Source organism: Sipha flava, unplaced genomic scaffold (assembly GCF_003268045.1).
Source record: "Sipha flava isolate LNK unplaced genomic scaffold, YSA_version1 582_pilon_pilon, whole genome shotgun sequence".
Lineage (NCBI taxonomy): Eukaryota > Metazoa > Arthropoda > Insecta > Hemiptera > Aphididae > Sipha > Sipha flava.
Window position 1 is genome coordinate 20,699 of NW_020273561.1, and position 72,089 is coordinate 92,787.

The window sequence follows — 72,089 nt, forward strand, 5'->3', positions numbered from 1 at the left end:
ACATGTATTGTGATTAATTATTTTTACTTTAATTGTTTTAATGGTTTTTATTTTATTTGTTGTTGTATCTTATGAATGATAAAAATGTGTTTTAACAATTTATAATTAATCTAACACAATTATTCTAATATAATATTTGGTTAAATGTATGTTATTGTGTAATGTTTGTCATGTTATTTGTTTATTTGAAGTTGTATTATTATTGTTGTGTACTAAATACTAATAGATTTCTTTTTGTGTATATAATTTATTGACATATAGAATATGTCTTATATGTTTATTGAAAAATACAAATTCAGTATAAATTATTATATGTTATGAGAATAAAACAGCCTCAATTAATTGTAAGTTCACTTTAATTTGCATTATAATAATTGTTATTGAATTGTGCATGTATGGTTTGTATTATTATTATTGAATAGTGCATGTATGGTTTATTATTTTGCAATTAGTGTTTTAAACGTACATTTTTATGTTCTTTTTTTAAATATTTTTTATTTTATAAATAAAATTTGTTATAATTTTACTTACCATTTATTTTATATTTTAATAGTTGATGAAGTTGATAGTGTTAATGTAGAATATGAAGACTATAGCTTATATTCGACTAATATTAGTCTCTGGCCGAACATTTTAAAAGACAGTTTTAGAAAATACTTTATTTTAAATCCTCCAAAGCAAAATATGGATAGAATTGAGAATTCAAAAAAATTTTTATATGGAAATTGGCGATCACTTAATGCTTCTCACTTTTATTATACTACTAAAAACCAACAAAAAATTAATAGACAATGGCTAGTATATTCAGAAGAGTGTGCAAAATTGATTTGTTATGTTTGTAAACTTTTTAATTCTATTTCTAATGATAAAAGACAGCTCTGCCAATCTGGTTTAGATGATTGGGTGCATATTTCAAAACGTCTTGCTGAACACGAAAACTCTATGGAACATAGAAATGCTGTATGTACTTTATCAATTCGTGCATCCACCTTGAAACGAATTGATCAGGAAATAGTATTACAACACAATAAAGAAGTCGAATATTGGAGAAATGTTTTAAAAAGAGTTATTGAAGCTATCAAATTTATTTCAATTCGAGGATTGCCATTTTTTGGTGATGATGAGAAACTGAATTCTGATCATAATGGCAATTTTCTTGGTATTTTAGAACTGATAAGTAAATTTGATCCTTTCCTTGAAAATCATCTTTCTCAGTTTGGAAATAAAGGCTCAGGAAATGTAAATTACATATCTTCATTTACTGTACGAAAAATAGTTGATCAAATGGCATCTAAAGTTTTAAACCATATTGTGACAGAAATTAAAAAAGTAAAATATTTTGGCCTTATAGTTGACTCTACGCCTGATATAGCTCATGTTGACCAACTGTCATATATCTTAAGATATGTTAATAAAGAAGGTGAAGTATTAGAACGATTTATTAAATTTCAAAATATATATAGCCATACTGCAGAATCGTTAACAACCCATATAGTTTCTCTTTTAAAAGAACTGAATATTAGCATCAACAATTGTATTGGGCAATCATATGACAACGCGTCAAACATGTCGGGAAAATATTCAGGGCTGCAAGCACGAATTAAAAAACTCTCTCCTAAAGCAGAATATGTTCCCTGTGCTGCTCATTCCCTAAACTTGGTTGGTATTTCAGCAGTTGAGTCTTGTTTAGAAGTTGTAAATTATTTTGGAGTGATACAATCGCTTTATGTTTTTTTTTCTTCATCTCCTCGCAGATGGGATTTATTAAAAGAGCAGTTAAAATGTAATAAAACTCCATTAACATTGAAATCAACATCCAACACTCGTTGGTCAGCTGACGCTAATGCAGTTAAAGCTCTACGGTTGGGATATAACGAAATATTGACTGCACTATCAAACATTTATAGTGATGATAATCAAAATTTAACAACGCAATATGAAGCCAAAACACTTTACGCAAAGCTTAAACAAAAGGAAACTGGTATCATGACCATTATCTGGCATGAAATTCTTCAAAGAATTAACAAAGTTAGCATGGATATTCAAGTATCTACTACAAATTTATCTTCTATTGTTCCATTGTATACTTCATTAATTGCATTTATTAATGACGTAAGAAATAATTTTCAAAACTATAAAAAGGAATCAATTAATTTAAATGTATTGCCTGATTATACATCAAAAAGAAAAAAACAACATACTAGAAGTAAGTGTTTAGATGAACCGAATAATCCAGCTATAAGTTTATCTGCCGAAGAAAATTTCATTTACAACACTCATTATGTAATATGTGACAAATTAATTGCTGAATTGAGAAAAAGAAACAATGCTTATGAAGAATTAGAAAAAAAATTTGGTTTTCTCTTTAAAGATATGGACAGATCAGAAATACAAAAATGTTCTAAAAATATATTGGATACATATTCAGATGATTTAGATTCTGATAATTTTGAATGTGAAATTATTCAGTTTCAAGAGTTGAAAAAGTCATTTCTCGGTAATAATTTTTTTCAAGATCCTCATTATTGTTTGAAATATATTCGAAGAATGAATATTCGCCATACTTTTCCCAACTTGGACATTATATTACAAATATATTTATCAATGCCGTGCACGAATTGTAGTAGTGAACGTTCATTCTCTGTACTCAAACGTATAAAAAATCGAATGCGCTCTACTTTAACACAAGAAAAACTGGACTCTTTATCATTACTGGCAATCAACCATGATGTTACTAAACAGTTAACATTTGAAGACATAATTGCTGAATTTGCATTAAAAACAAGAAAAAAATGTCTATTATAATTAAATAAATGAATTGAACTTTTTATTGTTAAATATGTACCTATTATTATTTTTTACATTTTTTGTTAAAAAAGGCCCCCAAAGTTTATAGTGCACAGGGCCCCTATTTCACTAAATCAGGGCCTGTCAAACACCCGCCTTTATTAATTTTTTATTTTATAACACATAAATTCAGGTGAATTTTTAATGTTAACGTAACACGAACGGTTTATTTTGAAATCCCGCGAGAATCTAAGTAATGTGACGTCGGTGTTTTATAAAAATAATATTACTTGGCCGTCGTCATAGGCACTCTCCAAAAATCAATCAACTTTTACTCATTACCGTTGGAAACGGTTGTTAATACCTCGGTTACAGAATTAATCTTGTATTTTCGACGGTGATCCATATTTCGTATTACGAATCGATCGCACGAACACATTCATTACAAACATATCTGGAGCATATCTGATTGTTTACGAGTTTGATTTGTTGTGATTAGTGAACCGTAAGACGATGAACAGTACGGAGGCGAATCGTTACTGCACTGTGACCGGCCACGTGCAGGTGAAGGAGAAGATGTACACGCCGAAGAAATGTTCGGTGTGCAAAAAGCGATGTTTGTTCAGGATCCGCAAAATGGTTAAATGCATCGGTAAGGCTCCGGGACATGCGTACGGCTAGAAATTAGGTTTCGATATGGAAAGTTTTCCAAAAGAATATTGTTTTATCGTCGTCATTTAATTTGCGCGTGCTCAAGTCGAGCAAAAAACATCGTGTTCTAATCATAACTTGAAATGTCCGCGTTTCACAGCGTGCAAGTGCGTGATGCACAAGAAGTGTTGGTTGTCAACGATCGACCGACTAGCCGGTGGAGAGCCCACTGCCTCGGCCACACTGCACCACGTCCACCAATCGGTCGACATCACAGAGGAAGTCACTGCCTCGGCCGCTCTGCATCACGGCCATCACGCGGTCGTCATCACAGAGGACCTCACTGCCTCGACCGCTCTGCACCATGGCCTCCATTCGGACGTCAGCACAGCGGACGCCGAAGCCTCGGCCGATCTGAGCCTCGGCTACCAATCGGTCGTCGGCAAAGCGGACGCCGAAACGGAAGAGACAGGCGACCCCGGAGTGGACTTGATGTTGACGACCGAAGTACGATGGTTGTGGAACAAGGGTACGACGACGGTGCTCTGGCTGAAAGTAGAACTGAAGCTGCGGGGAGAGCACTACGTGTCGGAGTCCATGTTACACGTCAGCAGAGAACTGTGGGACCGGGTGTTGAACTTTATGCAGGAAGAAATCGCGAACGTACGAAGACGTGGCGGAGAACACGTACGAAATTGAAAGAAATTGAAATAAGACGAAATTTCATTCTTGCTGGCGGTGATTCTCGCATGTCGGTATTTTCCGCAAGAAACTTTTTCTAGAAGGCGTAAACATTTATCCTGGTTCGTTCTTACACGGTTTTGGATCTTCAAAAGATACTGTTCGTGTTAATATTGTTATTTGTGGTTTGTTCGTGTTATCATTTTCGTGCGATGCATTGCGTACCTGCGGCTGTTGCCGTCAGCGGCGATAAGCCTCCGTGTGCGACCGGCCGGGTACGTAATCGCGTTGCTATCATCGCACGAAGATGATTGTTATTGCACGTTTTCAAATAAAACTGTCGGTTATGTTTTTGTAAAAGTTTAAGTCATGCTCTCAGTGCCACAAAGTTCATCAATTTCGAGTGTTTTTCAGTTTTGTGTGGTGGCACTGAGGCCTTTTATCTTCATTGTGGTGTCCGGCGGCCAAAGCCTTCGTGGTAAATGTCGTCGGCACCGACTCGTTTACGTGTCTTCGTGGAGTGCACATCAAATTTCGTTTTCGTTTTCAAGTGTTCGTACGTCCGCAGCCATTTTCATTCAAACCACGTTTTTGTTGAGTAGAGTCATTTTCGTTTTGTGATTGACGTGGTTTTCGTACATTGTTTCATTGTCCAGGGCTGTGGACCGTTCCAGTGTTTTCGTTGGTGACTGTGCTTGAGTGGTCGCACGTACCAATTCTGTGATTTATTTTTTATTGATAAAAAATCAATGACGGCGGTGTGCCGTCATAGGCAATTGTCTAATCACAGGGTTGGTGCGGTCGCGTGGATGGAATCAGCCATTTCAACATAGTCACAAGTGAGTATTGGTCGACCATATTTGTTCATTTGTGTTTAAAGGCCGACGGGCCTAGCCGTCGTAGGCACGTTATTTATTTATATTATTGTATTATTTAATTTATATTGCATTGGCCGACATAGGCATCGTTTATTTATACACTGTTAGTAGCTGACATTGGCATAATTTATTTATATTATTTTGTTTTGCATTGGCCGACATAGGCACCTACCACATTATTGTATTTATTTGATATTTTTTTTATTTATACATTTATTTTCCGTGCGCCATGTGGGCCACGTATTGTATTTAAATTATTTGTATTTGCGTGCCGTGTGGGCCGTAGATTATTTATTATATTTATTATTTGGTGTGTGCCGTGTGGGCCACACATTTCATTTATTTATTTATTTATTTATTTCATTTATTTAGTTATCCTTTGTTTAATTTGCATTTATATATTATTACAAGCTGAATTACCCGTCGTTGCCGGGTTTAAGTATATAAATGTATGTAACCTGCCAAGATTAAATTTTGTTAAATCTATTGAAATTTAAATTAATTCAGATTTTTGAAATAATATTTTATACATATTAATTTAGTTATTATCATAACCTATTCGATAAGTTATAGCTTACAATTACCTGAACCTCTCTACAGTTTGATATTCTGTTGAATACATATAGCATCTCACTTCTCTGAATATTTTACCTTTTGTCAATAAGTTCATGGTCTTTTTGACTTTTAACCGAAACACTCTTGCAATTATATCATGTCGATCATATGATCTTTGACCGGGAAGTAAGAGCTCTTTTATCTCGTCCCAGCGAGGATTACATGTAAAAGTAATAAAAAGGTCAGGACGACCGTTATGTCTAACGTAGGTCATAGCATCTTGTGTTCTTTCGTGCATGTACCTTGGCCCACCAGTAAAATTTGACGGGAGTATAACCATTTGGCCTAACTGATTAGCTTCTATGTCTCGTCGTCCAATCGCATCTTTTAAATGAATATAACTATCTGCACGCAATTTGGCTTGATTGTTTTTGATGTAATTTAGTCTTTCAGTTTCAATTTTGGCGTATTCATCTACCAAATATTGACTGAAAAGAGAACGATAATTAACTAAATAGTTGTCTTCCCCTTCTCTGACCATTATTTTAAATGAGTAAAAACTTGATGCAGAGACAGTTTTTTTAAGCGGTAACTTGGTTTTTGGATCGCGTTGTGGTATATTGATTGCATACCCATAATCCCCCCAACAAAACATTAAAGGATACTGCAGTGCGTCGTATGCTCGATGTATCTCACTGATACGGTGAAGTGAGTTACTTCGGTTTTCGAGGATGATGTCTCTTTGATCAAACTGCTGATCTACTAACACTAAAGCATGAGCTCAAGTTTTGAATATAGTAAAGAAGAATGAACGTCGTCATTAAAAACGGTTTTTCGTGGTTGTTAAATATATTCCACAGTTTCAGACCGTAATCAGAAAGAGACAGTAATGGAAAAACCTACTTCCCTTCCTGTGTAGCGGTTTACAAAAAAAAAAAAAGGTTAACCTAACACCAAATGTCCTCTCTTCGAGTTTGGCCTTTGAGCGGTAGTAAACCCAGTAATTCTTCATGAACACCCGTAGATGAAACATACTGTCCCATTAAAGTGAGTTGTGCGATGTTTTTACGTCACATGATTCTTCACAAGCTAAGGAAAATACAGGTGAGATGACTTCAAATCGGAAAACTGTTGTTCTGTGACATTTTCAGCCATTCTAACAGCTCTATCACGAATAGTAGTTGCCGATAACGAAATATCCTTTATTTTATTTATTATTTCTGTTTTATTTTTTGAATTAAAAAAAAGAGATGTTCGGACATACCAATAAAATATATTTTAATATATTCTCCATCAGTGAACGGTTTTCTAGATTTCATGATTTTGTGAGATACAACAAAACTAGCTGCAGCCAAATTATACGCTGACTGCAACCAGTTATTAAATTTAGTTATCGATTGTTGAGATTTATAAATCAATTCGGCCACTGCTGTTTTTCTTTCATTTACAGCTAGGTACGTTTTACCAAAAGAATCGTGTTTAGATAAAAAATGACGTTTAATTATCGATTTTTTATTGTTTTTGAAGTTTTCGTCACAAATGAGACATTTTGGTTGTCCCATGGTATTCTGTACAAATGCATAAGCATCAGTCCACTCATTTCTAAATCCTCTATTTCCTCTTCAATTTTACGTTTTTTGTTTGTAAAAATCTTGAAGTTTATAGAAATACCTAATGGAAAAAAGCACAAAAAAAAAAATACTGAACAACGTCGCACTGATTAAATTGACCTGACGAGGACCGTGCTCACGTATCGACCAATATAATTTTGTATTCTACCGAATAATGATAGTCGAGTTTAATAAATAGAACACATACATGTATATTATAATATAATATGTATGTGTGTGTTCTGTCTATATATGTATATTATACACAATAAAACTAATAGTGAATCCAGAACCAAATATATACATTACAAAAAGAAAACATCATCATACAAATAATCTGGATACCAAGCCATACAAATATCAGTGGAAATGAAAGAGCTGATAAACTTGCTAAAGAGGCCATCGTGTCACCAAATGCAATCCAATGTCAAGTGTATTCAATTGCCGACATCAAACAAATAATTAAAAAAACAATCCTCAATATCTGGCAAAATGAATGGAAATCATCTAATACTAAATTAAATGAAATTAAAAATCATATTCTCCCTTGGCCTAACAACACACTCACAAGGAAAGAAGAAGTAGTCATCAATAGGCTCAGAATAGGCCATACCAGATTAACTCATGCTTTCCTAATGAAGAAAGAAGACCCACCTATATGCCCTACCTGCAACGATCCTATGACAGTTAAACACATCATCAACGATTGCAGAAAGTATGAACTACAACGTCAAAAATATAATCTAACCCACCATATTGCTGAAAACCTTAACATCGATACAACCAATGTTCTAAAATTCCTCAGAGACACAGAACTTCATAAAAAAATTTAAAATGTTTAGAATAATATTTTCTTTAAATGTATTGTATACCCTCTTGTAATGTATTAATGTTAAATCTAGACACAGTCCTATTTATTAATTTGAACTACTTGTCACTATATCTATATATATATTCAATATCCCTCTTTTTAATGTAAATAATATGTAATTACTTGTAGCCAATGGCCCTAGTCGCCGAGGCATTTGTTTAATAAAAAAAAAAAAAAAAAAAAAAAACTAATAGTGCGATAAGATTAATAAATAAAAACGAAAACATTCCCGACCCATGTTAAAGTTAAAATATTGATTTATTTTTACCTGAAAATCGTTATTAAGAAATTCAGAATTATTATCACTATAATAACGCAGGTATAATATAATTTATAATTTACGAATCTCGATACATTGACATTTATCCAAAGAGCCGCGGGTTCCCGACCCCTGGTATAGGTGCACCTCAATAACCTGTTAAGATGTATTTGATGATAATTATTACAGAAACACTCTTCATCAAATATACACATATTTTCATCCTTAGATACAAGTTAATAAGAGAAATTACATGGATAGTATAGCATATGATAGTATTGCAACATTCTTAAAAAAATTCAATCTACAATTCAATCACTTACCATTTTCTGTTCCGATGGTTATATTCAATCATATATTATGATAATGAAACTAAAAACATATTCATTGCTGGTGGTGCTTGTTATCCTTTTTCACGTCGTAATATCTCGAATGCTACGTTTACAGATTACTAAAATAAAACTAAATATTATCTTGTTATTGATGACCGCTTTAATGCTAAACACAATTTTTGGTATTGTAAAGAATATAATAAATGATGTTAAAAGATTGCAATAAATCAGTCTTGTGGAAAAGTGTTGAAAAGAGTTTTAATAATTAAAATGAAAAATTACCACATACAGGATAAGTGAAAAGGTTTGAATAAGTCGCTAGGTATCGAAAACGTCACTATTGTAAATAATAAAGAGTCATTGCATTTGAAAAATTACTGGAATTAAAGCTCATCTTACGAGATAACTCAAATTTAATCCAAATGCTTGTCACAGTACACGTATTCTACAAAATAAAACATCAATATACTAATTATTTTAAATAATTTATTTATACTTTTCATACGCAACTTTAAATTTAAATAATTCCGAAGGTACTGGCCAAAATGTTGACAATGTCTACGATTCCAGATAATAATTAAGATTATAGAAATATATTTGCAGAAATATGGAATTGCTATTTGAAAAACAAAATTTGACATTACCATATGATACTGCATAAGAGAAACAAAAACTGTATATATTGAAAAATGTAGTCTTGTAGTACACTTACATTTTCCAAAAATCAGAATTTGAAAAAATGCATAATTTAAGTGTAAGGCAAGTGTGAGAGTGCTTAAAAAATCATTCTGTATTTCAGAAAAATGTTCGATAAGTGACTAAGACTATTTTATTTAATATGTAATGAAAAATGTTAATTCTATAAATACTATGAAAACATAACGAATCTCGTCATTGAAATAAAATTAGAATTATTAATATTTGTTTGATCATAATTTATACTACAAATTGGTTTCTAAGTTGATTATCTGTATGTACTAAACATTAATTGGACCATACAATATGAAGGTTCTACATTGTTGAATCATTATTTTTGACGTTCCTTAAATTGACGTGTCTGTATGATAAATAATATGTGTTGTATTCTTGATGGATAAACAAAATATTTAACTATGTTATAATATTCATATTTTATAACCAATAAAAATAATAACCAATGCTTAATTTTTTATGAGGAACAATGTATATTTATAAAACCATTGTTGTGGTCAAAATTAAACGTTTAGTTAAGTATTCGGTTTAAACCATAATGCGAAATTGCACTTTACCCGTCCTCAAATTACAATGATATTGTTTAATTTTTTATTAATTTATAGAAAATTTATTTTTATATTTATTATATTTCTTCTCTGTTGTGAGATATTTAAATGAGCAGATTCGGAGGTACTTATATAATTGTTATCGTCAAAATATATTCATTTTTAAAAGTATTTAGTAATTAATTAAGTTAATAGTTCAACGTTGTTTCTGTTTAGCTTTTTAAGAATATATTTAAACTATTTAACAATTTACAAGCATCAATATCCAGTGGATCCAGGGGTTCATGACCTCTCTAAAAAAAAAAAAACTATCAAGATTAGGTTCTTCATGTTTATTTATAAATTAGCATATATATAATAAAACAAATGTGATTAATTTTAATTTAATTTTAAGAACTAACAACAATTAATAAAGTTCCAATTCTAAATAATAGTTTATTTTTATTATTTTTGAATGTGTATTATCTTTTTATGATTTTGAAAAAGTTACCCCCCCCCCCCCCATTTATAGTTATTTATTTTGCTATTTGTTTGTCTCGTAATAATGTTTGTTTTGTGTTTATTGTTAAGGCACGTAAACATTGTTCGTGGACTACCGATATGTCAAATTTGAGATTTGTTGGATTGATGTTCTTCGATTCAACATATGAAAACGGTGTACAACATAATCTGTATACATTATTATTACTCGTTAGTGGTCTGTGCTCTTTGGCTATGATACCGTTGGTAACTCACGAGTTTGACGACTGGTCCGAAGTGTTGTCTATATCTTTCTCGGCGTTGACTAACGCTGCGGCCGCATTGGGTACAGTTATATCAAGCTTAATTGTGTTTTACAACATGAAACATAAGTACAAAAAGTACAAGATTACTTTAGAGAGTTTTCAGATTTACATACCGATGGACACTGACTCCTGGAATCGTATTAAATGTTTTTCGTACTCGTCCATAATATTTTCTGTGATAATTATCGTGCCTGTGAACGGTCTGAAACTGTGGAATATATTTAACAACCACGAAAAACCGTTTTTAATGACGACGTTCATTCTTCTTTACTATATTCAAAACTTGAGCTCATGCTTCTCCGAATTACATTTCGCCATTCAGTGTTTCGTAGTACACTCGAATTTTCGAGGTATTAATGAAGAACTGAAAATACTGAACGTTGAGCTGAATCACAAGCACAATAAAAAATATTCATGGACAGAGTACGAATCGCCTGCAGTCGCAGTTAATGACAATAATACCATGTCGTCGAGTGTTATTGTGTACGAAAAAGATTTTTACAGTTCAAAGCAAAGAGGATGTCCGATGGCCAACATTGTGGAGCTGTTGAGAATCAAACACTGGTTGACCCGTGAAGCTGTTAACGATCTCAACGATTTGTTTGGGGTCACAATGGGTCTGTCCATGATGAATATATTAATAGTAACGTTATTCGACGTATACTCTGAAGTGCTTCATGCGTACACGAGTGGTCTTGAAGAACGGACAACATTTAGATCAATTGCGATGTTCATCATTTGGATGATGCAACATTTTTTTAGGTTCCTAATAATCGTTGTTACTGCACACAATACCACGAAACAGGTAAATCATTTTCGATTATATAAACTATTGTTTAGTAGAAATATAAATATACTATTTAGAACAAAAAATGAATAAAGAAGATCAATATTTTTGAACTTTTAAAATTTGTTATTTTACTTTTAAAATACACGTATGTGAATCATTTATTCTTTTTAATCTATTTTAGTTTTAACGTAAATTCTAACAAAAATATTAGTAATTTACTGAACTGATACATTTATTAGTATTCAAGATTAATAAAACTATTTTTCCGGTTGTGTAGTTTATATTTTTATCGATTTACTGTTGTTTTTATTTTTTATAGGCCTTAGAAACTAAAAAGATAGTAGCAGAAATGACTAATCGATTTTTAGATGTTAAGACGAAAGAAGAGGTAAGATTTTTCAATGTTAATAAAATAAAGTAAAATAAAATTTCATTATTTTATGTTTACCTAATTTGTAGCTACACATATTTCATAACCAACTATCTATATCTTCAATTCAATTTACGATCTGTGAAACTTTCGCTCTAAATAATAACCTCTTCACTTCGGTAAGCAGCTATCGCAAATTTTTCAAAATAAATAAGATTGCTTGTCCGTGAATTATGAAAATTGATAAAAATGCATTTTCATCTGGCTGATGTTCTCACTATTCGTTTTAAAGGCAGTCGCTGCTTTTGCTACTTATTCAATCATACTATTACAATTTCATTCGAAGAATAAAATCTGATGTGATACAAATCATCAATTCAATCCACGACAACAGATAAATGTATAAACTTTAAATTAATATTTTATTATATTGTTATTACATTGTTCATTACATACAATGTAGGTAATTTTGTACATCTCTAACGGAATAAGATTACACCAAGATCGCGCATATGCAATGAGCACCTAAGTGATGTCCAACCATCTTGTGATCGGACGTGCATTGTTGACCATTGGATTATCATCAAAGTTCGAGAGATGTATGCGTACCCATTATGCGACGACAGCAGTTATTCATGGTGGACAGAACGTGGGTGAATGAACTCCGTCGATGTTTGTTCACTGAGTACTGGTCTTACTCTTATTCAGAGTATACTGTAATGAAATAATATTATATTTATTGTACATTTTAAATGTTAGAAGCGGAGAAGACAGTGTTATTTACTGATTATAAGTCATTTGATTACAAGCTTATACAAAATGGTTTTACTTTTTTGATGATGCGCCGTAATGGTTTTTGTAACTTTCGTGTATTAATAATGATCAATATTTATTATTGTGTGTAATTTAAAATTAAAAATAATACTGGTGTAAAATTTCGGTATACCTGTAAATTAGATACGATGTAAATTAAATGTATAATTAAATTCCGGTTTTAGCGGTTGTAACGATTTAGTATATTAGTGTATTATATATGATTTAAGTTTGTGAATGAACGAGGCATGACATGAGAAGTGGTTGAAATTCAAGTACGACATGTTATTCGTCGAGTGATGTAAGCTACAGAGTATTTTAAAATCTATAGCGATAAATACAAGTGCATTTACAATATAACGGGTTCCTAGTAGAACAAACGGCACTAACGTAGTACAATCGAATGAAAAAAAAAAAATTTCAAAATTCCAATATGGCGGGGCTGGGGAAATGGACCTTTAAATTTATGTGAGTAATTATCAATCTGTCTATCAAAATAAAAAGAAATAATTTTTTTTAAACTGATCCATATCAAGGAAACTTATATTTACTTTACTTTACACGCAATTTTTTTAATTGAAATAAACAAAAATATTTTACACAGCCAATTTATTCATAAATATAATTTATTAGGTTACCTGAATACAAGTATTTCATAATGCCGACTACTTCAAGCTTAGATTTTGACCAGATTCTTAATGTCCTGATAAATAGTAAAGTTGATATATTTGATAAGGAAACCAAAAAACTAAGAAGTCCTAACCATTTATGTTGGAATGAATTAAAAAAAACAAATCAACTTCAATATCTCTCCAAAATATTAATATTTAATTTTAAAATAAAATCGACATGATATTTTTACAAAATTTCAAAATACAATCAAAGTACCTATTGTTGAAAATCAAAATACAGTTGAATCTTCTTACGAATATTCTGAAAGTGATGATAGATCCTCTGAGTTAGTAAAAAAATTAAAATTAAAATCACACTTTCGAGACAAGAATGGTTAAATATTTATGATTCCGAGCAAATACAAATTTATAAAAGGTCTGATGGAAAAAATAATCATCGATCTTATCAGACTTTAAAGTCGTTTGAATGGTCCCAATTAATCAATGATCATTTTTATGCATTAAATAAACTTCCATGCACTATAACTTATAAAAATGCCAAAGTCAATCCAAACGGCAAAATATTTCTTAAAATACAAGGTAAATGTTGTGTATGTTTAAGTGATTTTTATGGTGAAGTTTTAAACCAACCAGAACCTGCATCTAAAGTTATTATAGACTGTATGTACCAAGGAAAGTTCAAAGATTGTTACAGTAATAAAAAACGGAGGATAATAGGAGAAAAACGAAAGGAACTAAAAACAAAATTGGTATATGAAAACCAATCTGCAGCTTACGTACAGCGATTTGAAGCTAAACAAGTAATGCAATATGGAGATAAAGAACCAAGTCATTTAATGTCATTGAATGCAATGCGAATTTTAAAATATAAGGCGCTTAAGAAAAATCAATCACATTCCGATACAATTATGGCTTTATCAATATTAAAAGGCACTCCCCCCTATAATAATATTATCCATGATAGATCGTATGACAAATTTTTTGTGCACTATTGGGTATCTACTGAAATTAATTCGTATCGCATTTATGCGAAAAATACTGACATACCAAAAATAACAATAGATGCAACGGGAGGTGTTGTAAAAAATCTATTTTGATATCTGGAAGACAGACATCAAATACTTTTTTGTATCAAATTGGAGTAAGAGATGCTAAAAATGGCTGCCGATTTTCAGTAGGATATATGCTTTCGGAAAAACACGACTATAACACAATTTCATAATGGTTATCCGAATGGTTAAGAACTAAAATTTCTTGCCCGAAAATTATTATCACTGATCAATCGTTAGCATTAATGATTGCAGTTACAAAGTCATTCACACAGTATACACACTTAACAAAATATATAAGTGTTTGCTCTTCGTTAATTTTAAAAGAACCCGAAGTTGATTTGCCATCAGCTATGATTCGAAATGACTTCAATCACGTCATGTATCTCCTTACTACATGGCCTGAAATAAAACAGTCTACATTTAGAGTAAACAATTTTTATCTTAGATCGATAGGGTTATTAATTTCTTAGTACTGATTATTCAGATGTAAAAATATTATTAAAACATATTTTTACTGTCTGTTTGTATAAAACGGATGGATTAAATTTATGTAAAGTATTAACGAAATGTGAAATTTTCAAAAAATATCTGAAGCAAAGAATTGAAACACATGAAATAGAATTGGATTTGTTAATTACATCAGAGGAAGTTCAAACCGATATAAACGAACTGGAAGACAATTATAATGATATAATTTCAAAAACTACAAGTTCGATATTTGAAGAGTTTAAGTTGATATACGAAAATATAAAAATTAAAGCAGAACATGATGATAATGGGGACCACGACAACATGCAGTTCTGTCCGTCTATTGGAAAAAAATTATTAGATTTTTGTAAACTAATACTTTGCTGGTTAGCAATATTTAATTATGGAAATATTACCGAAACTAGTGCGACTTCTGAAAGTCTTTTCAACGACTTAAAATCAAATGTTTTCAAACATAAGACACTTCCCTTACGTATTGACCAATTTATAAAAATTCACATCAACTCAATAACTGGTTCAATGAATTTAGTTGGCAGCAAACTTGATGATTCAGAAGATGAAATTAATAAGAAAGATTCACACGAAAATCAAAATAAAAATAAAATAAATGAAGATGAAGATTGTGATAAAATTAGTTATGATAAACCAATTTCTAATACTATTGGAAATTCTATGGACCGTGAACTTTATAAATCTAAAGAAAATGAAGACGAATCCAATAAATTTAGTTTAGATTTTGAGAAGAATGATTCTTATGAAAATTAGAAAGGACTTGGTGAAGAGCCCAAAAAAAAAAAAAAAAAATAGAAGTAACTACCTTAACAAAGACACTGACATCTTATTCTACAACGATAACAGTAAGAATAAAAGTCGAACTATTGGAATCTTAAAAAATGGCAATAATGCAAACTTGAAATCAATACAAATCGACGGATTCAACTACGTGCTTACTAATACTTACACTTTCGATAGCATTGTACATTTAATATGCACTTCATATGTTGATAGTTTGCAATACTCAATGTATATTGAGCGAGAAAAAAAAAAATGACTTTTATGAATTAATTTTTTGTGCCATACGAGATGGCATTAACGCCCAAACTTATCAAAAAAGAGCTATTTTACTGAAAAATATAATAAATAAATTGCAGCCATGGACTGAACTTGCTAGTGGGCTTAGGAATATAGCCTGTTCGAGCACAATTGAATATATAATACGAAAAATATTTATAAATAATCCAAGTCTGGTAACAAAAGAAACATGTAACCATTGTGCATATGAGAAGAAGAGAAACAATATTACGATTTCTGTTAATTTACCGACACAAAGTTTAGATTTTTTAAACGATGCTCTATCTTCAATTTTGCAAAAAAAAAAAATCAAAAATGTGTGATGTTTGTATAAAATATATAATATTGAATATATTTATGAGCTCGGGATCCATATATTTATTGAGCCGTATTTCCCCATAACAGAACAACAAAAAACAACACAGGACCTGGATCTTTCTGTAGTTTTAAATGATATTCCCAAAATACTTAATGTTCAAGATAATTTATATTATCTTCGAGGTCTAATTAATTTCATTCCTCCCATATCAAAAAACCTAAAAGCAGTTGGGCATTACGTCGCAATTTGTTGGAAGGAAACCACTATGAGGTAGGAAAAGTATGACGATGGATGCTCTTCAGTAAGAATTTTAAGACCAAGTTCTACTGCTAAAAATTGTCAAATAATAGTGTACACAAGATAAACAATGTCTAGTAAGTACCTTGTTAGTAAATATACATTTTTTTGAGCAGACCGTAAATGACACATTTTAATGCTTGTATTTCTTGTTATTTCAGAAAATTCTATAAAAACAAAAACAAAAAAAATGTTGCTAATTGTTATTTATTATTTAAGATGTTGTAAATGTTCATAAAAGGATTTTTTTTTTTAATTATAAAAAGTATTAAACAATATATATTTGCATATTTTATTATTAAAATTTCCCAACATATAAGAAATATTTTACCTATAGCTTTTATTTTAGGTTTCTATTTAATGTTATTTATATATCATAAATTTATATTATTAAAATTTGTAATTGTTCGTACAAATATTTGGTTTTATTTTAATTATTAAAATGTATTAAACCATATAGATTTGCATTTTGTTTTATTGAAATGTTCTAACATACAGTCTTGTATAGTACTTGAGTTAAAGTATTCAAATACTTTTCAGGTACACGAATACGTAAACAATTTTGAAATAGGTACTAGGGCATAGTATTTTAAGTACATTCCCAGAGTATTTTTTTAATACTTTTAAGAGGGTTTTCCAAAGATATTAAAATATTGTTTGACTGTAAATGCTTTAAATAAAGTACAAGAAAATTTAAAATAATATGTTTTATGTATACCTAACTATTGTATAGATATAAACCGTAAACCCCCTGACTGAAAAATTCTTGCTATGCCACTGCTTCTACCGTATACATTACCGATAGTCCATGGTAGGGATGGGAATTCCATTTCATTCTGCTGAACTGAACCTTTCAATTCAGTTCAGTCTAATGAGTTGAATCAAAGAGTCGACTCCCAACTCTTCAATTGTTTGTTTGTATCAGATTACCACTACTCTAATCAACTCTTCAAGTCTCGAGTTTTGATTTGACTCATAAGTTTATAATCTATATTCGTAAATGGCTTATCCAGGGCCATATTAAGGGGGGGGGGGGTCAAAGATGGCAATTTACCCTGGGCGCCATAGTTTTTTTAAAAGTAAGGGGGCGTCCTTATCTGCACTTAATATGCTACTTGTGGCCAGTGGCCTCATAGAAAAAATTCTGCCCCGAGGGCAACTGAAATGTTTGACACGGCTCTGGGCTTATTGCATATGAAACTAATTATGACTATAAGCATACAACGTTATGAATTTTTCTCAGAAAGTAGGAAATCATGTTATTATATAATTATAAGATTATAAAATAATCATTTATTATTATGGTGGAGAGACAGTAAAAACGTTTACCCAAAACTTTTTCAAATTATAAAAAAAAAAATTTGCGTATATTGGCAACATCAGTTCCATATGAAAAAATATTTTCGAAAGCCGACTAGACGATAACTGAGAGGAGGAATAGGTTGGGGAGTAATAATTTTGAAAAAATGATATTTCTAAATTTTAATTTGTAAACATACTTTTATTTAATTTCATTATAATTTTTTTTTAACATATACTCTTTCAATCATTTTAATATTTTTAATGTCAAAAATGTTTATAGTTATTAATTTTGTTTCATATTTTATTTAAATATAAATTATAAAATGTTATGATTATAGTAGTAAATATTTAAGGTAACCAAATCCGAGGGGAACTATTTTTTATGTTGGTATTAAATTTTCCGTTTGGATTCGCAAACCGTTATCAAGGGAGTCGAGAGTCGTGTATCTATAGTATCAAAGTTGTGAGTAGTGAATTGATAGTTTGAGTCAGTGAGTCACTGAGTTGTCAATTGTGTGCGATAATAACACGTGTGGTCGCTACGGTGTCCATACACGAACTGTTAATACTTTTATTGTTGTATATTTATATGAATGATCATAATTCATCATTTAATTGAATCATACCATACAAGAATACAATAATATTATGAACCTAACCAAACCTTGATAGCAGTCAAATCATTACGAAGCACACTATTTTCATTTTTGATATATTATAATTGAGAGAAAATTTCATGGAATTTTTTGTCAAAAGAATTAAGTTTTTCATTTTGCTCATTTATCAAATCAATAAGTTTGATTTGCTCCGTGCTTAGGTTATCGAGATGACTGATAATTAATTTTAAGTCGCGTTTGGTAATAGAGACTAAAGAAAGAGGTTTAGTAGAGTTACCGGCAAAAGAAATAGTATTTTTAAATTTTTTTGCACAAGTAACACAAGACCATGATTTATTCAAAATATATAAATATTCGATATCATCTTGTTCCAACGAATGACAAATAACGCGGAACAATTTATAGCAGGAAGAACACGTAATTGAGTCGTTTTGACAGCGTTTAATGCTCACGGCACAAGTATCACATACACCCATGTTATGAAATTGATGTAGTGATTTATAAGTAATTAATTACTGGTAAATACTTATAGAAACGCGGAGCACGAGTTAATGGAGATAAAACACGTGCGTATACTATGGTAGTCGACAACGAACTGTTGCTATCTGAATTTATATATAGTTATATTAAAGATATATTAATTTAAAAAAAAACATCCTCTATAGTATTTGGATTAAGCTACCTAAAAAATGTAAATTAGTTGATGTACAATATGCAAGTTTTATGAAAATTTAAAAACATAAGTAAGGTTAGGTTTTTTTACCCCTAATTAAGGGTTGATTTCAAAAGTGATAACAAATTTGCATTTAGCATATCTAAAACTAATAGAATTGATATTTTTCATAATTTTTTAACTCATATTTAGAACGTATTAATTAATGCAAGCTAATCTAGAACACAGACCACTGTGCGCCATCGCAATTACCGGTTTTAATTTCGATTCAAATTTCGTCCAATTGAATTAATAGTCGTCACAAATGCAGCAGTAACATCACGTGAAAATAATAACTCATATTGCATCTGTTGAGGTAGAGAGAAGTTTTTCGATCTACAAAACACTACTGTGAGATGATCGCCTATCATTTTTGTTTGAAAATATTAAGAAAACCTTAATTATAAAGTGTAATAATTTTGAAGGTAAAACAAAAATAATGAAAATTATTAGGTACGTAAAGATTTTCATTTTAATGAAATTCATATGTTTTTTTATTACAGAGTAGATTAAAAACAAGAAATTCGACAAAAAAAGAAATTTCATGAAAAGTAGTGTATACTACCATTTTTTGCCTATAAAAACTAGCCATAAAAAAATTAATTTGAGTAAATTATATATAGTTTTATTTAATTAATTTATAAATTATATAATTCTTATCAAAACAATATTCGTCAATTTTTACAGTAAAATATACATTTTTTTAATATTTTTTTATGCATTTTTTTCGTGCATTTTTTTTATATATTTTTAGATCATCAAGTTTCGGGCTCTAATTATAACAAATTCAACTGCAGCATTCAAATTAAAATATGCCACAGAATGCATATTTAATTGTTATATTTCCTTTTTGAAGACTGACTATACATGATTTTTAAATTTTATTTCTATATCATAAATGTGTTTTTCTTTGTACTTATTTAGTTTTTTTTATTAAATAATATATTTATTTTTATAATTTAAATTATTTATAACATTTTAAATATTTAATAATTAAAAAAAAAACGGAATTTTTTAATATATTGGCTGTTAAATAATTAAAAGTATTATTTTATTTATTATTTCTGTTAATTTCTTTTTTTATTATTTCTTTTCTAATTAGTCTATGCAGTTTATCCCTTTTTTTTATTGCTTTAATTATAGTTGTTTGAATCCATGGATTGTTTCTTTTTATTGATTTGTTTGCTTTTGTAATTGTAGATAGTTTTATTACATTTTGTAGGGAAGCCGTTTATAAATTAATATTTAAATTAGAACTGTTATTATCTGTTATATTGTGGTTCCAGTTTATATCTTTAATTAATTTATGTAATTTATTATAAATAATTGTATTATAGAAATTTGTTTCTTTATTTGTATTATTACCGTTACTTAGGGAGGTCTTAATTTTAGTTTCAGCCAAATCTATTTCTACTTATATTATTATGATATAATTTTGAATGAAATTCAATCGAATAACAGTGTTTCAAATTTTACAGTCAATGATATATTTGGCTATACATTGAACACGAAAGCGTTCATTTCCAATTAATCCTACCGTAGGATTCCTACGTCATTAAATGAGATACATTCTTCATTAGATAATACTGACTTCTCTACTTCAAATGGCAAAAAATTTCTTTTAATTAACGACCAAAAAACAAATATTATTATATTTAATACAATCAACGCAATAGAAGTGCCAATAATACATTTAGTATTTTATTATTTATTATTATGATATGTTTCTTTGTGTTTTGTTTGTAAAAATAATTTTAGTTGAGAGTATTGAAATGTTGAGATATACAAACAATATCATAAAATATTATAATAAATAAGCTGTTGTAATTAAAATTATTATTACAATTATAATTTTATAATTTTTGAATCTTACGTTTTAAAATTTTTATTGTAAGAATTTCCTAACGAGTAAATGACAACGGTATTTATTATTTCTCACAAAAACTAAGTCAGCCATCAATTATAAATTAAAATTATTAAACTTAATTAATCACTTTATACCTATAAATTTATTAGAAATATGTAATTTCTTTGGAGTTTTTAAGTGTTTGCTTATTACTTTTAACAGGTCTATTCACTGAAAATATATGGACTGATGTACCATACAACATGTTTGTAGAATTATTTGTGATCATTGTTGTTTTTGGATTTTTCAAGGAGTCTGTCTGCTTTTTTTGAACTTTGGGAGTACAAATATTTTGTAGTCTTACATCATTCTGAAATGTATTAAATTGTCTTCATTGTTATTTTTCAGACATTATGAAATCGATGATTTTTCATATAAAATTATCAACCCAATGAGAAATACCTGTTCTGCATCCATAAAATGCTTCAAAATTGTTTTCAACTCCATATTTTCATTTTCTAATTTTTCAACTTCTTTTGTCTTTTTGAATTGTACTGTAAATATATAAATGAAAGTTTAGTGAAATTCTAAATTTATTATACACGAAAAAATACTACTCGTATAACAAAATAATTTTAATGTGGTGCTTACGATGTAGCGCTTGGTAATATTTCGTAATGGCTTTGTCAAATATAATCCACATTTTCAAGCGGTTATCAGGAAATGCATAGAGAAACTGTTTCCAATAATCACTTATGTCTTCTATATTTAGTGTTTTTGTTAAGTAAAAGTCAGAATAATTTTTCCTTTGCTGGTTTAATGCTTTACATTTTGCTATGTCAATGGATTTTTTGATGACGCGAAGATAATCTGTGTCTTTAATTACTAATTTATGGTCAAGGTTATCGCATAGGAATTGTTGTACATTGAAATCTTCTAAAAATGAAAATATTAATTATTTTTTGACACTAAAATTGTTCATAACTCTTGAGTTTTGAGTAATTTTTATTAAGGTTACTAAGATTTATAAATATATTTATTTGTTTATTATATATAATATACATATTATATTATTTATTCATATTTGATCATTCTTTATAGTACAATATTATAGTTAATTCAAAAATAACGAAGATTCTTCCAAGATCTTTTTTGTACTTATAATTAATAATGATATATATTTTGTAATTACTTTCTTCATTGATATTTTGATAACCTTTCAGTGAAGTATATTCTGAATAATCATTTTGTTCTTCAGATTCCATTTGAAAATGTTCCAATTCTACTTGAGAAACTACTCAAATTTCAAATCTTAGATTTTATTCCAAAAATATTAAGCATTTACTTACATGAGCGTTGAGATTTAATTGCTGGATTCGAATCATTTTCACTACATAATTGATCAAAATCCGTCAATGACAAAGAAACTAAAAAAAAAAAAAAAATTAATTTTTAGCAAAAATATTATATTTATCGATTCATTGTATAAATTTTGTTTTGAAATACGTTTATCGAGGTACAAAAATAGAAAAGACTAATTAAAAAAAAAAAAATTCGCAATTTTATTTTGTAAGCAAATAGAAGAATTTAGGTACTAATTTTGATATTAAGCATTTTACTTTTATAAAACTGTGATAAACTTTATTAATGTACAAGTTGATACATATTTAACAGTTATTGGTGTATTGATTTTATATGCAGGCCGTTTACAATCAAAAATGATACAAATATTGACATTGAAAATGTTGTGTTAATGTTTATCATTTGAGTAAATATTTAATTAAAAATCAAATAATACTACGATGTTTTTTTAGTTGATATTTATCTCATAGGTACGTGTACATAAAATACCTACCACAGATTTATTGACTAATATTTAACTATTAAACACTTGGAATTTATAAAAAATTTTACTACACCGATCGAAATCACTCGTACGACTTCAGTAATGTGTTTTTTTTACGAATATATAATGTAAATCTCATCAATTGGCGTACATGTAATCGTTGAATTATCAGAGTCTGTATTAGCACATTCTAATGATGGATAGTCACTAATATCCGCAGCAGTGTGGATATCAAGCGGTGTTGACTTTAGTTTGAAAATTGGTCTGTAGTAGTCTGACCGTGTCCTGAAATAATAAATACAAACAATTTCAGTAATGTATACATTTTGACCTAGTCATTATCGCAGTACGTACTTGTCCAACATATTATTAGTTGTCGTATACAACGTTTTTTCGATAGATATCTTATGGGCTTCCGTGAAAACCAATAAGTTATCGACCAATCGATTTTCAGATTCGGGTTTCCGTTCACTGTGTAGAATAAAATGCAAAAAAAAATAAATAAATAAACGAACAAATTACCACACCGTCCGATTAATTTCAGTCAGCCGAACCTATCAACTTTTTCCTGCCGATCTACACCGCTTTTACGCCACAGAACTGGTGTACGGCAAACCTGACACTTCACCATCGACTGGGCGTACGATAGTAAACATCTCCACGAATCCATGGTGTTCAAGCCGTACGCTGCCATTGCGTTGTACAACAGTATAAGGTTCTTTTTCGGATGCGATTTCACAATATCAATCAGTTCGTTGTCTATTATAAAAGACGCGTTTCTTATGGTCGCGTCGAATATCAATCGCATCATTATCCGTTTTCTAGCCTCCGCGTACGAGTCCACTGCGTCTTGGTCGTTCTCCACCCGTAGGTCTACGGAAGTTCGTTTATAAAATATGATATATGGCAGTTATTATTTTGGGGGTGGAGGAACAGGGTCAGCGTAATTTTCACATTGTTCCTACTTCAGGGAAGTGCAAAGAAAACGCATAGTGCATTGTTTAGCGTAGTGTATTCACAAACGTACTTTCTGCATTCGGCGTGCAAGGCTTTTTCCTGAACGACGGCAATTCGCTTACGTCTAGGTATTTGAGTTTATCTGGCGGATGCCAGTCGATGCCCAATTGCGTTTCGTGTATTATTTGATCAATTTTAAAAATCTTAAAAAAAAAAAATTTAAAAAAGTTATATCAATCCACGAAAGCTGAAAAACAATTCGTAATTAATAACTAGTTACCCTTTCTAATTGCATAGTGATTTGTTTTTGAGAAAAATCCCACAATTCTTTGAACGTCTTTTCTTGAATTACAGCAAACCTTTCAGTTTTATTTTCGTGTCGCTTGATATCTTGTTTTAGTTTTTCAATTTCACCGTGCAGTAAAGGAACTTTAGCTTTGAATTCAGTTTTAGTTTCCCGTAAAATCTTCCTTTTATTCGATAAAATATCTTGTAATCTGATCAAATTAATATAGATAAGGTTGAAAATAAAATACCTATTTGTATATATATATATATATATATCATATGGTTAAATACTTGTTAATCTTTCTTCTTTGGGCAGCTTTTGCAGAAGCATTTTCCTCTTCTCGTCTTTTCAATACCTGATAATTGTAATTAAGTTTTTCGACGTTGTCTAAACACTTCAGTTTAATCAAATCAAATTCTCTTTGCATATTCTAATAAATATGATTAATTTTAATAATAGTTTGATATTTTTTTCTGGCAAAATTTAATGAACCGTGATACGTTTTCCTATTTTTTAGACTTACGTGCAACTCTGTATTAATATTTGATTTTAAATTTCTGATTGTTTCTTCATTCATTTCGTATTGTTTCATAATATTGTTTTCTTTCTTTTCAATCATAGCTAGTCGGTCGTTTAAAGAATTGGATTCAATTAACATCGTCCCATTGTAATTAGTATTCCAACTTTCATTAGCATGAACAATTCTAAATTCTCTTTGTTGTTCCATAGTTGACTGTTGGAAAATATCGCTTTATTTAGTTTCGCTTTAGTTTATGTAAGATCACTTTCTAAGTATCGATAAAACGATGTGTATTATAAAACAAAAATTACTTATTATTTTAAAAATAAATTGGATAAATTCTACAAAAATAATTGTAATTTTATTCATATTAGATATGTTCAATAAATTTATAAGTATTCATAAAATGAAATTTAACTTTTAACTAATGAATATTTTAACATTGAATTATTGTATTATAATATAATCAAAAATTATTTTGGTTACATTTATTTTAAACAAAAATGAAATTGTAATACATATTAATAAATTATGAATATTTTTATTATATTTAAATATTTTTCAACATTAAATATATTATGTTCAGATATTTAAAAGTTAGTGTAAACTAACATGTTTACTTGTGTAAACTACTTATTTTTATTTTAATTACTCCTTATATACTCTTGATTATACTAACCTTTATACATTGAATATGTTTTTTGTACTGCTTTCTCATAAATTTTACTTGATTTTCAATTCTTTCTTGTAAAATGCGTACATCTTCACTTTGAGCGGCTTGTTCGTCTAAAAACCTGGTATCCGATTCAGCTAAATCACGTTTCAGTATTTCAATCATTTGATTTTTTTGTTCGATAAGCTCAAGTCCTCGCTCTAAAATTAAGAAGAATTTTAAATTAGATGTTTTGTATTATTAAAATAAATATTTTCAACAAACTTTTTTGAAGTTCAGAATGTTTATGGATTTCTAGTGCGTCATTTTTTTTTAATATAACCTCCCACTGATCACTGATTTCCTTAAATTTAGCTGTAGCAATTTCGGATTCAAGCTCAATAGCTTTTAATCTTGCATCTCTTTCGCATTTATCAGTATGCCTGCGATTATTTTCGCGATTTTCATTTGCTAGAAATACGTTTGTCACTAATTGAGAACCTTCTATTGTATAATTAGTGATATCTTGTTCGCTGATATTGATTTGTTTTAAAATGGATGTTGGCAGTTCTATATTATCAAGTTCTTTCTGTTCTACTTCATCGGTGTCCAGTCTGCATCATGTATTTATTCATCAGTTCATAAATGGATATCAATTAATTAAAAGGGCAACGTGAATTGCGTCTGACAAAGGGAAAATTTGTAAATTACGAATATATAACATATATTGTCAGGCCTGTATTTAAAAATTTGGCGCCCCCGGACATATAATTTATGCTCCCCCTCCCCAAAAAAAAAAGTAATAATAATATAACACTTATTATTTCATCCATAATCAAGATTCTTTATTATTAAAATATAACTTATAAATGAAAATCGTTTAATACTTTTTTTAATTAACAAATTATAACATAATAAAACATACTATTTTCTTTTTTTTTATTATTTTATTCTTTTTTCATTAGGTACATCATTTTTAAAATTAATTTTGTTAAAATATTTTGCCGCCCTTAAGACTTGACGCCCTCAGGCATGTGCCTATCCCCCCCCCCCGTCATAAATACGGGCTTGCATATTGTATTAATTAATTTATGTATGTTACTATATAATGATATTAATAACAATTTATCATATTGAGCCTCACTAATATATATTATTTTATATTGTTCTATGATTTTTTCTTTGCGTTGGATTTTTAAATTTGAAGCAGCATTTTAAACCATATAATGCTTTAGTTTACGCTACTAATTTAATAATGCAAATAATAATACCAATTAACTTAATATAATAATTATATATATTATTATAATATATATATAATATAATATAATTATTATAATTATATATATTACTATAATAATTATATTTATCAAATTATAAATACATTAGTGTGATGTGTATAAACTTTTATTAAAATGACGTATTAATTGTGTTTGCGCAGCGTTTAAAATCGGCAAAGATTAATAATGATTGTGTAGCCATTAGAATAACATAACAAGGTAAAATCATGAATAATGTTACGCAAAAATTCTGGTCGCAATTTATAATCTTCCAATTAAAGTTACCATCCTTACCTTTCTTTTTCACGTTTAAGTGCACTAGTTTTTCTTTTGCTATTTTTATCTTCATACGACGTAAAGTCTGCACTGTGATCATTTTTCAAATTCAATTTAGCCGGATAATTTTTCATGTTGTTGATTTTCATTTCAAAATTATTGTTTTAAAAATACTTAAAAAGGCATCCATACTCTAACTTTACTCCACTGTACTTTGGGTAACAATGTAAATACGAAGTAAAAACATTCGTCCGCAATACAGTTGCATTATAGGCGTATCAAGTAAATAACTATGGAAACGAGTCGAGTTAGTTATTGAATAAACACAAAATAAACAATGAACACAGAACATCACAAATTATATCAATAATAGTTCGTTGCATATTGGAAAATTTCCATTGTTTAATAATAATATTATGATCAATATGTATGGTATTATGTTATCACATAACTAAAATATTAATACGAATATTTACATATTTTTTTTTACACAGATCACAGTTACAAAGATCGATCTCCTTTCTAATAATTATAAAAAATTGCTACATCTTAGTTGGCTATTTCTTGGAGAACATTTTGGTGAACAAATTAAAATTCAAGCACCCGGAGCTTTCCTTAGAACTAGGTGGATGTCTAAAATTATTAACTGTTTGAAAATGTATGTTTCGATTAAAGTTTTTATTAAAACCAGAAGTTTTTGAGAGATTACAAATATAAAATGTTTTTATTATCAAAGTGTATGAAAAATATTGTTTTACATTACCTAATGCTACTTGTGCCCCTTCTAATGATTTAATCTTTATTAAACATTTAAAAGCTTATGAGAACAAGATAATATCTAAAATAACTTTAGAATTTTTTCTTCATAATTTGTGATACTTTATACTATTTTTTTTTTTTTTTTTTGTTAATATTGTATATTTTATCCTTTGCATAATATAAATTTATTAAAAATATTTATATGGATATATAAAGTCGACAGTTAATAATATGATAATAATAAAATAAATAATATATTTTCAATATTAATATAATTAAAAATTTTAATATGCTTGAACGACGGGTAAAACTTGACTCAAAATTCTAAAAATTCATCAACATAGTTTTTAAGGTAAAAGGAACCTAGTAAAGTAAGTAAGGCAAAAAGTAAAGTAATAAATGTATTATAAAAATAAAATAAAATATGAGTGGCGCCCTTATTATACGTATATCATTATAGTTTACCTATATTCAAATGTATGTTTAAATTTTAACTATAAATATGATGACTGATAAAGTATTGCTTAGTTCACTATTTAGGAGCTTTTGATTATCTACGTTATAAAACTAATGTCAAAACTATAACAAAACAATGTATGATAACCATAATACGTATAAAAAACGGTTAATTCAGTATACCTAGTCTAGTTATAGTTTATTTTCATTAAATGATTTGAAATATTTCCTACACAATTTTTTACTATTGTCTTCTTTAATAATAAAATAAAATAATAGATTTCATTTTACGAATAATCAAGCTAAAAAAGAAAATTGAAATCAAAATATTTTGTTTTTTTAATTTTGTATTGTATTAGTAAACAATAAAATTAACTAAAATCTGTTTTGGAATGTATCAATAATGTTTGATATGTTAACAATTCAATTACCTATAATGTTATATGGATATTATACTTTTATATTTTATACTTTTGTTTGATTAAATGGAAGTAATTTATTAATTATACTGTTGTTGTTCACCTTTTAAGTAGTTCAGACCCAATTGAAAAGGGTCAACACTGAACACTGAAAATAGTTTTGGCAAGTCGTATTGTGTATAGTGTGTTTTCGCCAACACGTTTTATCTTTCCTGGCTCTCAAAAGACTTTACTTTAACGGCCGAAGAAACATTGATTCTATGATGTTGAAATAACCTTAAATAAAATAATAATATCAAAGATTTAGCATATATAGAACATATAATATACTATAACATATGTATAATTTACGATAACTGATTCAATAAAAACGATAAATAAAATATATTTCATATAAATGCAAAAATAATAAATAGTAAATATTTACAAATATTTATAATAATATTTCAGACAAAAAATTTAAATTTTTATACTTTGTAATTTACTTATATGGGTATTATTGGAAACATTTAATAACTTTTAATAAATTGTTTAAACATTTAATAATACATAGTTATTATTTTAGAAGTACTACTACTATATAATCGCACTACTACATACTACAAAACAGTTTAATAATTAATAATAAATTATTTTAATCTTTGTTATTATTTTTAAATTGTTATAACAATTTAATCAAACATTTTTTAAATTGTTAATTTTCAATTTTCAATAAAAATATTTTAATAAAATCATGAATATTAATATATTTTCCATAAAATGTCAGTTAACGTTTATGCATAAGTTCACTTAAAATCGATCCACAATTATTAATACTTAATTTTGGTATCAAAACACTGAATTGCTGCACAGTTTATTTCTGTCATAAAATATTAAAACGATCACTATTCTTATAACGGCAAGGTATGTAATTTTTTTCATATTATGTATTATTACAATTGTAATACCAATGATCATAATAGAATAGTTATTAATTTCAACTACTATAATGGCTTACTAACGATGCAGAACTTTTTTGATGACTATAATAATGTGTAATGAAAGCCAATTTAATTAAAGTGTAAGTATATATATAGGAATATAAATTTCTGTACGCCGAAGAAACAAGAAAAACAAAAACATAAGTTACAACATAGGTATCTAACAACATTTTAAGCATAAACACAATATAATAATCAATTGAACCCAGTGTTTTTTGTAAACATGTGTATAAGGAAAGTACGAAAAAGACAGATCAAGCGATGGTAATATTTGTACGGATAAGACGGTCACAGCCAGCTGTATGAAGAGAAAGAGTAACTGTAAAAATTGATGATAAAAGAACCCTTATAAACTCATCAGTGAAAATAATTTAAAAAATGTTAGGTCTCGTCATAATGTAATATGATTGATTCTTTAGTATCATATTTGAATGAAAAATAATGGAAAACGATTATATTATCTTATTAACATAATTAATCTATCAATCTTATAATCAGTTTGTACAAGATACTGTAAAATGAACATCCTATTCTCGAATTCTTCTATTCTTCGAAGAAAGCAACGAAAAATAAAGAAAATACGAATGGTTACATAGACAAGGCATTGCTTTTTAACAGTAGCTAGATAGTTATTATATTCACCGGAATGTGACTATTATGTTCTATGTGACTAATAATCGATTACTAAATTAACAAAAGAACACAATCATATCGACATCTTTAAATTAGCGAATAACGAATTAACCTACTAATTTTAAATATTCATGAACGATTATGTTTAATTACCGAGTGTATAAATTAAAGATAATACTGTACGCCCATCAATGACGAATATTGGTAATAATATATCATTATAATATACACGTTACTTGTCGGGAGGGATTATAATTAATTTCATTCAAACAATAAAAATCCAAGCGCGTATTGTGTTGATTGTGATTTATTTTAATATTCTTATACCAAGACATGAGATATACTTATAACTATACCCAAAAAAGAGTTGTTCGTGAGTCAAAACCCTTTTATAATAATAATATTGTTTCGATTAGCTTGTAACAATTTCCCTCGTTCTTAAACCGTTTGTTAGATGAATTGGTCATGTTAAAATATGTTAAGTAGGTACAAGACTTTTAGTTTCTGAACATGTGTCTGTAATAGTATACGTTATTAATTATTGTCCAGTAAAAGTTAATGTCGGTAAGCTACATTGTTATCTCTGAAATTGAAATTGTTCTTTAATAAATATTTTACGTTCACTGGGAGCCTATTTGAATTTTTGTTTACTTGACATTTCTTAAAAGCGATTACTTTTTAATTTTGTTAAAATAAAATTTACGTTTTTAGAATCACTGCACATACTCATACACAGGCACATACTCGTTTTATATTATAGACTATCGTGGCAATTCTTTGTGGTGTAGTATAACTGCATTTTTAAAGAAGTAGAACTGATACGTCTCACGTAACAGAATAAGTCATCTATAAGTATAAAAAAACATAAAAAAGTCGTTATTCTAGGTATTCAGTTTTTTTTTACTGTTTATTTTTTTTTATTTTATTTTTTATCATTTTCTAATACAGATAATAAATGGTTTCATATTAAAAAATTCGACACAATACGTAACAAAGTTTGATTTTACAAAATTTCCCTAACAATAAAATAATATCACAAGTTTGTTTTATTTACAATTTAGGCAATACTATTGTATAATAAATAAATATTGGTAAATACTTAAAGATATACACTATAAAATAACAAAACTACATGATAACATAAACAACTACCTATTTATTTTCAATCACATATCACTGTCGTACGATTACTGTGAGTAGGTGCACACGAAGTAATACAGTTAGGTACGACAACAAAATTGAAATTCGATTGGGACGGAAAACGCCACGTAATATAGGATATAGGAGTGGATGTAGACGCCTTAGGGTGCTACTCTGGTGGCGATAAATATTCGAAAAATGAAATAAAATCTCTTTCAAATATCATGTCGGACTTGTGAATCTGTGAACGGAATTTCTAATCATTCCGTTTCGACACGTCGGAATCGTTTGGTTTTTTACTATTCGCGACCTCCGTCTGACGGACACGTTTTCGCGTAAACGGATGGCGAAAATGTCAAACGGAATTACGCGGATCCGAAAAATAATAATAATAATAATAATAAATAAATAAAATAATAATAATAAATAATAGTAATAATGTTATGTGATTAGTTAGTTTCGTCCACAGCCAAAGTGATAGAATATGATGTAGCGTAGGTATATAGCGTTTACAGGTGAAAATAAATTAATAGAACTCTCGCGCGTGGCTACCAGGATCGATCCTAACTAATCGAGTACACCGCGGACTCTTTGGGCCTGAAACGCTTCTCCGGGTATCCAGTGCCGTTAGCAGGGGGGCTGTTGAACAGCTGCTCGACCTGGTGCAGGCTCTTGCCCCGCGTCTCCGGCAGAAATGCGAAGCAGAAGCACGCGGCCACGGCGGCCGCGGCCGCGAACAGCCACATGATCTGATCGGTCTCCAGGGCGGACATCAGGCCGGGCGACACCTTGACCGTGATGAATATGAAGAAGTAACCGAGCGACGGCACCAGGCCGCCCATGATGCCGCGCACGTTGAGCGGGAACATTTCGCCGATCATCATCCACGGCAGCGGCACCATGCCCAGCATGCTGACGCTGACGTTGAACAGTATGCACACCAGCGGCACCCAGCTGAACGGCCGGTCGTCCACGTCCAGCGCGCTGTACATGAGCTGGTACGTGCCGCACGCGGCCATCGACACGGCCATCAGCACCGCGGACGTGATGGCCATCGTGCGGCGGTTCAGGTGCTGTATGCATATGGAACCGGTGATGCTCATAATGAGCCGGAGCAGCGCGACCATGATCGACGCCAGGTTGTTGTCCAGCGTGGAGCCGGCCACCTGGAAGAAGTTGACCGCGTAGTACAGTATCACGTACACGCCGCTGGCCTCCTGCAGCACGAAGAAGCACACCAGGATCAGGAACGGTTTCCACACGGCCGGCGCCAGGAAGTCTCTGAGCCGTGGCCCCGCCGCGGCGGTCCGTTCGGCCCCTTCGCCGCCGCCGCCGCCGCCGCCGCCATCCCCGTTCACGCTCAGCGTGTTCAGGATCTCGGCCAGCTCCTTGTCGGCCACCGACGGTTTGCGCCTCAGCCACATCAGCGCCTTGCCCGCGTCCGTCACGCGGCCCTTGGACGCCAACCACGACGGCGACTCCGGAATGAGGTTGACCGTCAGGAAGCTGAGGAACGACGTGAGCACGCACAGGATGGACACGATCTGCCACGGCATGATCGCGCCCAGCGAGTACACGAACAGCACGCCGATCGACACGAAAATCGGCCCGAACGCCGACAGCACTCCCCGGTGCTTAGCCAAGCTCACCTCCGCCACGTACACGTAACAGGCCGACGACATGCCTGCAACACCCCGCGCGCCACGGCCGCGTGTTATGAATATCAGACAACGGTCGTTCGGGTCGGCAAACACTCGGCGGTGGTCACGGTACGTGATCCGCACGCGCCGGTCCGCCGGGCAAACGCGTTGTTGTTCCGCGGTGCCCGGCGCGGAGCGTTACCTTCGTTTAGACGCGCCGTCGACGTTCACTTACCGATAGCCACTCCGGACACGAACCGTCCCAGGCACAGGTACGTCACGTCCGTGGACAGCCCGATCACCGTCCAACCGATCAAGAACGGTACGGCCGTCAGCTGAACGGTCATCCTCCTTCCCAGCGTCTGCATGAAAACACCCGACATCAGTGCTCCCAACGGGTTCGATACGACTCCCAGGCTCGCTGCGAAAGGGACGCGGACGAAATGAGTTACGAGTGTATTGCGTTTTATTTTTAAATAAACAATTTATTTTTTTTATTTTCATCATTATTATTATAATATTATATTACGAGTTGGTCCGGGAAACGACTGGACAAGTAATGATGTGACCACGTCGGATCATGTTGTTCTGTACGACTGTTGCGATGCGTACGGTTGGTCAACGCGCGTTTGTCGAATTGAAAACAAAACCGAACATAATGATGTTGTTCCGGTTGATGTTTTGTTTTTATCGCCCGTTTCATCGTGAACCGTGAACAAGTTCAACGCGTACAAATACACTACATCGTTTTCAATTAACACGATGACTGCTTTATAATATTACGATCGGTGGCCTCTCAAGTTTTCGACGCAGAAAACCCGTGTCATCGAAACGATATTGCATTCGATACGAATTATAATACTATTAATGCACACATTTTGCATCGTACCGAGTTATATGATTAGTAAAAGACGCCAGGAGCGTATTAAGACTTACTTCTAGGGGGGAGGAGACTCAAATTTTTTCTTCAATTCAGGCTCAAAATTTACAAGTTAAATTTTTGGTTATATCAGGTGAATCCTTAATAATATTAAGGTTTTTGTTTTTTTTTTTAATCTAATGTCGGATCCACTTAGAATCGATTTTTGTGCAGTTCTCTTTTATCACCTGTTTGTGTTTTGAAAGTTGCACTTGTGTTTTATTTAATTTTTCACTATGTATAGACCCGACAAAAAGCCCAATTCAGTATTCACAACAACGTGTAATTTGATTTCGTTATAAAATGATCCACATTAAAAAAATTTTAAATATATATCTCATATTTAATCAATTCCTTAAATACGGATTTAAGGGGAATCAATCGCCTCTTTGTCCCTCCCTAAAATACGCACACGTAAGACGCTAATATTATTGACCGCTTAAGTGCTATAAAACAAAACCTGCATCAGGCAGTGAATTAATCAAATCGATTTTTTTTCGAAAATTTCACATACGAGTACTGATATTTCTTGAAGATATGATACAGCGCTAGTATAACGAGTAACAATAAACGAGGTTCAATAAAATATTGACACATATTGCTTACTGTTTAATACGGGGGTGGCGTATTTTACTGGTGAGTGGTTCTCGTGCTCGAATTCCTTAGAAGAAAAAAAAGGTTCAAAAGTCATAAATAACTTGCTACGAAGGAACAGAAAACGAAAATATTATTTGTGGTTGTAAATAACTTTTCATTTGTATTTATAATGATAGTATAATTATTAATTCATACTTTATATGTGTTTTTATAATATTATTAAAACATTTATTTTTTGAAAAATGTAACCTTCCCTCCCCACAAACAATTTGAAAATACGCCACTGAATACGGGTACTTGGCACACAGTTATTTAATATAATACAAATATTAAAACATTGTTATGTTTTCGTGTATTAAATACATTTTATGAAATTCCATTATATATAAAAAAAAAAATCAATTACGATAGTGGACAATGTTTGTTAATTGTTTTCTTTTTAGCGATTTTGAATAAAATACTAATTTATTATAATAGTGTTCTGTAGTCATCACATTTGATCACCTATACCTCCTATTTATATATATTTTTATTGTAACTATAACCATGGACTATAGGGTAATAAATTATACTATCAACTTTTTCTATTTTTTTTTTTTTAATTCGTTTAAGTATGATAAAAATGATAAAAAATAATGACGGAATCTGGTAGAAAAAATCATATTGAATTATCCATGTACCGACGGGCCAACCACTCGGCATATCAATCATGTGTCATTTAAGCTGATAATTGCGCGTGCGTGTACCTGCGGACAGGAACTTTCATATTTTTGCCGTTTTGCAAATTATATTTATTGCGAGCGATTGTTATCGAACATTCATACTGGATAACCTTGACCGCAACCTGGAGACACCTCGAACCCGGGATAGATAATGACATTGCTCTTAATGATTGAAATTATGGTCTGCGGTTGGAGCGAAAGTAAATCCTACGGAACACGCGAGTTGGCGTACCTACTAATAATTCGTTTCGGAATCGGAATCAGTGATTGAATCGTTTCCTTATTGGTTCGGTTATTTTACTGAAAAACCGTGGAAATTCGACGGAGTGTGCGCGCGCGGCAGTTGGTTCCGAATACGAAAAGCCCACGGAAACCGTATACCTTCCGTGAGCGATGTACCCACCGAACGCGATCGATCGCTGCGAACTACGATCACAGCTCTTCTCGCCGCTAACATTGATCAACCAGTATTATCAATTAAATACGGCCGTTAAGTAGGTGAATTATCTGTTATGGGGACATTTTCGAAACCGGTTGCCTTATTCCTTTCGACACGCGCCTTACGTTAACACGATTATGTATAACCCCGCTCGGAGCTTGCGCGGTCGTTCTTGTACGTACAGGTATGTCGTGCACCGCCGGCAGCGCTAGGCGTTACGTGCGCGTGCGGTGACAATCGTTGTACAACAAATGTGCCCCGTCGGGCCCATACGGCACAGCCGTCGGTTTGCGCTCACCTATCCACGACGCTTCCACGTTGTTCACCAGTATGGAGCTGCTGGAGTCGAGAAGCTGCGGAAGGAGTACCGCTGAGAACCCCTGGCACATGCCCACGGAAATCGAGTTGACGTGGGCAACCACGGCGGACATGATCTGCAAAACGAAAGCACACGCGCGATGTATCACACGGTTTTTCTGTTCCGCTAATATAGTTAGCTAATGCAGTTGTTATTGTAATGGGACGACGATGGCTTCGTCTCAATTTAAATCGGTAACGCGCGGCACGCGCGCGCACGCACACGCGCGCGCACGAAACGTATGAACTCTGTCCGCATGGGGTTCACCGAAGGACGCTTTAACACAATGTTTTAAATTAAATCCCATAAGTATTTCCTTTTTGGACGCCTTGAACCTTGGCAGTAAATATGAGTCAATCCGCTACCGAGACGTTTTCGACATAGGTACACACAATAACAACACCCGTGATTGATCGAGTCGTCGCCGCGCGCGCGTGTTGCCACCGCGGAGCTTAATGCCCGTAAGTTCCCCATCCGCTTAGCGAGCGGTGCACAAATGATAACAACATTTGGTTTCCCGTCGGAAACCGTGGTCCGCGAGATCGTGCAAACAACACACGGATCGAGTGTGATCATTAGGTACGTCAATCGTGTCCGCTGGGGCGTTGTAGAACAGCGTTTTCTCGAACGCATTTATATGATATACCCGTTTCGCACAAAACCAACAACAAATATTACACGAGACACATGATACGGACAAATATTTTAACGCCTAACAACTGTCACTAATTGTCGTGTATAACAATCGACTCGTTGAACAAATCAAAGTATAGACTCCGAACATGCCAGTACTACGTGATTATTATAATATTTCGCTAAGATAGAAACCATTACCATCGTCTCGCTGAGGGGCCGGTTCGTACGAAAAATGATATAGTCTTATAATAAATTTGCATCTTTTTGTTCCGAGTTTTGAGTAATATTATTTATGAGACACTGGAGGTTAAAATGTAAAACATAAAATAGGTCATGGACTTGTCAACACAAAACTCATCGTTTTTATGATTGTGTAGTCCTACGCGAAATTTGGATTATATAATAATTTTAACTCAATCGTAGAAAAATCACGATAAATTAGTTTTCCTCTATAAACATCACTCGCGGTAAAATATGATATAATGCAGGATGCCCCGTGTGGAATTACTAATTGTGATATCTCCTATGTTAATAAAGAGAATCACATTACGTTTTTTTCTTTAATAAATAATGTGAGTAAAGACTAAACAAACATTTAATAACGGTTTAAATAAATATGTTCTATTGTAAAACGAAAAAAATTTAATTTTAAAATTTCTGTAAGTATAGTATAAGCATTAAAAAAAAAAAAAAAAAATACCATTTTAAGGAATTCGATTTTTAGAGTATGTTAACTTCTTAACTTCATAAATCAAAAAAAATGTAGCAGGCAAGATTTTTGTAAAAAATAATTTGGTGATAAGTTATTATTGGTCGATAGAAAGACACGAATTTTAATAGTTAATAACTACTTTTTTACAAAAAAAACAAAAAAAAAAATCTAAGATCTTCAAAATAATGCATTAAATATTTAAACATTAAAATGTCTAGAAATATCAAAACCAATTGAAAATGTTACCTTTGTTTTCAAAAATTTATAAATTTGATTTATACATAAATGAGTTATAAAAAAATAAAATAAGATTTTACTATACTTTTTGATGCAAGAGAAATCGTAACTAGTTAATCCACGTAGGACGCCGTAAATATTATTAAATTTGCTGAGAACTTACATAAAAAATGTTTACCATGTGTTCCTAGTATACGACTTAAACTGACTCATCAACATCTCATATTCAATAAAATATTTCGACCACTAACATGCTTTTATTTAAAATTACACGAATTCACGAGTGTCTCTAAATCAACGACTGGTTAAAACGATTAGTGTTTAGACATTCGTCTTTAACATTTTAATTAATGTGAACCGATAAAAATAATGTGTTGAACGTTACATCTGATGAGGTTCATGCTGTTATTGTTATGATGTATCAATTAGTTTATGCAAATGTCCAGTTACATAAATATTTAATTCGATCATGAACATTTTATGATTTCATTGAACTATAATTATGTTATAATCGTTACATTTAAAGCGTTTCAGTAATTAATTATAGACCACACGAAGTTGAAAATTAAATAAATATATTGCGCATATATATTACAACTCTTATATAATAGACTGGGATTAATTTCTTTTGTAATTCATACACCAGTTAGTAAAAATTAATAACAAATTGCACTTACAATTTAGAAAAAATGTTTTTGAATTATTATCATATATTAACACACATTTATTTATACACTTTTATAACTTTTTAATAAGTCTATACATAAGTATATTCATAAAGCATTTACTTTAATTAATACTATTAATAAACATTAATTTTATTCTACTAATAATAAATATGCAAAAGTGGAACTAGGAATTTCTACGCCCAGGAAAAATATTAAAACTACGTTCTACCATAGACCATGAATCAACTAACCTCCCCTATAATAAACACATTATTAGTAAAAAAGTGAAGAATATCAAACTAGTAATCAATAAAAGATTATGTACAAAATTTACACCCTCTAAAATTTTACATCTAGGGATAAATCCCCGTCTTCTTCCTCTTAGTTTCGCCATAGCGTATACGTATATGTATAATACGAGCATATTGGTTAAATCAACAGCAAATATTAAATATTATTTTATACTTATTCGTTCACCTCAATAAAATAAAATAAATTACTATAATTTTTTTTTCTAGAATGTATCAGTTAATATTGAAAAGAAATATTCATTATATATCATTATATCACGTGAACAAAATTAATAGTATAAAAAATGTATCACACCAAATTATTATTATTTTACACATTGATACAATACGAATAAATATTCTTTTAATTATTACATAAGAACTAACTATTCATTTTTTCTTTAAGATTTCGTTTAATTATTTCTATGTAAAAACACATACAATTTTTAAAGTTGATAATTATATTTAATTATCGAATTAGATTAATTTTAAAATGTTGATTTTTAAATAATACAAAAAATAAACATATTTATTATTTGTAACAAATTATGTATATGACTATATGTATATAATCATAGGGAGATGAATACATGGATAATTATTTATTTCATTTTTAATTAGGTTATAATGATTTTTATTGCATACATTTGTTATTACTTATAAATATTAAGCTAAACAAATATGATATACATATACCTTTTATACATGTAAATTACTAAAATTGAAGTATATATTTGTCTTTTTCTCTTTATTCCAAAAACGATAGGAACGATATTACGAAATCAATGAATAAATGGATTTTTTATTTTTGTGTTTTATAAAAAAATATACATAAACTTATCGTAATTTGCTGATCATCACTAATATATGATTTTAAATGCATTATAAATTAGGTACTTTTAATAGTACATAGGTACATAAATTGATAAAGTCCTCTTAATAAGTTCATACAACACAAGAATACATTATAATAATCAACATTTTTTTGATACACAAATAATATTTGAAAAAAAAACATTTAAAACCAATGAGTTAGAAAATTATCTTAATAAAAATTCAGAAATTAAATCGTAGGTTAAATATTTGTATTTAAAATAAAATCCTTAGTTATTCAATATAATTAGTACCTATTATTAGTACCCGTACGAACATATTTCAACATTGAATACTCAGATAACAGTCTATTAAAAGTGTTATGTCTGTTATTATACATAAAATGCATTGTGAAATGATAAATTTATCAAGTTATAATAGTTTCTATTAATTTGAACTATTTAGATTTTACGTGGGAATAAAAAAACTGGAAACCATACCTAATCAACTTTATTTTTTTTAAACAATTTTTCTTTTATTTCTTCGTTGTTCATTTTATAGTTCTATGAATATTTTACTTACTACACCATACAATGAAATGATAAAATATAATTAGTTATAACTGCTCACTGATTACTTTGACGATTTAAAAATGTTACTCAATAGAATTTAACATAATAGTACTCGTATATTATAAATACTGTTTTTCACAAAGCTTTTGCACGAGTGCCTGATTTAGGATAACTTTCCATTTATGTAATATGAATTATGATGACTGGTTAAGATTTCAGAACCCGCACGTAGAATTTCATTTGTTGTAATAATATCAATATTATCTTATTAAGTCGTGAGATTTGTGCTTTTCAATCATATCCATTGAATACTTATCGAAAGAATAAACACACCCGTTGCGGGTATTGAATTTCAATCACATTGTTTTAAACACAGTTCAATAAAAAAAAAAATTAAAAAAAATACGTTTTCCGTGAAAACAAATGCGCAAACATTTCCAAGAAACTATGCAAATGAAGCGTGTACATTGTCTCGTGTAATATTTTTTACTTCGATTCGTTCGAGGGAATCGTTAATTTTTTTATCGCACTATTACCCAACGGCTACCTGTACGATCAGGGTTTTGTGTGACGGTACAAAAAAACAAAAATCGAACAGCGAGATGAAATGTTAAGAAACCCCGAACCCGTTTCGGTAATGTTTTCGTGCGTTTTCGGTGCAGCGAGACGAACCACCACGCGCGAGTCGAGTGATCGCAGTGCCTAAAACGCACGTGTTCGCGGCGAAACAATAAATGAAAAACCGTCGTCGGCAGCACGCTGCTGGCCGTCACGGTTTTCGGTAGGGGACACGTGTCGAGAAACGAACGGGGCGAGCGGCGACAACCGACATAAAAGTTACGGCTCGTCACGGTTAACGGATGCGCGTCGTACTCACGGTTCTGCCGCATCCCCATTGCCAGGTGTTCCATAACGTCTTGAAGGAATGTTTCATGTCCCGTCAAGCAGTACCGAGGGACGTCCACCGACGGATGATGATGATATGCCCTGGGCGGCACCGGATCTCATCGGCGGCGGCGGCGACCCGGCGCGGTGTCCGGTCCGCCGAATCGGTCGGTCGACGCGGAAAAAGTGTATACGGGGGGTGCGGGGAAACGAAAAACCGTTGAGCCGGGAGAACGCGGGCGAAAACGGATAGCGCGGATACGGCGGTCGGTCGGACGGGACGTGTGCAAATAATAAAATGCAAATAAACAACACGACAACGTTTTACCGTCGCGGTTTCTCGTCCCGGATTACGGTCATTCCGACACTGCCAGGCACGCGCGTGGTTACGTTTATCGTTGTCGTCGTAAACAGCACTCTCGCGCGCGCGGTAATAATAGACGAGAACGGCGGCACTGGCGCGCGCACGGCGGTACAGGTGGTAGGTAGCGCGGACGGTAACGTAAGGAGGACGGCGGACGCGCGTTTTACCGTGCGGATCGCGGACGGATGATTGCGATTCGATGATATATGTCTCCGCGGGTCGATGAGATGCCGACTGTGCGGCGACGGCGTCGACGGCGAACGACGCGGCCGTCGCGTGCCCGGACGGACCGCCGTCGACACGCTCGCCCCGCGCGACTCCTACTACTTTTACGTAACGACGGCACCGGATCCGTTCGGATCTCGCGCGCGCTCGGTCCGCTGTCCTCCGTCCTTTCGCCGCCGCCGCCGCCGCCGCCGCCGTTAGAAGGGTTAGGGGTCCACCTGTTGGACCGCCGGGACGCGGACCAGGTGTTTACGGACTGGGTCCCCGGTGTCAACCGTCCGTCGTGCGTGCGCTGTCCCGAACTCCCTGCGGCGAGATCATCATCCGCGCTCCCCGCGCCGCGCCATCGACCGTGCCGCGGTGGCGGCGGCGAGTATTTTATTCGTTTATTTTTTTTTTTTCCGACGCCCGTCCGCCGAAACCGTTCGCACGAAAATAATGTCGCTTGCAAAGTGTTCTCTCGGCTGTCTTTCCAACCGCGCACACCGGTTTAGTGGTTCCGGGGTACGACCCCCCCTTCACGTGATGGGTCGAAAGCCGCTGCGCCGTACGATTACGATTACCGCGCGACGCAGCGGCCCGTGGTCTGACATGGCGTCACTCGTCTGGCCGCGGTACGACGGGGTCGACGGGGTTTATTGCTTGTTGTTCCCGCTGTTGAGTTTAACCGTCCCCTCAAGTTTCAACACACGATACCGTGGTCCAGTGGTGTAGACACGATTTTTTTCTGGGGTGGGGAGGGGGTGTTTAAGAGTCCATTCACAATGTTCTTAGTATATCTTAATACGAGGTCCTATATAACATTTGAAATGCTATTATAATTATGTTTCGTATTTAATGAAATTTTTTAATATATACCTTATCGTAGTAAAATTAAAATATCATTTTACTATAATACGTAAATATTAATAAATAATAATTAAATATCATTAAAAAAAAAAAAAAATCTGGGGGAAACCCCTTACGTAACTACGCCACTGCCGTTGTCCGGTTCGATGTAAACGGTTTTCTGCGTAGGATGTGCCACGCGACCGTCACAATACGAAATCGATTTCCTAACACTGTTCAACACCTCGGTGTGTTCGCCGTGCCCTGAACTTGAATTCTCCTCGGCAACAAAGAGTTCTTAATATTGGACTTGAGCAAGAAATGTTTAAGCGCTCCAACGGATTACCGTCAAATATCTTCCGTTAAAACGATAATTGGAGTTTACTGATAAGTGATCACTGCACTGCAATGAAAATGATGTACCAACACGAGATTTTATTTATATATATATATATAAATATGATAATCGTTAACTTCGGTTTTCATAGTTATACTAGATCGATGCATCAATAACTATTGAAGAAATGGTTATGATTCTTTTCTTAAACATTTAGCGCTTTTTGTAGCTTAGCACAAAATGTATTATTTACACGACAACAATTATCTTTAGTTATTATTTATTCAATTTTTACTACAATCACTGTTTTCGTATTACATAAACGGATAACATTTTTCAATAAAATGTTTTAAAAACATGTAACTCGAGGTGATCTTAAGAATCAATGGTACTCCTAAAGGGGGGTGCACTTCATAAGGTAAGATTATTGAAATACGATTCTGGATAAGGTGAAACCATTATTGTTTCTTGTCTTGAAAAACACAACTTGATCCTATGAAAAAACGGCATCAGATCTGAAATTAAATGTATACCCTAATTTTTTCGTTTTACTACTATCGATGGAAAGTTTCACCCTCTAAGAATTCGATTTCAACGAGGGTGAATGACATGAACGACTTACTAACGGATAAAACCTACACGAGGCTTAATGTTATTCTTTTCTCACTGTCGTTCTGCAAACGCGCACACATTACACGTGATGACGTTAATCAACCGATAAAACCGAAATATTATTTTAAATGTACGTATTAGTTCATAAGTCCATAACCCTATGCATGCACTACGCGTGGTTTTGCTTACGCAGTTCTTAAAACGTAGAACGTATTTGTATCATATTCAGATAGTAGTTGCTTAACACAACATTATACCTATGGGCTTTGACGAATATTAGGAATAATATAACGACTACGAAGTTCTAAATATAAATAAGGTAATCAAAATGACAACTATTGCACTTGAAAAATCGGTTTATCATTGTATTTTTAATCAATTACACAATCACGTGTTTTGTTTTGGTAGTTCTTAAATCATAACTGATTTATTCTAATTACAACAATCAACGAATCGTAACTAAATATCAAGTAAATGGCTAACATTTGCTGGTATCGAGCATTCGTTTCGAGGTGCAAAATTGATTACTGAACAGTCGTCGCTTACTTACATTTAAAAATATTGGAAACATTTTAATCACACAATATAGTTATTAATTTGAGTATGATTTTACAAATTAACTAATTACAATTATTTTACATAAGTATACAGCATTAATTATAACCGAACTTTAAAGGTGATTATATAATTTTCCAATTTAATTTAAAACATCTGAAAGGCTTACTTATTTCTAAAGTAATTATTTTATGTATGACGTGTTATTATTGTCAACACAATAATTATATATATATATATATGTTAATTTTATAATAATTAATGTATTATTGTATATATTGTTTGTGATAATAATATCAAATGCATTATAATATATTAAATATTTAATTGTTTATTTTTAAATTTGTTTCGGTATGTAAATTATAATGTAACCAATAAGAATAAAAATGTATTTATTTATATAAATATTTATTATGAATTAAAAATATATATATATTACTCACATTTTATTAGTAAATATATTTTGTGTTCAAATTGATCGCATTGATTCAAACCCATGTATACTTTTTTACTATACTAAAAGAGATAAGTTAATTTAGATTTTATTTATTACCAGTGTGCTTGCAATAATGAAAAGTTCTATTTACGATTCCGTAGATGTGACAAAACAAAAAAATGAGAATTATATCATATGTGTTGAATAAAATGAATACAAACGAATCGTAATGTAAAGTAGACTAAGAATCCAACATTTTTCAAGTACACCTAATTCAAAATTTTATGAATTTCAAATTTGAATTACCCTAATTAGAATCGGGGAAACTGATATAGTATAAATTTACTGTTGTCTGCTACTAATACAACTAGGATATACCTAAAGTTATTAGTTATTCAGTTATTACCTATTATACATAAATTAAACTATCAAAGTATATGTATGTATACACGTGTTATATGACGATGTATTACATGCTAGTACAATAACCTTAATGTGTACCTGTATATTATAATATATATTTACTTTTAAGATTGAGTCAAGGAAATATATAAAACCTCATACCTATAAATAATTAAATAATTAAATGTGAACATGTACTTCCGTCTCGTTTATGACCTAATGGTAAAAGTAAACTTTGGATGGTTTAAAAAAATTATTACAAATTTCGGATCATATATGTAGAATCTACGTTGTTATCATACGCAAAATATCAAAATGGGCATTTTTTTTTTTAGTTAATGAACATATACGAGTAAGTTCATTGCACCAATTGGTTAAAACCATCACTTGTAACAAATGACTCGCCTTCATGTACCACATTATTTCCAGTTGCCTGTAAGGACGATGTAAATTAAAGGGAACGCAAACCGACAAAAATTAGCATTTTTACGAACGATTTGTTCACAATTTGTGTGACAGTTTGAGCAGAGATCGTGATATCCAAATTATTGAATCGTATATATATATAAAACATTTTTGATGGTGTACTGACATAATGGAGTAGGAAAACACCAAACATATTACAATACTATAATGCATTAATAAATAAAGAAACAAGGCCGTGAATGATAATATCTCTTGAGTAATCAAAGTAAACTTTCAAAGTATTACGAATAGAGGAGTAAAATGTGCTTATACATTTTTGTCCGTTTCAGTATAAAAATAAATAAGACAAAACATTTTCATTTTATATACACACTAATTTCCATAAAAAATAAATAAATACTCTTTTCAAATTACGTTCAAAATAAAGTTTTTAGACGAGTTTCATGCATAGTTTCAATGACAACGTTCGTATCGCGATCTTCGCTTTTCAAACAGATTGACCGAATAGCGTCTAATTTTTTTAGCATATATATAAGCCGTACTTTTACGTAAATAATAAATTATTAACGATATGGTATTAATGAATTCCGAGCTTTTTTTTTTTATGAGCCTAAAGGTTTAGCGCTATCATCACTAGTTTCCTTCATCTATCAACTTGGTAAACTAATTAATAAAGAGTTTAACGATACAAAATGTACAGCATCACTAAGATTATTTTAAGCTTTCAGTGTGATAATCACTATTATAGTTATTTTTTATACGAGTTATGAGTACGGAGTAACGAGCTATACATATATTATACATGCAAGCGATAATAATATTAAAATTTTGATGAGCCGGTACATTATTCGATTAATTTACTTGAACTCAATTAGGAATTTTTGCTGATAAACCATGAATGTAATGTAATAATGTTGAAAATATATTTGGCATTTTATATTTATTTTATTGGCGCTATTCGATTAATATTTTACAATATATTTTCTGCGAAAAATGTATTTATATATATGTGTGTGCACGTGAGTGTTATAGGGAAGTATAACAAGTATTCTCCCTACTCAGTGTGCGTTTTGCGGTTAAACTGGAAAAAAAAAATGATATAAATAATGTACTTAATACAGTGAAATAATGTTGCTACGGTCTATAATAACACATATTTGATACTCCATTTAAAATTATGATCGCAAAATAAAAACCATACTCTTCATGTACCGGAAAACATTCGAGGCAACGGGTATTTTTTGTTGCATACAAGTTGTTGAACATATTTTTAATTTGGTCAGTAACTTCGTATACGAATTACAATGTCTTCAAAATAATTATTCATTCCACGTGGCTATCGTACAGCGTCACAGCGGTTCTATTATTTGATTGATTAGTGTGTAGCGCGCAACATTTAGAAATGTGTGTAGCCACCAAGAATAATAATAATAATAATAATTTCATGCGAACACGACCGTTGACTGGGAATAACAAGGAATTCATGTAGTGAACTTCTTTCGTGTTTGTAGTTCATTGGAACGAAATTATATTATATTTGCATTATTTTACTACGCTTATGTACACGCTAATACTTACACCAATTACGATTTTAACGAGAATTCACAATCGTAAAATACCAATAAAGTGAATATGTCGCATCCGTATTGCGTTATTGTTTTACACGATAGTTACACTAAATGGACAATGTTTATATCCGTTTCGCGAAACGGAACCACAATTTCACCACTTCACGTAATTACGAGTTATAACATTTTACGAAACGTATACCTAAGTTATAGACGACGGAACTTGTTCCGTTATTTAGATGTCCAATTAACGGACCTTGTTGAAATGGCAAAACAAGTTTCTGTTTAATGACAAATGCGTAAACGATGCAATATTATACTTTTGCTGTGAAATCATGATAACCGATCGGTAAACGTCGATTTAATTCACTTGTACATTTTTCAATTTTCGGGATCAGTTCAACACAGACGAGCGTACAATATTGTGTAAACTATTTTTGCATATAATTTAGTTTTATTGGTATTCAATTTAAAAAACAATACATCGTTTGACGAAAAACCAAAAATGAATTAAAAAAAAAAAAAAAAAAAAAAAACTTGATTTGTATTATACACAAAAACAAAGTGAAGATCCTTACACCAACGACTAAATGAATGACATGTTGAAATATTAAAAGCCAAATAAGTAAATAATTCTTTCATCTAATTACGAACATTTTTTATTAAATAATTTTGAATGAATCTTAAATTTTAACTAATAAGTTTTAAATATTTAGAAATAAAAAAATTATATGTAATAAGAATATTTTTTTATTAGAAAAATTTGATGTTCTTCACATAGGTAGCTGAAAAGAAATTCTTAACTAACAAAAACGACCAGAGAGGATCAAGCTGCGAATGGCTGTAGCTAATAAGTACTCTATCTCAGCCCACCATTGAAATTTTCTTATTAATATGTATGGTAAATAATTTTAAATAAGAGCATGAACCATAAGTTGGTCATTTAGTCAATTGTAAGTAAATATTTAACGAAAGAGGATCAATAGATTTAGTAGATTTCCAGTCACTTCCTGATAGAAAATTCAAATGAATTTTAAATTACCAGGATCACAGCACAATATTTATATACTTTCTTGAGTCCAATCGAACACGAATGATCCAAAATCGGACTGATTAACTCTAATTTAGTACCAGAACTTTTACAAAAATTAATAACAGAAAAAGACTTAGAAATTATTCATGAAGACGAAGTTCAACATGAAGTCGGAAAAATAACTGCTCCTTGTAGTATTTGTGAATGCATTATGGAAATAGACCACGCTAAAGAAGCTTCATGTACTTTGTGTGAAAATAATATAAAATTACGGAAGCACGTTACCTCGGGGCTATAGGAATATAAAAAGAAGCAGAAAATATGTTACAAGTAACTATATTTCCAATCTTATATATCTCCTCAAAATATTATTGAAAATGTATTCGATTATTTTTATTTATTTATAGATTAATCTATAAAAATATTTATAGATATTAGTCAGACTAAAGTATCGGAATTTAAAATTGGTGACTGCGTTGTACTCCCAGTTCTAAAGGTGAATTGAGGTCCAGAAGATCCAACAAATATTCTTGACATTGTGATTGAATAAAAAATTAACTCAATCATTTAGGAACTGAACATAGTATTATAATGGAATTGTATGATTCGGGAAGTATGCAACCGGCTGCATCAAATTTCATTAATATCAACCAAGTGATTCAGACGAAAGAAATGTTGCTAAGAAAAATTGTATCTTGTTTAACTGGAGGTCAAGGCTTCATAAGTTGTTATGGTAAAGGTAAATGTTTTGACTAAAAAATGTAGTTGTTTTGAGGCTAATTAAAATGCATTTCTCGCTGCCATAGTAGTTTGATAATTCAATAGTTCAATAATTTTTTCAAATAAATAATAATGTATATTTTAATATCAATATTAGTAATTAGTTTTTGAAAAAAAACCGATAATAATATACTAACATTTTTAAATTTGTTTTACAGTCTTATTACTTATTTAGTATTTCTTTAATATTTATCTGGTCTTTAAATTAATTAAATAATGTATTGAACTATTAGAAATATAATTCAATTACATTTAAAAAAAAAGTTTAATTAATTAATTAGGTAGCGAACAAAGAATTTTTTTAAAAAAATTAAGTTTATTGCTTTGCTATTTAGATATTCAAATGACGAAACAAGTTCCGTTGGCTATAGTTTAGGTATCCGTTTCGTGAAATGTAATCCATATCGCGTAATCACGTGAAATGGAGAAGTCGCGATATAAACATTGTCAATTTCGCGAAACGAACAATAACGTGATATGGATAAGACAAATGTAAGTAATTATCATTTAGGACTTCCATAATAATTAAATATATATAAATTATTTATATACTTATAAATATCTTCTTATTTTGTCTGATCGAAAATGGTAATAATTTATGCGCAACAAGTTTTAATAAGCAGTTTAACGAGGATAAATATAAAAATAAATACTGACAGGATACAGATAATATTCATTATAGTATGCATTAGATACTTGTATTGCTTCACTCACTTCAAAACCAAAGAGTGGTTTAAAATTATTTTTAATTTATGTATAAATAAATAATTTAATAATAATTAAATGTAATGGTATTTTAATACGATTAATATAATAATACGTTTGGATATTTCCAAAGTAACTTCGCCATTATTTGTTTTTTTTCTTGATATTTACTTCCATAGGTACATAGTATATAGTTGTATAGCTTGTGAGTGATTTTACATCCCTGTTGAATGGCAGTTTGTATAATATTATGCATTATTTTTTTATAGATCCGATATGTTGCTACATTAAGTTATAAAATATGTAAGTTAACAGCTATCTGTTCAAAATCTAAGTATTAATGGATTCTAAGTTGTTGATGCATGTTTAGTTGAAAAATAATACCTATTTTTGATAAGATCTCGATTATGTACATCAGTAAACATAATACAACCTGTCATATGATTGACTTTTATTCTTTTGGTTTTTTTTTTTTTTTGCTAGTTATGCCATATATTTTAATTAACTATAATTTATTTTCGTGTCTTGTTATTATTGAAATTTTGAAAACAATATTTCAGACAAGTCCATAACATAAAAAATGTAGGAAAAAAGCACCTTTGTATTGGAGTGTTCGATATATAATTATATAATGTAAACACGGTACATGCCCGTTTATTTTATTATTTGACATCTGTGTTTAATACGCAGTCGAAAAAAAAAATATAATAAGTTTATAAGTATAAGTAATAAACACGTCCTAAATGGGTTATGTGAAATGCATTCGTTTATATATACAATAATTTATTATCACGGCACCAAAAAAATGCACTCAACGAGTAAACCGCGACACAAGTGTTCTCAGTTTAATGTCTCATTCCAGGCATCTATTTTCTCTTGGACAGGCGTTGACGACTGATTAATTTACTGTAATGAATCTAATAAAATTTAATTTATTTTTTTTATTTTTCACTCGTTAAACTTGTGTATTTCTGTACTTAATTGCAGCAATATTTTATTTTTATTTTTTGTTTTCTCATGTGTTTGTTGTAATATTTTATTAACACTTATTCTATAATGATACATACATACCTAGATCTATAGATAAATAATACGATTAGGTGATTAATAATTTACAGTTTATCTAACAAGTTATAAAGATTTAATTAAGTTAGTCGATTATTCTCTTATATTATACTATTATTGTAAGTACCTTCAAATTTCTATTTAAAATTGCAAAATATAAAGTCAGTTGACAAATTTTGATGTTTTTTTTTTTTTTTTTTATTCAATTTATGTAATATACAATGGAATTATTTAATTTGTAAACGCATTGGTTAAATAATCCTTAAAAAAAATGTAGTTGATTTTCAATTTTTATATATATATATATACATAAGCTAGTCCTGAATTAATCATTATTTTTCATTATTAAATATTTTTATAAAATGTTTTGATTTTTTATAAACAAATTATAATGAAATAATGGCAGTAGAAAAAAAAATTAACAAAAACTAAAAACTTGGTGAATTTAATTTCATTATTATAATACAACCACTATTCACTGCATGAAAAAAAAGAAAAAGGAAATTTATAAATTCAAAACTAATTAAAATTAAGTTTGATTAATTGATTAATTTTTTTTATTATAATATTAAAATACAATTAACAAATTAAAGTCTTACGTGGGTTAAACTTGGGGCAACATGTTTATTTTTAACTGTAACCGATTGAAAATGCCAATTGTTTTGATACTGTTTACAGTTGATTAATACTTATTTTTTGAACTCGAACTAAAATTTTAAAATAGAATTTTGTGAACATGAACCATCCACAGAGTTTAAAACTTATTATTTTGCTGGCTTAAATCACCTGTTTTTATATGCTAATGGTCAACACTTTTTGCCAACCGACGTCAGCAAAATGCGTCATTTGTTTAACAACATTATAAAACACACGTACACGCATATGCTTTAAGACAAATTACGTGAATGAAAAATTACCTGTAATGGTTAGCTTTATTTTTTATCGAATATGAGATTCTAATGTTTTTATAATTTCATCGGTTTTTTTTTTTTTTAAGTACTTTAAAAAAATAAACGGAATTTAATGTTGTTGAGACTTAGTACTATAATGTTTGGGAATTCCAGTTATTTTTTAATATTATAATTAACAAGTTCAAAAAAATATATTTTATGCTTAAAGAAAAGATATTTATTTATAAAAATGTATTTAATTTTTCTAAGATAATGTTGAATAAAATAATGTTAAGCAGGAGAAATCTTAAATTTGATTCGATTTGACGTTACCCACATGTTTTAGAAATTAAATAGAAATGGCTGAATAATTATCTTATAAGTTTTTATAATATTTACATAAATCAATATAAATTGTCTAATCTATGTTCCAATTAAATTATTTTGAGTCTTAAATTATGTATTGATTATTAATTTCCAAAGATAACGACGAAAGATTAAATAATAAGTTCATACAAAATATTTTACTAGGTACATAAAATCAAAAATTACGTTTGTAAGTTTGTAGTTACCTACAAAAGTAGGTTTACGTTTAGTTGTACTTAATAGTTTTTGCTAAACTAAAATTCGAAAACATCAACTATTCTATAATCACTATACTTATTATGAGTTAATTTTAATTGTTTTCACATAAATGTAAGAATCAATTCAATATTTATTAAATACTTAGGTACTAATAAATATAATTATTGATTACACTCGGTTCATGTTACAATTTTTGAACATCAGTAAGTTTTAAAAAACTTAATAACAATAAAAATATAAAAATTGTATGTTTATAAACCAAACTTAATAATTTTATAATATTTAAATTATATTGAAATTACATTTGAGTTGCGATTTTATTGACTTTGTATATGCCTGATTATGAATTTTTAATTTTAAATCGGTCGTAATTTACATATATAATAATACTCCAGGTTGAGCATTTGTTTATTAATGTATGAGTATTCACTATTTACTTATTCTTAATTTTTATTTAATTTTTAATTATTTAATGTTTTAAATATTTATTTGTCTTAAATTATAGTATTTTAAGATTTTTAACACTGACATACTCGTATTATAGAAAAATATTATGTCCTCATGTCAACACAGTTGTATTCACTTTTGAAATTTACTCATATTTTAATGTTATACTTTGGTCAAACCTTTCATAAAAAATATGAAATACTAATTTCAAGGAAACCACAAACCTTCTAGATATACACCCACGTAATATTTTTTTAAACTCTTTATTGTTAATTAAAATTTCACTTTTGAATTGAATACTCAAGGTGGACCTATATGTTATTATTAAAAATAATAAAGTTTAACCTATGTCGGTTAAAATTTAAAACTGTAATTCGAATAGTAGTACTATATACTTTGTTTAAAAATGGAAATAGTAAATTGTGGTATAAAATGTTCAAGTACTCTTATTTGTTGTATGTTTTTTTTTTTTTGTAGTAGAACTTTCAAGACACAATTTTTTGCAAATTAATTATAACTGAAATTAAATAAACCATATACAATAGAAACTAAATCAACCGTCACTATCAGAACAGAGACTATAACAGTTAATCGTTTCAAATTTTGCAATAAACATATATATTTTACAGCGTGTTTATTTTCAGAAATAAATAATCATTCACGCTACATATTACATACCATTTTAAACACTAATAAACTAGAACTAAAAAAAATAATCTATTATTTTCTTTTGTTTTTTTGACGCTCGAGTTTTTTTAGCTTCGTATTTGACGTTGACGTAACATTTGGTTACTCATCAGTCAGCGATTAAATGTAATTAAAAACAATTCAATTTGTTCGTCTACTTCACGTTTATCGCAAACGTTGATTATTAGAAAAAATTGTATTCACTTGATAGTCACCACAACGATTTTATCGCGATCGTCTAATTAACTATGGCGATGACGGATAACAAAGAGTGACGGTTAATCAAGTTTCAACTGAAATTAATATAATATTATTTTTCTAGATCAGTTAAACGAGAAATATATTAGTATTATTATGATGTGTTTTTTTTTTTGTCTATGTACACAATTTCGAACGGAAGAATTATTTCAATCATCACTGAAAAAGCTAAAATTAGAAAATAGGTTGGTACTTAAAAGGCACAATTTTAAGAATTTTGCTGAATTTAGTTTTCATCTTATTAATATTAATTGTATAGCGAATCGAAACACTTACTGATGATTTATAAGTTAGAACGTTAAAAATTCAACCTACCTTATTCAGAAATTTGGTTTTCTTAGTACCTATCAACTATCTTAAGAATATAGTATATAAACTAATCCATTCAACTATTCGAAAGTAATGTCATTCAACCTTTTCTGTATTTTACCTGGCCATGGACTTTTACCCGGCTTTGGATTATCGCACTTTTTTTTGCTTTTTTTTGGCTCAAAATTTTTATTCTCAATGATGATTATATTTAAGTTCAACTTTACATTTTTTCCTAATATTTTGAATTTCTTGCAACGTTTACAAATAAATATTTTATAGATATAAAAGTAATTATATTAATTTATTTATAAATTAAGTGTTTTCATTTATTTATTTATAATAGGATAAATTGAATTGACTTTAAAGATCAATTTTTATATGTAACCATTATTATGAATATAATATTTTCAATGTCATGAATTCTAAAATTAACATTAATTAAAAATAAACATTGTATGGTGGTATTTAATTTACTTTTTATAGTAACTCCAATAAATACTCTTAGTCACTCTTAATTACATAGGTAACGACTTGATAAAGTTCAAATAAATATCAATAAAATATCTAAAATATTATTATCTTGAAATACTTATTGTAATACTATATAAACATATAAGGGAAGAATGTAGAACCAGATTTGCAACGACAAGGCATGGCATTCAGTAGAGAAGAAGAAGATACAAATTATTTTAAATTTGTTGGAAGTGAGGATGTCAAAGACTCTGAATTATTATTATATCATGTAGATATAAGTAATCGTGGTAGTTGAACAAATTTCTAGAGATCAACCATCAGTGTTTTCTAGGGATGATGAGCCGACGTTGGGTATTATTATTACGATAAAGATATTATATTATGTATCTATGTATAACTATTATAATAATCTATCTATAACTGCGTTTATGGTATACATACACTTCTTGACATGCTTAAAGATCATGATCATGCACCCGAAGCATATAGGGCAACAGTTACAGATGTTTGAACCTGTATAAAAAAAAAATATAGTATATTCAACAGGTGATAAATCTTTGCAAATATTGCAAGAAGTAATTAGTAATATACCTTTAGTATTCAACCATATTTACCTCGTTCTGAAGTTGTACGGAAAATCATTAAACGTAAAAGAAAAACATCTTTGCCAGACGAACCAACAACTTTAGAAGATATTAATATTACTGAAATCCTATGAAATACTTATTTGACTTGTAAAAAATTATAAAATATTGATTTATCAACTAATTTGAAATTGAAGTACTTGTAAGAGCTAAATTTTGGATTATGAACGGGATTTCAAAACAGTTCCAAATATATTTTTACAAATGCACACTATTAATGCTTTAGTTGGAGGAATAAATTCGAGGATTCTTCCACTTGTTTATATTTTAATGTCAAGTAAAAATCGAAACATTTTGATCAAATCTGATTCAGATTGGCCATAACTATGGTTATGAATTTAATCCAGCATGTATAATTACTGATAACGAAAAAAGAGCAATTAATACAATAAAAATATATTTCCAGAGAGTGTCCAAATAGAGTGTTTTTTTTTCATTTGATACAAAATGTTTGGAGAAAAATTCATTCGTATAGATTGGTTACTTAATATGGTACTGATGAACATTTTAGTTTACAATTATGCTATATTCCTGCATTGGTATTTTTGCAATCAAATTTAATATTTTCAGCATTTAGTGAAATAAACTGTATAAACTAATCGAGATTTATAACTGGTTTGACGAAACTTATGTAAATTGAAAAATCCGTCGAACATTTAGAAATGGAGCGGTGTCTCGATCTCCACCCTTACTTTCACCAGAATTTTGATTAGCAAGTCATAACAACAAATTAAATGTACCTCGAACTCAAAACAAAGTAGAATCATGACACAAATGTTGGAAAACTTTAATTGGATCGGAATATTAAAGCTTTTTATATATTATTTCAGAAATAAAAAAAAGAACAGCAGAACACAATAGATTAGTAATAGTGTAGTAACATATAATTTATTTGGCATTATATGTATTCAATTTATAATAATTACATGTAGTGTTTTAGGTCAAATTGAATTAATAAAGTGAACCAATGCTTCAAAAATATACAAAATATAGTGATTACAAGAAACGGTTAAATAATATTATTAATAATAAATTTAATAGGATCACCATAAATGTTCTGTAAGGTACAGTTTATAATATAACGTTTTAAATGTATTTTTTTTTTTTTTAATTATTAAGTTGAATATTTTTTAAACGATTATAATAATAATAAAAAATATAAATAATAAATTGTAATTTAGTAGTACATTTTTTATTTTTATATATTAAAAGATACAAAATTATAATAATTATATACTTTAGATACCCTGACGTCGTGATCTTGTTTTCCTAATGCATAGTAACCAACTGATAACGACCGCTGCAATCGACAGGCTGTTTTTGGCATACTAATTTACTACTAAATTGTTGCGGTTTTATGCTGTAGAGTGTATGCCATAAGTTACATAAATAAGATACATATTTTTATACGTAGTATATTTCAATTTTTAATGTTATACTTAGTCACCTAGTCACTAGGTTTATTAGCTTAGGAATCATCAACCCACTAAAAATGCTGAAGGAGCAATTGCTCCAATATAATACATTGCAACTAAAATGAAATTAATAAATATGAATGTTTAATGATTTGCAACTATTTTCATAATGAGTAAATTTAGGATAGGTTATACATTTTACGGAAAATATTTTAAGATATCTAATATATAATATTTTAAATATCTAAGGAAATAAATTTTACTAATCCCAAATATTGCTATTGAGTTTAATAGAAATGAACTTATTTCAATTTACTGTTCAATTTAACTTCTAAAATGAATTCATCGAATTAATCGCATGATTTGGTACTTGTTTTTTATTAATTATTCAATGTTCTTAGGCATCAAAAAACATTTAAAAAATACCCATTCAAATTTATTTTATTTGGTGGGAAATATATTTTATTACGTATTTATAACGAATATAAAATTAAAAATATTAAAACTACACAGTGACAAAAATTGTAGTAAACCAGCGTCTAACAATTAAATAATATTATAATTAAAATTAATTTTCAAATATTTTACTATATTATTACGGGATTAAACAATTAATAATAATTTATCTTAACTCAAATATAAGTATCAAACAAAAAATACTAATGTTTTAGAAATATTTTTCATCACTAAATTTTTAAAATTATAATCGAATCTAATTTTATGATACTCAACACATATTTATCTTTGAATGGCAAGCATAAAAAATCACAATTTATAGGAAAAAATACTAATAACGTCAAATATTTCACCGTTTCCGTGCTTAATCTTTGAAATAGTAACTATAGGTACAATGAGAGCAAAATTATTAAGGCAAATGATTAGAAAAATATTTATTTGAAAGTAATAAACTATAGGTACCTACTCTATACTATTAAATTTAAGAAAACCTATTAAATAAATATTAACTTTCTATACAGGTATACACAGTTTTGAGGGTAACAATTTTATACTAGTATTGCATAATAAGTGTTTTATATGATAGCTAAAAGTCTATGACTATTAATAATTTAGGAAATGATTTCAAATTTTATTTTATTACGATGTTAAAAGTATATGCAGAAACTTCTTGCGTTGTATATTTATTAGGTACAATTTTATAATTAATTAACGATAAAACAATGTATGAGTATATCAGAGTAGAAACTTCCCGGTCGGTTTGTCCGATGAACTTGATACATATGTAACACTAGTTTCTGTCAAACTGGCAGAAGGGGTGAGGTAAATCCTTCTATATTATTTTTTTTATAAATATAAATGGATAGTAAGTCTTGTATTTATATTTTTTCTGATAATAAAATGAATAGGGTTGGTACATTTTCACATAATTTATCTGTTGAATACACATATATATTATTTTCCAGGTTCGTATAATTATGAGAAGTATATGAAAATTATACAGGTATTACACCGCTTAGTGATATAAATGTGTATATCTATTTTATATTGAATTTATTTATTAAGATTTGATAATTTAAAGTTTGTTATATTCATAAACAGAATTTTTTTAAATTATATTTTCAATTTTAATGCTGAAATTGTAAAATATAAATCACAACCCCCTGCTCCACAACAAAATCATTCGACCACCTCATTATTACACATAAACATATGTAAAACAATGGTATGATATCTTGCACGCACGAGAAGACTAATAATTAGTTTATCAATTATTTCTTCCGATAATAATAAACGTATGCAATCGACAACCTTATAAGCTCGAATGTTATAAAACTATAAAGAAATGAAAATGCCCTATATACGTCCTAAAAAGTTTCAAAATAAGCATTATAATATGCCATAGAAGTTGAAAAATAGCAAAAACCAAAATTATTTAATTTAAAACAATTTTTTCGTGTTGACGATCTAAAAAAATTAAATTTATTAAATAATTAACAATATGGATTAATATATTTAAAAAAATATGAGGAGAGGATTATTTTTCTGTTCACATTATTTTCTTTTAAAATTTAAATTTTAATTACTTAACTATTTAAAAACTCAAGAAATCAAATTAAATACACACCAGTAAAAAAAAATAGTATCAAAACTGGAAGGATAGCGTTATAAGACTAAAATGTTAAAAATATGCGAACATGATGTATGAAATTTTAGATTTTAAGTATTTTTTAGAACAAATGCACAGCTTACTCTACAATTTTTATCAGTATTCTGTATTAATTAGTATATATGTATAACATATATGACCTCGTATGACCTTATCTAACTCCTACAAAAATATTTTGGCCAATAAAATGGATGATGGTAAAATATTAGGATTCGGGAGCATATTATGTTATCGTGAGAAATTGGAATAAATCGACTTCCCCAACCCATGAATACAACTGTTAGGAGTAACTTAGATTATATTACATTACACTATTATGGTAAATTGCCCCACAGGGTTTCGGTGCGAAAAAGAATATTTAAGTGTACATATTAGTGGTAGACTAGATGCATTAGCGGTGAAACAACTCTAATCACCTACACGCTCTTTTATATTTCACAAAGATCGGTTCGTTTCCTGGTTATACCGAAGCTAATTATTGTGCCCATTTATAATAATAATCTTAATACACTTGTGTTTACGATTATTTGCGTGCCATTGTATACGTACTCGTTCCAACTTCCAAGCTCGTTCCGTTGGAAACGTTTCCAGTAAATTAACCACTTATAACTCTGGTTTATTTTGGTTATCCGGTACATTCTCGACAGCTGGTCTTCAAATTTTTTGTCGTCGAACATGTTCTACAGAATTCAAATATATGCATACGTTAAAATTATTTTTCATTGAAAATAAGATCTATAGCGAAAGCGATGTATTTATAATAAAATTAAACTTTATCTTGTAAAATATTATTACCTATTTAGCCTTTTTTCCCTTAATTTTCTCTAAATCATATTCTACAATTTTATAGTTCAAACAATTGTATTTTTCTCTTTCCATTTTTTTTTTCAAATCATTATCAATTATTGATTTAAAAATCTACACATAATTCGTTTAAAACTTCACTACCTACCATATATCTAGTTCTATATTTATATCTAGTTTTTTGTGTTTTGATTCGAAGTAATTATACATTATCATTACAAGATCGTATTTATTATTTAAAAGTATCTTTTAATTCAAATAGCAATTTGTAACGCGTTATTAGTTTATTAAAGTGTAGTCACAGAACACCCATGGTGCCTCCTTTAAATACTCGTATTTTGTGTTAAACTATTTATGTCGTTCATTATTATTGAATTAATATAAAAAATAAAGTAGACATGTTAAAGAGTTTACGAGACGGTATTTACAAAATTTTAAATTTAATAGTTAAATTATCAAATTTTAAAACGATGTTTTATCAATGAAAAATCTTGATTTAATTTTAATACTATATTTTTATTAATCATAGTATGTGTGCATATTTATTTTTCAACATAAGTATAAAATAAAAATGGAAACACGTGTTCTAATCTCTTAACGAAGAGGTGTTATGAATAATAGCGCATAAGGTTCAATGATAATACACTATACATAGAGACATGTCTCGGGTTATCGCTGTTCATTGATTTTAATATTTTTGGTAGTTGTATCATATCTCTGTGATAGCAACGGCTGGTATCGTCACGATTCATCCGTCATAAATCATAACACACCCAAAACAATTATTATAACCATTACTTTTTGAATATTTTCATATTTTTCCAAATCAATAGTAACTACAAACGTTAATTGCATATTTTACCAAAGTGCCGGTGGTAATTTTCCAACAGTAAGAACCTATTTATTTCAAACAATAGTAAATTGAACAAGTCAAGATAATCGGTAATTATTTAAATAATAATAAAATGAGTTTATAGATTAAATGCTAAAAATGACAACTATAATAATTAACTTGTGTCTGTGGCATAATTGAGAATTTGTTCAGGGGAAGATAAACAGTTATAATAAAACCACTTTGCCAAGATGCATAGCATTTACTCACACACACACAAACAATATCGTTAAAAATATATTTGTATTAGTATTCAAGTTCGTTATCGTTATGAATTATATTTTAAATATTAAAAAGATTGAGTACTTAAAAAGTATAAATTTTCTATAGTCTTTTCACAAATAATTGATTCGATTGATAGGTTACTAACCTTTAAAATACATTCGTTATTCATTTATTTCCTCATTTGTATATCCAATAGTCGCGGTTGTGATGGTTTTGAGTAATAGTAATAAAAATCATTTTTAAGTCTTTCTACATATAATTTTATCCATAAAATAAAAAATAAAAATTTTTTTGTAGATATGTCACATAAAAAATAGGGAGAGGGGTTAAGTTAAAATAAGAGTTCAATTTTTTTTTTAGAGTGGGAAAAATTTTGCCTAGTGTACTATTTTTGCTTGGGCCTGATATGGTATATCAATTCCGTTACCGAACCAAGGAAAAAATAATCCTTACTTACATTAATTTAACTTTGATATTTTTGTGAATCATCGTATTTTTGCAATAAAATACTTAATACTTGTGGTCGAAATATTTGATTTACTCACTCAGGAAGGTTTGAAAAAAAGCTTGAAATCGAAATAAAAAAATTTCGATTTTTTATTTCAATTTTGATTATTGATATTAATTTTTTTTAATTTCGATTTTGGTTTCAAATATTGATATTTATTTTTTGCAATTTCGTTTTTAATTCCCAATATCGATATTCATTTTTTTCAATTTAAATTTCAGAAATCGGTATTTATTTTTCTTCGATTTCGGGTTCACAACGGAATGATTTATAATAATTTCTCAAATGTTAGTACATCATCAGCATAATAGTACTGTAGGTTATAGTGACAAGCTATTGATGATGATAGTATATATTTAAATCCATTTTTTTATTATCTATGTTATAAAATATTTCGTACTAACTCCAATTATTATTAAAATGTCTCAAAAATGAAAAAACATAAAATGAATTAAACTAGGGATACATCTATGTGAAATGATTAAAATGTAAAATAAAGTTTTTTTTTCGTATACTCAGATACAATTTAACTAAATATGAGAACAATGATTTAAATTATAAGTGGGACAAATATGACGATGCCTAGCAAAACTGCAAAAGTACAAAATAAAACTATTTTAGGTTATTTGATTGTATATTATATGTTAAAAGTATGACTTACAGGTGATAGCCAGTGGAGTATTATAAATTAATATCTTATCCATAATAATACACTACAAAATTTATATTTTTAATATATTATACGGAATAAATCGTGTGTATAAAAACAATCACTCATCGAATATTAATTCCTTATCGTAAATATTCTAAGAAAACAAAATAGGTACTAGTTATTTATTATTATGTATAATCAATATTATTACTAAATATGGCAATTTCTACGAATTGACAATATAAATAGACTTGTTGGCTGTTGAATTTTAAATTAATTTGATTTAATTATTAAAATGATTTTGATTTTGATATAAAATATCGATTTTAACTTTTACAATTTCAATATAAATTTTGAAAATCATTACTAACCATTAACGATTTTGATATTGATTTTGATTTTCTAAAAGATTTAACGATTTTCATCGATATTTGAAATCAATTTGAAATCGATTTCAAGCCCTGATTTTAGGTTCACATACAAAGCTTAATATCATGCGAAACAGTATAAAGGTTTGTAAAAAAATTAAGTTAAGCTTAGACTATAATTGCCTTTGGAGGGAAGCCCCATCATTACGAAAAGTGCTCAATATTCTTGGCAATGAAATACCAAAATTTGGATTGACATACATTGAACATTTTGGATTCTTTTTTAATCTTAAATTTGTCAAAATATTGGAGAATTAAAAATAATAATGAGTTATCTACTTTTATACCAATTCGGCTATATCATTATCGAACGTAGAATTGTGATTCGTGCAATTTTAACTTCACAAAAAGTAATAAATAATTAAGATAAATATGTAAACCACAAGAATAAGTGTGAACGAGTGACACTAAAAAAAAAAGATAATATATTGATTTGGTATTCAAATATTAATAGCATAATAAAAGTGGTGGTTAATCAAAGAAACACTAACTAGTTAACAAAGAAAATAGTTTTTAACAACAAATTTTTTAATGAAATTTTATTTAGTATACCATAGTATCTATAGCTACTGTGTCAAAAAAATGATTTCCGTTTTTTTAGGTCTAGTTATAAATAGCGTTATTTTACCGACATTGAAGTGTATGCTAAATAGCTACCAACTAACAAGATCATATACGAATGTGTTGCCAATATTCCGAAATTATTTAAGTATTGTTGTATTGACATTTAGCAAACACAATAACTAATAGTATAACTCACATTATAATTTCGCACAAATATTTAATAGTTGATAGTATTGCAGAAAATATTAAAAACTAATTAATAAATTTAATTATATATATATATTTATTATATTTGGATCTATGTAATTAAAATAATAATTAATCATTACAGTTTATCGACCGATTATATTAATAATATGATTATATCATATGTTTTGAATACCAAAGACAATAATTATAACTGAATTACTTGTAGAATATTTATGAATATCTTAGAAGTTTATATAAATATTTTAAGTATTTTTTTCAAATATTCTAAATATCATTCGTTACTTCGGTTTCAAAAGTAAAAACTGAAAAAGCAATAAAATAAAAAATTTGCATATCTTATTCTATAACATAAAATTTGATAAAAATATTTTTAATAGATTGATCAAGAAAATAACTGTTCTGTCAGTTAAAAAAAAAAAAAAATCACCTTATTGTATAATTTAACGTTTGCCATTTTTTTTTCTATGCACATGAAAAATGAATATACTCTCAATTGTAACATTTATATTTAATGCGAAATATGTGTGCTGGAAAGTACAGCGGCTTTACAGTTATTTTACAACACTTGATGCCTTCGAGCGACAAAAATTAAATATATTTAACCAATGTAGCAGTATTACACTCGTAGTACGATTTGAATACAATTTTTAGAAATCAAAAAATAGTAAACATTTGATATGTGATTCCGATATGTGGTATTACCCGTCGTATATTAATAATGTTTACATTAAGTATTTACTATTTAAAAAGAGGTAAATTTTTACGAATGACCATTATTTTCAAGGATTATTTCAACTTTTCAAGTTGGTACTTTTAAATTTTCAGGCTACCAAATTATTATAATTATACATTGTAGTTAATGATTAATTAATTTACCTAAATATTAAAATTCAATGATTAAACATTTAGTTATTTTTCAACATAGAAAACTAACTCAGGCAAGTTTACTAAAATATGAATATTTTTCCTTTGTAATTTTTAAACTGAATTTTTATAATTTCAAAAAGTTACATTTCTTTTTTATCGTGTCAACAGTTATATGTTAGTTATAAGTATGATTGTTTTAAAATCCATGTGATGTTGTGAGTATTATTTTGTTTTGTTTTGACTCTTCCAATCTTAGATCAAACTGAGTATTTTTACAATAACACATTGTCTACAATATGATGCAAGTGATTTCGAATTATTATCATCAAAATACAAGTAGTCTTTAGATTTTGGATTGTAATATTATCAGTTCATTTCAGACATATAGAATAAATTACAATCGCGGAAGTCATACAAACGATAATATAGTAAAATAAGATAATGCTAAGCGGTATTTATAATTATTTATCTAGTTATAATATACAAATATTAATATATTACTATAACAATTTGTAAGCGTTAGTTGAGTAGAATTATTCTTATTTCTCATACACAAATGGATGTATCAAATATTACATTTCACTTATAATAATACAACGAGTAACAACAAATACTATACTATTATACTACTTATACTATACTACTGTCAACTTCGATAATATATGATTGCAAATGACTAAATATATATGTATAGTTAAAAATTACTTAAAATTTATTTTCCACGGATACTGATCATGTAGATGCATTTAAACCGATGGCCTAATATTATTCAAGCAGAAAAAATAATTTCTTTTATTAATGAGCATCTCGTTTGACCACAATGAGCTACAATGAGTACATTTGAACTCGACGAGTAATTGAATTTTTCGGGCTTTACAGGACTTGATATTTTCTCGGTTAACCTTCGTGACGGGACATACGTAGTTATGCGGTTTTAATTACCTACCATGTATCGTTTGTTGCACTGTCCTCGCATGAAAAACCTATAGCGCGCATTATCGGTCGTTTTCTCGTGTTCGTTAAAAAATAATATACTTCCCTGGCGGGTTGTGGCGAAAAACATAGAACACGAGTGCTACTATACACACGGGCCTAAATTTACAGCGCATTCGCAAATAAGGTTACGCGAGAACGTACGATAAAATTATACAATTGCACTCGCTGGCGCTACTCTGTGTTTACATACAGTTAGTTATACATTCAGCAACCGGTTTCCCGCAAAAATAATAATAATTATCACACCGATATATCATTATCCGCGACTTATGAGGCAATAGAAAAAAAAATACGATTTATTAATTATTGGGTACCCGAGTACACGATGTATTATGATATTAAAAATGTGCACTGTATGCGTGTGTGTGTGTGTGTGTACAATATCGTAAAGTATTAATTGTACGCACAATTTAGCTAATTAAACTGATTATGGACCTGTATAATTTGTATAACTGTTGACTAAAAATTCGTTTTACTTTATTAAGATTATGATCTAGAGTAAAATATTGTACAAGCACATGTGTCTTATTGTATTTGAATGTATTAAGTTTTTATGAGTACACATTTAATGTTGACAATTATACCTACCTAGTTATAGTTTATACCTTGCTATTGCCTTGAAAAAATTAATTGATTGTTGAATCGTTCAATAAACTTTATAAATTAGATTGACGCTTTTAGTTACGAAACATAACTAATAAAATTAGATTTTTTTGTTTTTAGGTAGGCATATTTTATTGTATGTACTGGTAATAATTCAAGAGAAAAAAAATACAACGGGAGGATGACTTGTCGAAATTCGATTGTCTATGCACTAGCCACTGTAACAATATTGTATCGTTCCTCTATACATTTTAATTATAATTATTAATATTTCAAACATAATCTTAGAAGATTCTAAGAAACGTTGATAAATATTTTTAAGAGTATTCTTAAATTATTAAAAATATGTGATAACATTTAAACAATATCTTGCCTTTTACTGTTTTCCAAGCCAATAGTTATTTTTAACTTTTTTGCAAAATACTACAAAATTACATAAATAAGGTTGATACATTATTTATTTTATAATTAATTATATAATATCTTTTGAATATTACTTTTACTTCAATAAATTATAGCGCAATAATGATGTAATATGTTTCAAATATAAAAAATACTCTTAACTAGAATTTCATGCATCCAAATTATACCTACTGAAAGTTATTTTAAGAACACAAAATTAATTTTTTTTCCATTAAAATTAAAGTTAAATCCAGGTTGATTGGTTTTAATATTAAATACGATATAAGTTATCAGTGAAATGTCTAAAGTTAATCAAGAAATTTTTCAAATTTCTTGTTAAGGGGATTTCTCTTAAACTATAAAGTACACACACTTATTAAAATGAGGTTGTATCGTGTTGATACTTTAGCGATGAGATTTTCAGTATTTTCTCACGGCTAAAAAACTATATTAAAATTAAAAATTAACGATTTCCAGTTTTTTTGTATGAATATTTGAAATTTGGAGTTCAATGATTTTTTGATTATTTAACACAATGTTTGAATTACATGTGCATGATTAGTAATAACTACGCAGTTATCACATCTAAAAAGTCATCTATAACCATTATTTTAGTAACATTTAATAATATTATAGTATTAGGATGAATACTAATATATATTTATTATAACTATAATAATATAACAATATCATAATAATATTTAATAAAATAGTATAGTACGAGTATAATCTTTTACACATATAATGATTAATCGTTGCTTTCAAATATACACAACTAACAGATTTACATAAGTCACAATGATCCATGAATCTTCCATATTCTATATTTCCACTATCAATATCCTGCAACTAAAAAGCGGAGTTCTGAAGGACATATGTTGGATTTCGATAATTTTATTTTTATTGAAATTTACATAGTTGTCAATTTTAACACCCCATAACATTAATATTGCATTGGCCATGTAATTTCAAGTATCATTGAAAAATGATCAGGATATGTTATTATTTTTTTTTTTTTTTGCATGACTATAATAAATAATAATTTTTGATTTGTTCCTTTATTTTGCGTCTTGGTTTAATTAAAGATGATAAGTAAAAAAACTGTGCACACAAAACACACGAAATTAAAATTTCTGGGATTAAATTATTTCGAAAGATTTTCTGTTAAAAGCATTTTAATCTTAATTATATACTTATTTAAATGTTAATTTTAAACTGTATTTATTATGTATTTCTTCGATATCATAAATAACTCTCTGTATGAAGATTTTCAATGTTTACTGAAAATATGTTTATCGTATTTTATCTATTTTAATTACATTGTATTTGAATTGACATTCTCGACCCATAATTATTTATCATTTTTATAAGATATAATGAATTTGAATAACTGTGAATTTATAATAAACGTTCCGTACATTTAATTCTTGTAGGTATAGATACTTCATAGTTCATTGCTAGGTTAATTTCTTTTATTATTTTAATAAATTTCTATGTACTATGTTTACTATATTGATATCCAAACTTTATTCAGAATTTGTTTTTGTATGATGTATTGAATGCGATTTGTCATTGCACTCAAATTTAAAATCACTCATACGAGTCTAATAAATATCTACTTAGTACTTAAGGTATTTTACTTTTTTAAAAACTAAAATCAAAATATTCTAATAAAATTGATTTTAATTTATGTAATTTTTTCAATTTTTTTTTTTTTTAGTTAATATAATATAATTGGATACTTAAAGTGTATATTATTTTTATGATTTTAAAGCAATAAATTTATAATTATATTTCAGTTTTCATCTCCTATTATTCGTTAAAGTTTACATAATAAATATCACAGTAAAGTAAATGTGCTTAGATAGTTATGAGTATAGTTAATAAGAATGAAGGATATCAAATATGTATATTTTATAGTTTTATTTTATTTTTTTATTTTTATTTTTTATTTTTTTTCAATAACGGGACGGAGTGTAGGTACACTATTTCCGCAAGACTCAAGGACGGTGCCCCAAGCGTTTTTGAATTTGTCACTTTTAGTTTTAACTAGCTCAGCGGTACAGATTCAAGAACACTTTAATCAAAAATTATAAAAAAAAATTAATATAAAATTCTGTTCTCGAATGTTCTAGTGAACTAGGAAGGGAATCAAGTATTGGTAGTATTTATCACTTTTACACAATGGATTTATTGACCATTGTGTTGGAAACATACGAAAATATGACATTGTTCAGGGCAAGTATTTTATCTGCGTATAAGTTCCTGGTGTAAGCTAAAACAAAAGATTAATTGATTACGAAAAATTTAAATTTTTAATATTTTATTATAGTACTAATATTGTACTTATTTACATGGATGTACAATGTATACAGTGCGTACAAATTGTGTAATATAAAAATTGATAAAAATTTGTTTTTAAATTTTATACAATGTGAGAATGTGATGATTCTAATCGTTATAAAGTTCAGATTAATTTAAATGTAATCAATTGTAAGTATTAAATTAAAAACTAGTGAATTATATTACCATATAAACTACATGCGAGTTACAAGGTTATTTACAGCACTCACCATTAGTTTTTTCAATTAATAATCATGTGTTTTAAAATTATAAATATACCTACATAATTTGAAAACATCAAAAACACAATCTTTCCGTAATATTTTCTTAGTTTTATTTCGACGGAGGTACTTTAATTTTTTTTAATTTTTTATAAAGACAAAATATACAACAAAATACTTTGATTCCTGAAAATTGTACATCTAACTAACAGCTAATTATTTATACATATTTGGAGAGTTATAAACTTTTAACTTATAACTTCATATTTTCATTGAGTGGCTACAAAAAAAAAAAAAAAATAAAGTATTAACAACCTAAATTGCACATAATTCCCGAAGCAAGAAATAGTGTTCAACCATATCTTTTTTATTGAAAAATATTGAAAAATATTGCAAAATTTAAATTAAAACATTTTACTGTCTGAACTGTAGTTTAATATCTGAATTATTGAAATACAAAATATTTTTTAGTTTATATGCTAAGTTTTATAATTTGTTGATTGTAGGATCAAAAGTTGATATAATTATTATATATATATATATATTTTATTATATCAATAGTATGTATATATTTATTACTAAAATGATTGGCAATCGTTTCGATATCAATTTTTGAATTTTTAAAAAAATAACTAAAATAACTAAAATATTACATGATATCCAACTACACGCGACACGACTACATTGTCATGAGGAACACACGAGTACCGACACTGATATTATTCAACAACGTAGACCCTAATCTACTATTACACGTTGAAAAGTAGGTAAAGAAATAAGTAGTATTTTATTTTATCACATCCTTATTTCGACATAAAACAGTGCGTATTTCTAACTAGACATGCTGTTTTATAAGGACTGGAAATGTTTACGAACAAAAGTTTCTGCATTTTTTTTTTTTTTTTTTTAGTAGACACCTATACAGTTTTCTTTGTCAACACGATGATTTAAAGATTTCAGAGACAAAGTAGTTTATATAGTAGTAGTTATAATATAACAATTTTCAAAATGTCTTTTAGTGACGGATCCACAGAGGGGAGGGGGGTTGTTTAATAATAACCCCCTAAAATCAGGAAAAGTATATATTAGAAATCAATAATTTTATGAATGAAAAAATAGATTTTTTTTTTAAAAAAAGTATGAGGGAAATTAATGTATTTAAATTAATGTATTATATTACTTACTATTATCTTAATTCAACCACTAACTACAATGTTATAAAAAATATCTCAATATCTAAAACATTTTTCAAACCCCCCTTCCAAAAAAAAAAAAACGAAAATCCTGGATCCTCCATTGGTATCTTCTATAATTTGACTTGCTACGATCTTGTCGAAGTCGGTTTAACTTTTATACAAATTTAAAAACACAAAATAATTATATGTATCTCGAAAATTTGAATTTATGTACTTTTTATAGACACACATTTCTGAAAAAAAAAATATTTTAATCAACTTGTCAAAAATGTTGAGATTCATAAACTTAACTTTGTGATGTATAAATATTTCATTATGAGCTGCATTACCAATTTATAAAAGCGTAGAAACTATTAAATAACGATCCCTATGCATAATGTTCAGTCATCTATAAAAAGTTAAACTGTATATTTAGATTTAATTTTTATCAGTTCGATGCATTATATTAAAGACTATTTTATATTAGTTGAAACAATATTTAATTAACCTAATTAAAAGTTGTGTAAATAATAATTTATTTCATTATCAAAATATTTTAACATTATTTTGGCATAAAGATTTTTGTCATTTAATGAACTTTTCACAATTTCAGTCTTGCCACAGAAAGACAACGGGGAGTGTGAAATTTTTTAAAAATTACAAAATGCAATACCGACATCATTTTTAATGTTATTTACGTTGTCCAGGGTAAATTTTAATGATACAAATGTAACCATAAAAAAAATAAACTTTGAATTTTGGTATCCTCGTTCCACATATTAATAAATTATATATATATACTGTATATTATAATTTGTACACATTTTTAAAATTATTGTTAAATACCATTGTTCAAATAGTACTATATAAAATTGTATTTGCATTTTATTCTAATGCTAATAATGAAAAAAAAATAGATCAGTGTTAAAACTCTTACTCATAATTTGTTGAATTATTACATCATTCAAATTTTTTAAGTATATTTTTTAAGTTTCAAATGTCAATTTATGTACTCTATTTGATCCGTGTTCATATTCAATTGTAAACATTAATGAAATTGCGGTTTTCAATGCAGCACTACACCATCAATGTTAATTGCTAAATTATGTATTTATAGTAATTAAGTATATATCATTATATTTATTGTAATTATAAATTTAATTTCGTTGTTTCGGTCTTACTATATTATTAGATAAAATTTCTTGTGCTATGAAATTTGAACTTTGTGATCTTGGTTTATAAACAACGGAAATTATCTATATGAAAATTAATAAATTACATATTTAATGTATTAATAAAATATCTAATGATAATAATGTACGATAATAACTATGTAAAGCACAATGTAGTGGTTTCAAAATTTGATAAAACTATATCAATATAAATTCAAAAGCACTCGTACGAAATATGTTACATTATCAGAATATATGACACGCGGATATCACGTCTTGTACCACGTTTGAATTAAAAAAATTCGACGACGCTTACAAGAAAAAAGGTGTGTATTTAATACAGCATAACTTAATTAATACATCGTTATAACATATTTGGACTTTTTTTTTAAAATTTTTTTTATGAAATATTCATAAAGAATAAAACGGATTTTATCTCTACGAGTGTAAAGTTCTATTTCTCTTTTCATTACATAGAAACATTGTAGATTAGAAACGTAGATTACTTAAGAACGTTTACTATTCGGTTTTCAGTGTTGAAATTATTTGAATGAAAGAAGAGAGCCGAGAAAAAGAAAATATCTCCTGCAAATAACTATTCATAATTTGATCGTACGTACACTATGCTATGATTACTTTGCGATGTGACTTGAATGTTCCGGATTCCCTCCGAATTTTTTAAGTAAGGACGTCCACAAATGTCTTCAGATAATGATAGCAATAACCGATGTTTTCATTTTAAAATTAGAATCAAACATTATGCGTTATCATTATTTATTTTGGTTCACATTGCAATTTGGAGATCAACAAGCTTTCTAGACATTCTATTTGTTATTGAACCATAACGGGCGGATATGGCCGTGTTCTGCTGGTTTACATCATACCAAACAATAATGACACTCAAACCGTGTGTGTGTGTGTGTGTGTGTGTGTGTGTGTGCGTGCGCGCGCGCGTGTATCGCGCGATACTTAGAAAGTCCCCGCGCGTGTGAAAGAAAGCACAATTTTAATGGAGCCCATTGATGACGGCCAAGCAGCGGCGATGAGCATAATGGACCAGAGTAACATTGTAATGATACAATGTTATGACAGGTACTATATGAATAATATAAATGTGCAAGCTCGAGCATGCACATACGAATACAAACGCACCACACAAGCACACACGCACAAACATACACACAAATGAACACACGCCGCGAGAAAGTATTTCTTGAATGTTTGCATAACCATCGTGTTCGGCGGTACTATTCCTCCTCATTGTCGTGCACCGCACCGTTGACCTTGGTGCGTACACTACAAGTCCGCGTGTGATCTAATTAGAATACTCTGACCGGAATATTCGTGTCAACTGTCGCCGTGGCAGTCGAGTGCCTGCATAACCATATAACCTCTTTCCAGTATCGAAACGGAGCGTTTTACTACGAGAATACGTGCGGCTGCTGAACGAAATAAATAAAAAAACAAAAATAAAATATCCTTTTTGTCGGCGCAGGCGCGTTACAAGACAGTGTATCCTTGGGAACGCGAATGAAACGAAAAAATTAAAATTAAATTAAACGAAAAACTCCTTTCTGCCTGCCGGCCGGCCTGCCTGCGGTGGTCGTCGGGGGCAGAACGTGCTTTTCTTTGATTTTTTTTTTTTTTTTTTTCATTTTTTCCCATCACTACCGCCGCAGAATTGGCGGTGGAGGTGGCGGGAGGGGGGGTGGGGCGACGAACGAGACGCTGCTGCGCCAATATAACGTAATACATCCGTCTCGCCCGTGCCTGCACGTGTGCGAATTATAATATCTGTGAGAGTCCTTGCGATGACGATCCATCTGCGGTGCGTCTGGCCCGACCACGGTTTGCACAATAGTAATGGTCTTAATAATAATAATAATAATAATAATTACCATCGCTCGCGCGCCTAATATTATAATTTCGCGTGCGCGACGCAATCGCGTCGAACACAACCGGCAGAGACCCCCGTGGTATATGTGTATTGCGGGCACAGCGCGGTTTTTAATTTGCTCGCCGTCACCACTGCAGGAGAGACCGCACACTGACCTGGGTCACCGCGGGCTAAGTGTTGTCAAACGTTTGCGTAAATGGAACGGTTGACGTACACAGTAATAGTAATACGAACACGTGTGCACGAACGCTATACGTATACATTAACGCGCGTACAATTCTCTC

At 29.4% G+C, this 72,089-nt stretch overlaps 4 protein-coding genes across 6 annotated transcripts in view; 2 read left to right on the forward strand and 2 right to left on the reverse strand.

The window, feature by feature from the left end:
• The first annotated feature begins 11,229 nt into the window (after nt 1-11,229).
• On the forward strand, nt 11,230-12,375 carry LOC112691250. Its single transcript, XM_025565407.1, has 5 exons — nt 11,230-11,473; nt 11,778-11,846; nt 11,918-12,007; nt 12,121-12,228; nt 12,292-12,375. The coding sequence occupies exons 1-4, from the start codon at nt 11,282-11,284 to the stop codon at nt 12,184-12,186; spliced, it is 417 nt and encodes a 138-aa protein (XP_025421192.1). The 5' UTR covers nt 11,230-11,281; the 3' UTR covers nt 12,187-12,228; nt 12,292-12,375.
• A 1,293-nt stretch (nt 12,376-13,668) lies between these two features.
• LOC112691249 (dynein regulatory complex protein 1) lies at nt 13,669-27,024 on the reverse strand. The gene is made up of 17 exons (XM_025565405.1): nt 26,817-27,024; nt 25,528-25,856; nt 25,270-25,463; nt 24,594-24,803; nt 24,361-24,500; nt 24,062-24,278; nt 23,852-23,984; nt 23,379-23,697; nt 23,179-23,295; nt 22,976-23,109; nt 22,328-22,405; nt 22,171-22,272; nt 21,630-21,914; nt 21,441-21,532; nt 21,234-21,348; nt 16,587-16,668; nt 13,669-14,724 (listed from the first exon to the last, which is right to left on the reverse strand). Exons 1-17 carry the CDS (start codon nt 26,945-26,947, stop codon nt 14,670-14,672), a joined length of 2,733 nt encoding a protein of 910 aa, XP_025421190.1. The 5' UTR covers nt 26,948-27,024; the 3' UTR covers nt 13,669-14,669.
• Nucleotides 27,025-31,181: 4,157 nt separating this feature from the next.
• LOC112691245 (facilitated trehalose transporter Tret1-like) lies at nt 31,182-41,350 on the reverse strand. Of its 3 annotated transcripts, none has more exons than XM_025565401.1 (4): nt 40,666-41,350; nt 35,801-35,936; nt 33,061-33,246; nt 31,182-32,869 (listed from the first exon to the last, which is right to left on the reverse strand). In XM_025565401.1, exons 1-4 carry the CDS (start codon nt 40,720-40,722, stop codon nt 31,749-31,751), a joined length of 1,500 nt encoding a protein of 499 aa, XP_025421186.1. In that variant the 5' UTR covers nt 40,723-41,350; the 3' UTR covers nt 31,182-31,748. The 3 variants fall into 3 exon arrangements, with proteins under 3 accessions (XP_025421186.1, XP_025421188.1, XP_025421187.1); XM_025565403.1 differs by lacking the exon at nt 40,666-41,350 and adding an exon at nt 37,624-37,896; XM_025565402.1 differs by lacking the exon at nt 40,666-41,350 and adding an exon at nt 37,609-37,896.
• A 12,763-nt stretch (nt 41,351-54,113) lies between these two features.
• Nucleotides 54,114-72,089, forward strand: part of LOC112691242 — a 36,017-nt gene continuing 18,041 nt past the window's right edge. Inside the window, exon 1 of the mRNA XM_025565398.1 lies at nt 54,114-54,167. Coding sequence (XP_025421183.1) covers nt 54,114-54,167 — 54 coding nt within the window. The remainder of the gene's footprint in view (nt 54,168-72,089) is intronic.

Excerpts from the sequence above, each read along its gene's own strand:
- LOC112691249 (XM_025565405.1), bottom strand. The coding sequence starts at position 26,947 with ATGAAAATCAACAACATGAAAAATTATCCGGCTAAATTGAATTTGAAA. Across the intron at positions 23,698-23,851 it reads TTGCACGCCGAATGCAGAAA|ACCTACGGGTGGAGAACGAC; the intron begins GTACGTTTGTGA and ends GAACTTCCGTAG. Across the intron at positions 21,915-22,170 it reads TCAAAATATCAATGAAGAAA|AAGATTTCAATGTACAACAA; the intron begins GTAATTACAAAA and ends TTTCATTTTTAG.
- LOC112691245 (XM_025565401.1), bottom strand. The coding sequence starts at position 40,722 with ATGAAACATTCCTTCAAGACGTTATGGAACACCTGGCAATGGGGATGC. Across the intron at positions 33,247-35,800 it reads CGTGGAAGCGTCGTGGATAG|CGAGCCTGGGAGTCGTATCG; the intron begins GTGAGCGCAAAC and ends TCCCTTTCGCAG. Across the intron at positions 32,870-33,060 it reads CGTGTCCGGAGTGGCTATCG|GCATGTCGTCGGCCTGTTAC; the intron begins GTAAGTGAACGT and ends GGGGTGTTGCAG.
- LOC112691250 (XM_025565407.1), top strand. The coding sequence starts at position 11,282 with ATGGGTCTGTCCATGATGAATATATTAATAGTAACGTTATTCGACGTA. Across the intron at positions 11,847-11,917 it reads ATGTTAAGACGAAAGAAGAG|CTACACATATTTCATAACCA; the intron begins GTAAGATTTTTC and ends CCTAATTTGTAG. Across the intron at positions 12,008-12,120 it reads ATAATAACCTCTTCACTTCG|GCAGTCGCTGCTTTTGCTAC; the intron begins GTAAGCAGCTAT and ends TTCGTTTTAAAG.